This window comes from Serinus canaria, chromosome 4A (genome assembly GCF_022539315.1).
Source record: "Serinus canaria isolate serCan28SL12 chromosome 4A, serCan2020, whole genome shotgun sequence".
Lineage (NCBI taxonomy): Eukaryota > Metazoa > Chordata > Aves > Passeriformes > Fringillidae > Serinus > Serinus canaria.
The window spans coordinates 17,526,716-17,597,973 of NC_066318.1; the positions used below are offsets into that span (position 1 = coordinate 17,526,716).

The 71,258-nt window shown below is 44.8% G+C and overlaps 2 protein-coding genes across 2 annotated transcripts; one reads left to right on the forward strand and one right to left on the reverse strand.

Annotated features, from left to right (window-relative positions):
* Window positions 1-997: 997 nt before the first annotated feature.
* Window positions 998-29,613, reverse strand: LOC103816334 (ubiquitin carboxyl-terminal hydrolase 12-like). Its single transcript, XM_009090290.4, has 9 exons — window positions 29,467-29,613; window positions 16,171-16,251; window positions 13,015-13,228; window positions 11,995-12,221; window positions 10,722-10,798; window positions 9,843-9,926; window positions 9,019-9,216; window positions 6,752-6,830; window positions 998-3,296 (listed from the first exon to the last, which is right to left on the reverse strand). Exons 1-9 carry the CDS (start codon window positions 29,512-29,514, stop codon window positions 3,195-3,197), a joined length of 1,110 nt encoding a protein of 369 aa, XP_009088538.1. The 5' UTR covers window positions 29,515-29,613; the 3' UTR covers window positions 998-3,194.
* Window positions 29,614-35,263: 5,650 nt separating this feature from the next.
* LOC103816333 (ras-like protein family member 11A-like) lies at window positions 35,264-47,440 on the forward strand. Its single transcript, XM_009090287.4, has 4 exons — window positions 35,264-36,198; window positions 37,527-37,583; window positions 39,849-39,931; window positions 44,770-47,440. Exons 1-4 carry the CDS (start codon window positions 36,054-36,056, stop codon window positions 45,235-45,237), a joined length of 753 nt encoding a protein of 250 aa, XP_009088535.1. The 5' UTR covers window positions 35,264-36,053; the 3' UTR covers window positions 45,238-47,440.
* Window positions 47,441-71,258: the final 23,818 nt, after the last annotated feature.

A 71,258-nucleotide genomic window follows, 5' to 3' on the forward strand; every position in this document is an offset into this window, starting at 1 on the left:
TTTTCTTTCTTGTACCAGTCACACAGGGTTTGTTTAAAGTATCTCCTAAACTGAGCTGGCACGGGGACTTGAAAAGCTCCTGCTGGTACCCAGAACGTGCTGAGCACCACCAGCAGGTCAGAGAGCACCTCTGTGCTGCACAGCCAAGGGCAGAGCCTCCCCACATTTGAAGCAAAATATCATTTAATAGAGAAATAATAACCATGGAATGGTCTCCAGCCTCACTCCAGCAGAGGTTCTGGAGAAGAGCTGCAGAGACCAACCCAGCTCCCAAATCCCAGCTCCATCAGTCTTGCCCTAGTGCCTCAAACCAGATCAAACCTCTTTGCTTTCAGCACTTCTGGGTTTGGTTGTTTTCTCCCAATTTCCTGCAAGTGCAACTCATGTTCACTGCAGTTAAAATTAGCTCACTTAGTTATTTCCTGCTGAGGTGTGACCCAGCAGGACAAGGGCCAGACAGCTTTTGGGATTTACAACGTGGTTTTACAGAGCAGCTGCCACCTTCCAATCTCCCCTGCTCCTACTGCATTGTATTCCCATCAATTCCTACTCACAGGATCCCATTTTCCCCGTGCTAAGGTGAACTGCAGTGAACCACAAAGAAATGAAAACCTGTCCTGCAATGAACCTCAACAGCTCCAAGCACAGGCTCCTGCTTTCGCCTTTAAATGTCTCTGTTCCAGATCAGTCAGATGATATTTGCAACAAAGTCTCAGGGAGCACAACACAGGGGGAAGAGGGAGCAGAAATCCCAGGGAAAGGCAGCAGCAGAGCTCCAGGGGTGATGGGGGAAGGAAGAACAGAGGCCCTGGGTAACCTCTCCCTGCTGCACCAGAACAGCAGTTCCAATCTCTGACACTGAATTATTCAGTTCTCCTGCTCTGACCCATTCCTGCACGGGTTATAGGGATGCAAACACAGCAGGATCAGGATGCTCAGCCAGCCAGCAGGCTGGGAGGAGTTAAGGAGTGAAATTCAAGGAAAAACCTCTGGGTGCTGTGAGTTTGATCATAATGACCTTTATTGGAGACAGGTGGGGTCATTTATTATACAGAAGTAATATCACACCATTCTCTTCCCATTTAATTCCTTTAGTCTCCTTATAAATCTGTAGCAAAAGTGCACTTTGAACAGTTTTTAATCTATAGTATATATCTTTCAATATTATCTCTCAGTCAGGTATTTTATTTGTAAAAAGGTATCACCAGATATACAAAATACATGTCTAGTGTACTACATTACTTTTTGTATTTACTGTTTAGATTATTTTTAACTCAGTGCTCTCTTTTTTCTTTTCATTTTTTGCAAGACTCAGTGATGAGAGTCTTCACCAGGAGAGGACTCACAGCTTGTGTGTGGAGAAGGGGAGAAGACTCTTAGCCAGGAACAATTGTCACACAACAGGAACAAGATGACAAGAACATTTGCTGCTGTTGAATGTGTCTCTTAAAATGACAGTACTCTGTATAATAAAAAAGAATTAAAAAACCCAATGTCCATATTTTATCTTCTGGAAGAGATGTGCCAGGAGAATGGAAGCTGTACCCAGCTGGAACACAATGGCAATGGTTCATTTGCATTTTGAAGGCAGGAGTTAATTGCTAACATCACCTTTGTGGTCATGAGAGGAAGGAACAGACACAGGCAGCACGAGGAGCTGTGAGATGCTGCTTTCCTGAGGACAGTGTTTTGGTAAAATATTGAATATCCTGCACAAGCCACAGAATTGCATAAGTTAAAGATCCTCAAGAACAAGCACTGGGGACAGATGAGGGGCTGTGACAGCCACACTGAGGACACACAGCTCAGGGACCCAGCAGAACACTCCTTCCCACTGGGAGGCTGGAGCCAGCTGTGACAGGCTTTGGCACAGCAACAGGACTTCTCCAAAAGAAACTTGCACAAGATTTTCTGAGATTTCTCACCAACTTCCTTAGTATTTTCTTCCCAGTTATCCTTGAGATTAGAATACATACACATAACAGCTAATTGCTTCATTTCAGCCTTCAGCACACCAACCATTTCCCCTGGGAAGCAAGGCCTAGAGAGGTAAAACAATCAAAAACATTTTAGGGGGGGTTATGATTCCCAGATGGAGACAATCATCACCAACAATGGCTGCAACACTGCTGGGTTGGCTGGATTTCCTTCTCACCTGTTCATTACCCTGAAGACTCAGAACTCCTGGATTAGTTCCCTAAACACCCCTTCCCTTGGCCAACCCTTCCCAACTGGTGCTGTTTCTGTGGATTAGCATAGATTCAAAATGCAACTTGCATCAGTTTGCTTGGAACTGAGTGAAATGTGGAACAGATCCTGCTTCAGAATGAGGGCACTTTTGGTTTATGCAACAGCTCCAAGAAAGGCTGGAATTCCCAACTTTTCTCCAGCAGAGATGGTCTTTGACAGGTCAGGGCTGCTCTGCTCCCCTGGAACCTGCAGCAACAGGGCCTGGAGGTAAAACTGCTGCTTCCAAAGGAAAATGCACAGCAGCAGAGGCTGGATGTGGAGACAGTTCTCTGCCTTCTGCAGGAGAAACAGAACAGCACAAATAAGAGTACAAAAAGAAGCAGTGCTGTTAGTGTTCTCTAAACCCAAGAGAATGCAGAATGGGGAGGTTTACAATGCTGCAGAGAGAAGGGTTTGTCTGCTTTTTCTTTATAAAAATTACAGACTTGACATTTCCAATATGTCTTAGCTTTGTACTGCTTCTCAAGTCTGAGTCACCAAAAATATCCAGCAAGCAGCTGCTGCTCATATCCTAAAATATGCCTTCAGCTGACACTGAATATTGAAATCATTCTGCTAAAATACAGAAAAACGATGGCAGAAACCAAGGTATAGCCTCACGCCAACTTTAAATGGTAAAAATCCTACAATGCTACTTTGAAATCTCTTCTTGAGTTCATGAACAAATAAGCAGCCAAGTTTCAAGTAGAGGTAACACAGATTTTGGAAGATAGCATGTAAAAAAAAAAGAAAAAAAAAAGCCCAGAAAGAAAACTGGAACAAAAGCTCTTCTTGTTAGGGCAGTGCAGCACTAATCCTCCAAAGAGGGAGGAGGGAGCTCTCCCCTCCCCTGGGTCTGTCCTGGTCCTGCAGCACCACTGAGGAGCTGCTCTGCTGGCACAGACAGGGTCCACCTGGACAAAGCTTGATCCCTTTTTCCTTGTGTCCATCCTTCGTGTCTCTTGTCAGTCCCTGGACTGGTAGAAGAGGATATATCCAGACTCAGAGTTTTTGGAAATGTCTGATGTTAACCCATAGAATTCTTCAATGGCCTGGGCGTCAATTTTCTGAAAATTAATGGAAGTTTTAGTTAGCTTCAATCACATCACCACCCTGAAAGCCTCTTCCCAGATAAACCATTATTCCCAGCTCCTGGAGGTGATCCGGAAAGCCAAGCAGTGCTGACATGGTGACACTTCAACATCATTCAATCCAACAAAACATTATTTCCCCCACTTAATTACTTACTGACTACTGAAAAAACCAGGAAATGATGAAATAATAAACTTCTCAGAAGGGGTGCAGTCCTAGGCTGGACTACAAAATAAGTGATCCATGAAAATGCACCCTTAAAGGACTGCATGACATTTTTATACTTGTTTTTCTCATCTGGTGGTACCTTGCCTGAGTATTTTATAATTAAATTATTTTATAATAAAAAAAAAATCAGTCACTAATCAGGCAAGAAGGTTTTTGTACAGATGTGCAGATTGAAAATCCAGCTAAAATAAGTCCAGATTTCAAAGTTATTGTGACCCTTTTAAGGAGAAAAGTCCTGCAAGTGCTTCATGAGCTCTGTGGGTCTCATCCAATTATGATCTTTGGTCATAAAAGAGCTTTTCTACCAAGCAAAGCTTTCTGGAGTATTATCACAAGGTTTGTGTCTTATGAAAAATTATGATTTGCTGTACTAACAGAATTAAAATCTGCTTGTATTTCAAGCTGTGACCTCTGTGCAGTGAAGCTGCTTTGCTCTCATACTCCAAGCAGCAACTGGAGGGAATTTTGAAGGGTTTTTAAAGATGTCCTGGTTCAGATCCTGAGCACAACTGGCTTTCCATCAGTGAGCTGGATCCTGCAGACCAGAGACTGGAATAAAACATTCCCAGGCACCTGTGCTGCTCAGCACTCCACTGGGATGGAGTTTTTTAATCCCTTTAGGACTCTGGATCCACAGAAATGAGAGGCTGAGGAGGAGATGAGCCTCAAGTTTCCTTTTATTCCCAAGGAATAAAGTCGAGGAAGCAAAGAAATGTTGCAAACACAAGAAGCTCTGGGTTGAACAGCTGCCCTGCTCAGGAGGAGCAGAGACCAACCTGTGATTACACATTAAAAGAAAGAAAGAAAAAAAGAAAGCTGCAGAACCCACTTGGAGAAGGTGAAATCTCTGCTCCCTGAGCAGATTTTGGCATCACCACGAGCTCAGCAGCACTGGCTTCTCCCTGTGGCACTGCCAAACAGCAGTGAGCTGGGAGCAGCCTTTTCCCAGCACAAGAAAAAGCAGATACGAGTTTTCAGAAGATGCATCAACTGCAGAAATTCTCTCTTGAAGGGTTTTGTTAAACACCTTCTCTTAAAAAATCAGAGGGGGGGAAAAACCCCCTAAACAGATTTTGTCTTTTCTCCATTCAAGGAGTGAGGGGAAGCTGAAATCCCCTGCTGAGGCTGGTGCATTTTCACACCCTTTATTAACATAACGTTACTACAGACTGTTAGAGGCACATTTGAACAGAAATCTAGTGAAAGAACACTCCTCAGCTCCTGCAGTATATTTAGCAGACAAGTCAAACATGTTTTATTTTAAGTGCCAGCTCACTTGCCATGCAATCAAGCCTATTTCCACTACTCATCCTGAATGCAACTCAAACATTTGATCCATATTAATTCATGCCTCAGATATTTTTAGTTTCAGCACAGCAAAACTGACTTCCTCCTTTAATTTCACTATGCACAGAAAACACAGTGGAACTGAAAGGGGATTATATAGATTCTATTCTTCCCATTTCTATTGACCAGATACAGTTCAACCCAGTTGTAACTTTGGAGTAACAACCAGTGGAAGGCTGCTACTCTAAAACTACAACTCTCAGGATTCTGCAACCTCACCTGGCATTAAAAATGATGTGTTCTTATGAACTGAGATTTGCTCATTTCCAGACATCTATTCTGGCTCTCCAAACCAAATGCAGCTCTGCAATCCCACTGCCAGCATTCAAATCCCTGAGGTATTTTTTAAGCAGAGCCATTCTGTGCCTGCCCTCAGTGTGGAGAGCTCCATGGATGGAGGTTTCCAGGTAAACTCTGGCACTGGGTGCATTCCCTGGCTGCTCTGCTGAAAAGTGTCAAACCCAAATCAGCCACAGATCATTGCCTCAGCTTTCTCAGCCCATTCTGCTTGGCTCAGGATCCCCCTTGGACTGAGCTGTCCCCTGGATTTGCTGTTTCCCCCATATGCTGCAGGATGTTTGGGGATCATCAATCTCCAATTTAATTGAGAGTTGGCCCTGCCATGAAATCCTAACAGACAAATAAATCTGCCTTCCCCACTGCTGACATTTAGTGGGTAATGAGGACAAACTCCTTCCTATTTTCAGTTTGGAGCTGTTCACTCACATCACTTGCCAAAAATGCAAGAAATCTTTTTGTATTTCAGGTGGAAAAGGCTTTTCCTAGCTTTCAGCTGCACTATCTGTGAACAAGAGCTTTGCACTCACCTTTTCAAACCTGTTTTGCTAGATGGCCACACCTAGAATTTAAACCCTCCAAAAAGATTTGTTTCTACAGCACTTAAAAAAAATTCTATAAAAGAAGATGAATTTGAAAACCAAAAGCAAGCCAGAATTAAAGACAGAAAAGCAACATAAAGGAAAAAAATGTGGGTTTTTTCCCAGAAGAGAGGAACTACATGACAGCTCCTTGGATTTACTGCCCAATAACAGACAGCACACATTTAAAAGCCATTTTTGGCACATCTATGGAAGTGTCAACAGTGCTTGCAGATAAACAGAAATTTGGTTTTGCCCTAAAAGTGAAGATACAACAGAGAAACGACTGATAGAAAACAAATATAGAATAAGAGGATGGTTATTTTACATCTTTTAAAACATGAAGTTCATCTCCTGGATGGGAAATACAGAGAATACTTGCATTTTAAAATATTGGAGTGATCACTATTTTCAAATTAGGTAACACAATTCTGTACTTGGACTATGACAGAATGAGAGGAAAATGACCTCAAAAATATAAAAATGGGAAAAAGGGAACTGCTGATAGCCACACACACTGGGGAGCCACCATAAAAAGATCAAAAAAAATTTAAAATGGGGAATGTCCTACATTTTTATTTCAACACAAGCATGGATTTGATTTTGCTACTTAGACACTTAATCAGGCCTTGACCACAGGATGTCCAAGACAAACAAAGCATTTTCATCTTACAAAAAACAGCTCTGCTGTGGCATTTGCTCTACTGTCTCTATTTGCTCAATAACTAAGTGAAATTCATGGATGTATAAATATTGTGGATATCAGCCTTTACAGATATGTTGGCAGAAAAGGAAAAATTTGCTTGAGCTGTTTCCACATCATCACTAAAAATAATTATTTCTGCAATTTGTTGCTAAAAAGTGACCCAAAAAAAGTGAGAAGCTCTAAAGTGCAGCAACAAAATGCAAGTTAGCAATGGAGAGGAGCCTAAAAATGGGCTGCAATGAGAGTTCTGGGGTGTTTTTTTGTTACCCACCTCTACAATGTCATCATCAAAGAGCAGCCAGAAGCCGTGGCTCTTCACGATGGTGATGTAATGCCCACGGTTGGGGCCACTGCAGGAAAAGGAATTGCAAATTTATTAGCCAGGAGCCAAAATCACCTTTGCTCTCCCAGCTCCACTTCCCAGCTTTTCTCTGGGAAGGTTTCTTGATTTTTGCCAAATTGCTTCAATTAAAATGTTGCTGTTGGCTGTTTGAAAATACAAAATATTCAAACCACATGATGCTGTAAATATTTCATATCATCATTCATAGATTTTAAAACCCAAAATTAAAAAATATTTCAATCTTGCTGTGTTGCATTCACCACTGCTGAGTATTCTGACCACTGTGAAGTTTTGATTTAAATCAGCTCTGAAATATTTTATTTCACAGCAGGAATTCCTTTAGTTCTCAGTGTGGTTTAACCTGAGCACAGCCAGATCTTCTGGGAGAGCTCTTCCCACTTTCCTGGTGGAAGTTTCCAATTCACAGAATGGAATTCCTTTGTTTAGGGCAACTACATGAAACTACATTTAAACCTAATTTAAATTTAAACCAAAGTAAAACCCTACATGCAAAATATTTCAAACAAGTTCTGAGAACTCAAAATATTCAGAAAATCTCATTTATCTCAGGCCTTTGGTAAATTCCTGGTAAAAACTGAGAGCAGGTGAGTTACAGGAATCCCAAAAGCCCCACATAGGATAAAAGGTTAGAGGAAAAAAAGGAAAACCATTTAATAATCTGAATTATTAATCAGCACTATCCAAACATGTAAGTGTAGGCACAGGTATGGCAATTAAAAACTACACAAGACAATGCATTGCATGAGATCCTGAAATGATAGAAATTATATATAACTATAACTGCACCACAACAAAAATCTTCCAGAATGATATGAAGTTTATTTACACTAAATCTATGCATTACTAGCATTTTTCTCCTCACAAAAATATTTCAAATTTTCATACTTTCAAATTTGAAATATTTTCAAATATTTCATATTTATGAGCTGTTATAACTGGTTACTTTAAAACTCACACCTCCTGAAGGCAGTTAAAAATATTTTTTCCCTTCCATGAGGGCTTTGTTCCTAAAATGCTTATAGGTTTTTTTTTTCCTCTTTGCTTTTAAAACCAGAACTGAAGCTGCTAAAACTAAAATTTCATTAAGAAAATAAAGATATTTTAGAAACCCAGCAGTGCACAGTTTATTCCACATGATGGCACCAGCTTCTAAAGAAACTTCAAGGGTTTAGGCAGCAGCAAGATGAAAAACATAATTTAATTCTATTTCAGTAGGTGTTTTTCCAAGATTTCTTTTTCTTCCATTTAGATTTCCAGGAAAACAGAATTAGGGCTGGGGGTTTTTGTTGCTTTGGGGTTTTTAATGATTGCTCTTTGCTACAGCTCAAAGAAAGAACTTGTCTGATGTGCCACTGTGCTGATGACACGAATGACACAAGATGACAAATCTGAGGCTGTAAAGTAAAATTTAAAATAGTAAAATATTGGAACCCTGGATGCTGAGGACTTTAAAGTTTCTGTGCTGAAAGGCTCAGACCCACAAGAGAACCCTACATTTGACCTGAGGCCGTGGAGAAAGTCTCCAAAATTGATTAAAAGCACTGGGATTGTTGGTTAGAAGTGTGTAATGTCACAGGGGTGGAAAACCCAGAGTTTGGGATTTTAGAATATAGAAATAAATATAAAGCAAGATGGAGGTTTTAGGGTGGAGGCAGGTTGTTCTTCTTTACCTTCTTCTTCCTCCTTCTCCATGGGTTTGGGTGATGTTTTGTAATGGGACAGAAGAGTCCTCATTGTGGGCTCTGTGGGATCAGTTATTGGGTTAAAAGGGAAAATAATCCAGGTGTCCTTTCTTAATTGGATAGTTTAGTCTTAAAAGACCTTGTACCACGAGACAGTGAGCCATTTTGTGCTAATGAAGGGATGCAGAACTCATGGTTGTGAGGCTGTTTCACTGATAAAAAAATAATAAACACCTGGGTCTGAACATGAACTACCTCCTCAAGTGCCTTCAATCCAGACCCGGAGAAAGCGACAGTAAAAAATTTAAAGTAAAATTAAAAATAGCAAAAAAACCTAGTAAAAAGCACAGACATTTTTTAAAAATAATCAAAACCCTTCCAGCCAAGCAGCTCTGCCAGCACTCCTGCATTCCCAAGCAGTGCTATAAACCTGCAGAGGGATGAGAGATTCCCTCAGAACGGCAAGGAGAGGCAGGGGATGTGCAGAGGTACCTGCCACAGTGCACCACCACGGCCACCAGGTCGTACATCCTGTCGGGGTTGGTGGCATCCCCCGAGGTGTTGAAGAGCCTCAGCTCCAGGGGGAACACCACCCTGTAGGACAGCTTGGTGTAGCGGTGCAGCTGGTCCATGTACTTGAACCTCTTCAAGTGCAGAGCCAGGATCATGGGCAGCTTCTTCACCCTCATTCTGGAGCACAAAAATGTGGGAGATAAAGGGTAAGGATTAGCAAATCACTCCAGGCAAAGATTTGCTCAAGAATGGCTTCCTTAGGAGGAAGCACCATAAAATGAATCCCATATAATCCAAAATATTGATAGTATTAAAAAATCCTTTTCTCTCTTAGTGAGAACAGGCAATATTTATTCCAATTTATTCAACAGCACAACTGACATCTGAATGCAAAACAACTACAGCAAAACATCAATTTTTCACCCATCAGTGGGAAGAAAGAGCTGGAATAAATCTGTGTTGCTGCTCTGGCTGTGACCAAGTCTGAGGGGAGAAATAAGATTTTTTTTGTACCCAGTGCTCCCAGACAAAACAGATGGGATGTTTTCCAGTGGCTTTAAGCTGATTAATGCTAACTGGGGAAAATGTGGATGACTGGAAAGAGCAGATAAAAACTCTTCTGGGAGAATCACAGAATGAATCTCCTCGTGATGAGGCTGCCATGAAGTTACTTGGTCTCTCCACTTCTCCCTCACCAAACACAGACCTAGACACCCTCACCTTTTCTTTGCTGAATTCACCAGGTATATTTGCCCAGAAATTTAAAGAGAACATCTCCCTCAGCCTGAATGTTTGGCCCTTACCTCTTCTGTGCCTCCTGTTTGCTGCGGCACTGCTCACAATAGTATTTGTATTCACTGCATAGAGTTTCAGTGTTACTAAATCCCCTGTGGAAATCAGAGAGTGGCATAAGCAGGGAGATTCTAGAGCATCCAGGCTGAAAATGTTGAAAAAACAACCCAAACAACACACAGAGGATGAAGCTCCTTCCATTCATGGTGCTCCCACAGCCATTTGATGTGTATTTGTCTCATTCCTGGGATGTTCAGCTGGAAAAATCTGGAATTTGCACTATTAACTGCCTATCTTCTGGCTAGGAAAGGTAATAAACAGCAAGAGTGTGAGCTTTGTTTTCATCAGTAGCCATTCCATGTTTTCTTTAGTGGCAGAAATTAAATGTTCACATCTCCGGCCATTAAGTAGCAAAGTCTGGATGATCCTTCAGCTCCCAGCAATTAGAGATCCATTATCAGCTATTAAATAGCCAGATGCTGGATGCAAATTAAATATCCAAGCAGCTGATAAGCCTTGGATCCAGCAGGCAAACACATGGAGCAAATGTCTACCAGGAAAAACCAAAGTGACCCTTAACATCAGGGCCAGGCAACTGAAATTCAGTAAGAATATGAAAATAATCAAGAATTTCTTGTGAAAGCAAACACTGCATGTTTATTTTTGATAAAGCCTGGCTGTGTGATGTGACAAATTCAAATTTCCAGAAAAGAAAGTGACAATCAATCTTATCTACCACTAGTATTTATTAACTACTAAAACCCACTAAGAACCCTTCCAAAACTCACAATATTTTACCTCATGTCAAAGCCTACAGAGAATAACTAATCCAGGCTCTTTCCTTCTGACCAGGGCAGGTATTTTTTCCATTCCCAAAGAATTCTGTTTACCTTAGACAATGTGTAATTGATGTATTTTGTTCCACATCAACCGAGAGGTCCAGAAAGTCCTCATCTTTGCTACTAACCTTGAAAAAAGAAGTAATAAGAAGAGATATTTGGTAACAATTTAGAGCTGGGAGATTTCTTTTATCCAATTCTAGAGTGGTGCAATGTGATTAAAAATAAATGTACACGCACACAAAGAGGCCTTTTCTTGAGGTAAACTACAAGTGATTAAATAATCTGATGTGGTGTTAAAATCTGTAGAGGAGCATTAAAATAAAAAAGCAACAACAAAACAAAGCCAAAAACCCATAGAAAAAAGCACAAAACCCCAAACACTTCCTCATGAAACATCTCTCCCCCTCGAGACTTCCATGCACTTGTGATTACTTCACTGGCAAACTCAGGTTTTAACCGCCCAGAGCTCTCACTGGAGAGGTTTTAAGCACATTCCATTTTCTCTGCAGCCTGCTGCAGCTTTCTGCTCCATTTCAAGGTGTAACAGTCAATACTCAGAGGCAAGGCAAAAACAGGCAGATGGCTCCTCAATTAAATGGGTTAGCAGGGAGGAAAGCCATCTTTCCATTTGTGGAACAGCCACATTTCATTGCAAAAACCTTGAGACAGAATCCTATTAATGTCATTTTTAGAGCTTCTCCTCACCACACAGCCATAACTTTAGATTTCAAATGCCAAGAGCACTCTTTCCTGTTGTAATCACTTCTTGGGTTTTTTATTTCTCTCCCCATCTGGGTTTTCTTTTTTTTTTTTTTAGCACTATTAAATCAGAGCATGTGACAAACTACAAATCCCTGGTCTGAAGGTGCTGTGGTTCTAATTCTAGACTTCATACCACTTTTTTCTGCACTCAAACAGAGTGGCAAAGGACCAGCACCAAGCACAGAATTCCAGTTCAAGCAACTCAGTTCATGCCAGAGTTAAATTAAGAGCAACTCTCATGTAGGAACACAACATAAACTGTGAATCACTGACACAGGGAATAACATGGAGACAAAAAGGCAGCTTGGGTCAGCCAGGTGCAGCTGCCTTGATGGAAACAGGGAGGAGAAACAGGGAAAACACTGGGCTTTTTCTGGGCAACATACCTTAATGAGCACTGGTTTGAACATAGAGTCCTAAAATAGGCTATGCTCCATATTTTAATAGAGACAGTGCAATTTCATCTACCCTAATGAATGAGAAAGGGTGCTCAGTGTTAGGGAAACCAATCCAGAAGCTGGGAGAAAGCTAAGGAGGAGTGGTTTGGTGGTGCACGTACAGCCTCACAGTTAAGACATCTGGTTTCATTGGTTAGTGTTCCTTGGAAGATTTCATGGACCCACGTCAGATCAGGCTTGTCTCCTTCTTCACTCTCAATGCTGCCATTCTGGAGCTTCCCATTCTGCTTCTCCTGCTTCTTCTCCTCTTGCAGCAAGTCAGCAATAGTGTTCAGTAGGTAGTTCAGGAATTCGTGTGCATCCTGCTGCATGTAATTATCAAATAATTCTGGAAAGGGAGACAGGGAGGAGAATGAACAACTACAGACACTTCCCACCACCAGCTCACTGTGGTTTCTTCCCTTCCCTCCTCTCCCCTGTTACACAGCTCTGGTGACACTGGGGAGTTTGGGAAGAATTGCACTTTGTTGTTCTCTCAATGATTATCCTCAGGTTGCAAGAAACACACAGCTGAAAAACACCATTAAGGAAACTTAGTTTGGCCATTTCTCAGAACTGAAGAAAACCATGATTGGTTTGGGGCTTTTTGTAATTTGTTTTCTTCTTTTCTTTGGAAAGGGAGAGAAATAAAGGAATTCAGATGTGTTGCCTTGGGCCACTGGTTCATTAAATTCAGCACCAAGGGGCAAAAATCCCCTACTAGAAGCTTGTTGTCTTTTCAAGTTCAAGCAGAGGAGAAATCAACAGGCAGAAATCTCCTCACCAAACAGCCCTGGGAAATTACCACCAGTTCTGATCATGAGGAATTCATCCTGCCACAAATGCAAGGCAACAGGCTATGAGTGGCTGGGTCTCCTGTGAGAGCCCACAGGAGCTTGGAGCAAGGACCTGCAGTGTACTTTGTTCCTCCAGGGAACACCATGCCAGCATGGAATACCTGGACATGTGCACCTCCAGAAACACAGACAGTGAGATAAGGACAAGCACACAGGTGGTGAACGTCCCACCACAAAAATCTCCAAGAAACTTGTTAAAACTTGACAATTCAGATTCCAAAAGAAACCCTAATTTAACATTTTCCATCCTTAAAAACGCATTTCAAAAATCATTTCTTCATTTACCATTTTCCTTCCTCAAGCGGGAAATAAATTTCTTGGGTGGGATGACTCCCACCTTCTTCTTTTGTGTGGCAATACTGTTGAAGAGATCAGAGAGGCAGGTCAGGAGGCTTTCCTTCTTTCGAGGCTGCACCTTGTATGCCAAAACCTTTTCCCGGAAGGGCCGACAGAAATACAGGGCCTGCAAGACCGAGTTGCAGTAGCAGGTGTTGCCAAACTGGTCAAAAAACAGAACACAGGGAAAACAAAGGGCTTTGCATTAGGGCTGCCAAAAAGGAATGACAGGAAGAGTTCATCAAGAATGTCACAAGTGAAACTGGAGGAGTCATCTGGCAGAGGTCATTTACTGGGGAGATACTGGTTTGCATGGGGGAAACAGTGCTTGGAATGTGGGAGAAGAAACACTGGTTGGAATGGGGGGAAACACTGGTTGGGATAGGGGGGAAACACTGGTTGGATAGGGGGGAAACACTGGTTGGGATAGGGGGGGAAACACTGGTTGGGATGGGGGGGAAACACTGCTTGGAATGGGGGGGAAACACTGCTTGGAATGGGGGGGAAACACTGCTTGGAATGGGGGGGAAACACTGCTTGGAATGGGGGGGAAGGCTGAGCCTTGTGACAGCAAGGGAAGGGAGAGGAGACAACACTCACAGGATACTGGGAATACAAGGAAAAGTAATTAAGGGTTCAGCAAAGAATCAAAATTTGTGGAGACACAGCACAACTCATCATCTTGAGAAGGGAGAGGTAGCAAGGACACTAAATAAATAAATAATGAATTCCACAGAGTATTTTAAGTTGGGAGGGGCCCCTGAGGATCATTGAGTCCAACTCTAAAGTGAACAACCCATACAGGGATCAAACCCACAGCCTTGGCATTACCAGCATCCTGCTCTGACCAACTGAGCCATTCCCGGGGCAAAATCTATTATAAACTAACAATAAAACCAATATTTCCTGCATATAACAGAATGTTTTGAGCGGCAGATGATGCAGGGCCAGGCCCAGAGCAGCTGGGTTTGCATGGTTTGCATCTGGCCTGTGTGCAGACAGTGTCAGGCACAGATAAGGCCTTGCAGAGGCTGCTCCCCCCTGGCTGAGCAAGGAGGACACCAGGATATCAGCTTATCACCCACAACCACATACCATGGCTTCAGAGCTGCTGCTCTGCAATCTACTGTGCTGCTGCTTCAAAAAAGGGACACAAACTCTGGGTTTTCAGTCCCCAGATATTCTGGCAATGAGGTTCTGCACCCCAAGAGTAACATATTTTAAATAAACCAAAAAAGCATAAAAATCTGTCTGCAGAGCAGACTGGTTTTAGGTGATACACTGAGACATGGCCACTGTTCCCCCAAATTTGGTGTGACTACTGCAGCAGAATGGTTTCAAGGTAATAATCACTTTGACTGGAACAGAAAACGAACAGCTTCATTCATGCAGCTCAAAAGGTCAGAGATTATAGCTACAGTAACATTGATTCACAGCACACGCAAACAATAGGGAACAACAGTAAAAACTTATTGAAATGAAGAAAATATATATGGAAACTAAACAAACATATGAATTAGGAGAGGGAATCACTCAGATGCTTGCTAGTGACCTAGAAAAACAAAGAATCATTCATGCTAAATAAATCTGCACACAACACAAAACAGGCATCCTAAGTTGGAAAGCTTATTTGAAGATAGGAGCTTCTTAAAATGAAAATTGAGATGAAATTCTGGAATGACACCATTGTTCCATCCCTTTTGGGCTTTAGTAAATATAAACTATTTTAACAGTTTCCCACATATTCTGCAGTGGCTTTAGACACAGTTTAACAGAGTCAGGTTGCTTTAGGTCACTGATCCAAAAATTAAATAACTATTCAACCCAAAGTTTTGCCCTCCATTGCCCACGAGTTCAACACCTGATTGTCCTTGTAGTGCAAATCACACATTTAAGAGCACTGATGCTGAAGCCATGAAACTGTCCTCTTTAAAATGCTCCAATTAATTCCAAATCATGAAAGAACCAGAAATAACTTCAGAAAAAGCTCAGCAGAACAACAGTGTGAAAATACCACCCTCAAGAAACCAGTTGCAAGAAATGAAGCACAACAGCAACAGTGTTAGTCATGTTTTGTCCTTCAAAATAGAGAATGGATGGGGTTCTAATAATTGTGGTTATTTTTAGGATGCTGTTTTCCCTCCTCACACCATTCAGTGCTCTGTTATTTCTGTTACAATTCCATTTTTGCCATTCTGGTGCAAACCTCAGCAGCTTTGGAATGGCCACCAACGCCCCACGTAGGGAACAGAATTCTGGGTGTTTGGATAGCTGGGTGTCTGAAACATAAACTGCTAGAAACCCACACAAAGTCAATCCACTGGGTCTCTAATGAGCTCAATAAATACTGTTTAGCTGGCCTTACTTGGTGGGTGAAGACATGGAGCATCTCCCAGCTCTCAACACAACCCTGACGACCAGAGCACAGGAATAATTGTTTCTAGAGATTTCTGCCAAAATTGCATTTTCCCATCATGAATAAAATGCCACAGAACCACTGCTGCTCTGAACTCAGCAGGATCAACATCCTCTGCACAGCTAGTGCTGGCAGAGAGCTCTGCTGCCCCACATCCACACAAACTGCAAAAATCCAGCTTTTTGGAGGGTTCATGGCTACACCAAAAATCCAGAAGGAGTATTACGACATGAAGGAATTATCCACCCAGTCCATGTCATTCATCTCCTGCACAAAACTTCCACTCCTCCCACGAGAGAGGTGTTTTTAGAACTAAAAAGTAACACATTTTAATTTTAAAGCCTCCCCTGCATTGCAGCATCAGTGGAAAATCTTCTCTGGAACAGCATCTGAACAATGGACACACTTTATTATTTCCAAATTTTGAGCTGAATATTAAAGTCTTAGAATTAAAAATGGACTGGAGGAGGAAGAGTTCTTTCAGGGACTTTACAAGAAATACATTTATTTTTCTGTGTTTCAGATGAAATGCTAACTTGGTTAATAAGCACACTGCAGGATGTGGTGTCTGTGCTGAGTCCCACTCCAAGTGAGAAGTCTCATCAATCAAGTTCTCAGAGAATCCTGCTAAGCTCCAAATTAGGATGTGAATTAAAACCAAGCATTTTAAGCATAGAAAATTCACTTACATTGACCAAACCAAAATAATGCTCATTCACAGGGAACTGCTCAGGACCAATCTCTTTCTCCAAAGCAGAGGCATTGGCGCCCTACAAAAAACAATGTTTATGTTAGAGAAAATAGAAATTTCCTAAAAAAAAACCCCCAAAGCTTAGGAAACAACTTACTTCCATTGAAAAATCAATATTTTGTCAGAATTAAATGAATGTGATGCTTTATTATCATAAATGTACCAAGGTGTCATTTAAAATCTCAACTCCCTCAGCCAAAATTAGTAATCTGATCTAAGAGAAGGGTTTTCTACATTTGAATTTCTTTGGAAATTACCACAATTAACTGTTCTCACTTCAAACACCAGGTTGGCAACAGTAATCTAGAAACAGCAACTTAATTTAGTCAAGAATGCACTGTAAAAATAAAGAAACTTATACTGTTTTTTTCTAGCTTTATTTTGCAAAATACTATGGACAAATGAAGAATGGAAGGAAGAGTTTTACCACAAATCACCTGGAAGTGCTTTGGCTTGGCTACCTTTAATTTCAAGGTGATGTAATGAAGCTCACAGTGCATTTTGACACATCCCTGAGTTTCCAGCCGTGCAATGAGGATGGAATTTGCTCTTTTAGATACAACTGAAAACCACCACTGCTCTCATTTGGCACATAAAAGGAACAACGAAAGCATTCCAATGTTTTATTTTGAATTTTAACTTGGTTCACTTCATATTCAAAGTGGTTTCTTTATCTCTTTCCATTTTCAATCCCCCAGCCCCTTATGGATCGGAATATCTGGGCTTGGGTCCTTCCCTCATTGCTCTCCACCTTGTTCTTTAATGCTTCTTGCTGGTGCTCCAACATTCCTGAGCTCCTTTGTGCAAAATCCAAACACTTTGGATTCCTAATTCTGTTTTAAATGCCCAAGTGACTCCAAGTCTAACCTTGCCCAAACAGAAATTCTCCTGCACAGATGAGCCACCTTCAGACACCTCAGAAAAACATTAAACCAAACATTACAGCCCAGCACAACTCAATTTATTTATTCCCCTGAAGCTACCAATGCTTTTCAATTGCTCAGCAAACATTTCCATCATCTCCCTATTAATATAAACCACAAGTAGACTGTAAGAACAGTTCCATCCAGATTGTTTTTAACATAGAAATAAGAATTTCCTAAAAAACAGGAGAGAAACCAAGAAACAATCTGGTTTAACAGCTGTAGTTGGATGTCCCCCATCAGTTTTACATTTCTGAGTTACATTTCTCAAAGCAGATAAAACGAGGCAGGCTCAGAACTGGGTACTCCAAACCCCACAAAACACTCACAGGGTGCTGACAGATTTACAAGCAGAGCTCTGCTCAAGCAGCAATTACACACAACATTTCTGAGGCATCAGTGCCAGTTCAGGCAGCTCCTTTCATTTGTTTCCTTGCAGCCACTCCCTGCTTCCAAGGAGCTCTTCTTCCTCCAACATCTCCCCTCAATAAAACTCAAATCAAACCTAAAATAAAAGGAGAACCATCAGCAGGGAAGATTTGCTGGCAGGGGTCTCTCCTGGGCTACCTCAGCTCTCCACTTCCACTGTCCTGATCCACACTGCCTTTGGGAAATGCTCTAACTGGAGATGAGCACCAAACTCATGGAAATGCACAGGAGGGGAAAATTCCGGAATTTTCAGCCTGGAAATCAGAACTGGCTCCTGCTGAGGTTGTTTTGCTCTTCCATGCTGCAAGTTTGGAGATTAGGAAAGGAGGATTTGTAAATCCTGAGAGCTTGTGAAGTTCAGTTTCAGTTTCTCTGGAGTTTCCTCACCCCCTCCATGATCTCAGTATTTTATTAGGGAAACACTGGAGAAAAGCCCATTAAAGGAGGCACCAAACCTCCAAAACCAGTGAAACCTGACAGCCCAAATACTCCAGCAGGAAAGCAACACATAGAATAAATATCTGAACAGATCAATAAAACCATAAGAACTGCAATTTTGAATAAAGCTATGCTATAAAGAATTGAATAACCTACCATAAACCAGGGTTGTCAACCAAGGCACCAACCTGTATCCATTTAACCTGACAGGTCCCAGGTGAGTTTTTTTCCAAGTGTTTCCTTGTATTTACTGCCCAAACTTTATAAATTTGGGTAAATTAACTGCAGAGGCAGATTAAAAAATTAAGGTTTCCTTAATATATTACATTATATTGAATGTATTATTTACAACTGAAGTGGTAGATGCCTCATCCCTGGGAGTGTTCACGGCCAGGCTGGAGCAACCTGGGATAGTGGAAGGTGTCCCTGCCCATGGAATGGGATGAGCTTTAAGGTCCCTTCCAACCCAAATCATTCTGGGATTCTGTGATGATTCTAAAGTTTCTTGTCAGAAAGTATTTTAAATTCATAAAATCATAAAAAAACCAAAACAGAACTCAAAGTACTTGTGGGAGGAACAAAAAAAAAAAAAAACCAGAGATGAATCATAAATAGTTCTGAAGATGCAAACTTGCAAATTAAATAGTGAAAAAAGTTCTAGGAAATGCAATGCCCAGTGTTCCGTGGAAAAAGAACTCCCTTGCAGAAGCACAGATGATTCATCCCAGAGTCAATGTCCAGGAGAGCTGAACAGGGATATGGGGGAAAATCCACTTTATGGGGAGGGCACCACTTGGCCTTGGTCACGTTTTGGGGTAAGGTCCAGAACTGCAGGCAAAGTCCAGCTCCTCCCAATCAGGGATCTCTGCAACCCAATTAACAATTAGCCAATTAACCAAGTGCAGCTGAAACCTGGCCCAGCCTGAGCCATGTCCTGCTGCAATGAGGCTTTGCTGTCACACTGACAGGTGTCACATTCCTTTGCCCACCCCAACCAAAAGGTTTTTCCATCTGCCACAGATCACAGAAATAATTCCTCACGAGAAACAATCCACACTTCATCATTTTGGAAATATAAAAGTCACATTTTAGTCTAGAATTAAAAAGCTAACCAAAGTGGCAAGTGTACATAATATGGAAATTTATTCCGTTATTTGGGGAATTAATTAAATTCTCCTCTTTGGGGTGCCACAGCCAAAGTGTTCTCCATCTTGTGGTACTCTGCACACCTAAAACCATCAGAAAATCAATACTATGTCACATATTGTGGAGCAACAAGAAATGCAATGAAAAAAATCCCTCATCCATAGCAATTGAGCTTGCTTGGCAGAAAACAGCTAAACAAAACCACTAAAAACTAAAATACAGCTGAATATAAAGATAATGACTTCTCACTGCTAGTGCAAGGCAAATAAATGAATGTTTTAACAAGCCCAGAGTACATCCCTGACTTCTGGGAGGTGCAAGGAAATGCTCTCCAGGAGCTGCTCTGCTGCTCTGCTTCAGGACCATCAAACTCAGCTCTGTGAGCAGGAATAAACCCAGATTTCTCCAACACACAATTACCCCAGGAGGAAAACTTCTCATTTAACCACGTGGTAATAGTGATTGACTTACATAATGAGATGTGAGTTTAGTGTTCCACAGCGGTGGGGGAGGTGACAAGGGAAGTTTCAGCACTTGTAAGCAGAATTTTCCATTTTCTGGAAATTCCTGGGACTTCAAGTGTTGTCTCAGAGCTCCCCTTTTCTGCTCCCAGCCCACTCACAGAACTGGCTGTACTTCCACAGCTCTGGAATTATCAGTCAAACAGGAAAATGAAAAACTGCCTGGCCCATCTCAACTATCACCACCTCAGCAGGAATACACACAGCTAAAAATGGGCAGGAAAACCCCCAAAGAACAACAATAAAATATTTCCTGTCACAGCTGCAGTCATTTCACTTTATGCATATCAGCTAATTTAAAGAAGGCTCTATCCAAGAACATTCCATGTCTGAAAAGACAAAGAACACCCTTTAAAAAATCTCATATACCAAATATTGAAGTACCAAACAACAGCACAGGGAATTCAAGCTAGTATTCAAGTTTTCCTCACTTTTTCATATCAACACAGTGAGGGACATCTCACCAATATCCTGATTTAAAAAGGTAAGAAAAGGCTGGATGTGGCACTCAGTGCTCTGGGCTGGTGACAAGGTGGGGATTGTCATGGTGGACTTGATGATCCTGGAAGTCTCTTCCAACCTAAATGACTCTGGGGTTCTATTCCATGCTCAGAGCTGCATGAGATATAGAGAAAAGAGCATTGGGGTAAACTAATATCCACCCAGGGAACACCCAAGGCAAGTTCTGTTGAATTTTTTAAAGAAAAGGGATGTGAAAGGAGCAGTTTCAAGCCCCCTGACCTGAGGGAGCTGTCTAACCAAGGCATACTGAGGCAGTGATCATACAGTATTCCTGAAATTTTAACTGAAAAACCCATCAAAACCAAAAGAGAGATCTATCAACTCTTTCAGTTTGTAAGCTCTGAGTGATTTTTGCTCACTAGAGAAGTCTTCAAGATTTATTTCCAGTTCAATGCACCATGCAAGTGGAATAAACAGTAGTAGATTTTTGCTTCTTAGCCACGGCAGCACCAAAAGGAGATCACACAGAAGGATAATTAGGCATTACTGCCTCTTCTTAGCAAAAAAAAAAAAAAAAATCCTATTCCTGCAAAGAAAATGAATATTTTGCATAGCCTAGATTTAATTGATTTCAGAAACTGGAATTGTATCAAACAACAAGGGCTTCACTACTTGGTGACCTTAAACTTACTGGATTTGCAATTATTCTTACAGACAGAAGCTCCTTGTTTGCATTCACTTATCTGGCAGGAATCAGAGGAGTGTTCAGTTTTGTCTGCATTATATTTAATTAGCTTTATGGCAGAAATTGCAGTCAGGCTCTGAGTTGAAGAGTTTTGGTGAAGCTGTGGACAAATAAAAGCTGGGAGTGATTATGAGCAGCTCCTCAGAACAGGAGCTGCTGTCAGCTGAGAATTCCACATTTCCAGCATCCTCATGGCTCCTGCTTCAAGTTACAACCTCCTTCCTTCCCAGCAATATGAGTTCTACTGAGTTTCAGTGAAATCCTGATCCACCACAAACCCTGGCTGACAATTAGTGCACTGTTATTACAGATTACCCATTTTTTCACCCTGAATTCACACTTTCCCACTTGGCTGGAATCCCCATGTCCATTCCCAAATATCTGCTTCCTGTGCTCTGGAGGTAACTCTGCCCATGTGGGGATGGTTAGAAAAGCAGGAAGAAGGGAGTGAGGAGACCTGAGCACGGAGCAGCTGCTGCTGCAGCTCCAGGGAAAAAAGGACCAGAATTAGCACAACTCTGGGGCAGGACCCTCCCTGCTATTCTGAGCTCTTGTCAAAATAATCAGGTCAGTGCTGTGCTGCTGCTCAGCAAACAGTGAGCTGGAAAATGAGGGAAAAACCCACAAAGCAGGGAAGGAGTCAGGAGTGGGGAGATCCCAGTGCCCTCAGAGTTTGTGGCATTCACCCCTGACAAGTCCTGAGAGGCTCTAATTACACAGGTTTTGAATTGCCAATGGGTTTAGAGCCATTCCATACCCACCACTGGCTCAAGGTAATGACAACAAATACTCCAGATTTCTCTGGTGTCATTAACAGACACAGAAACTCAGAAAGACTTGTCAAACAAATGCCTCATGAGGTTTTAATTGATGGTTTTTAACAGGGGTGCAGCAGCTGCCTAAAGTACAAGGGAATTAACTGAAATGGTGCAGTCCTTCCAATCTTTTCAAAAATACAACTACAAACTCACAGTTTGGTCCTTTTTCAAAATTAATCCTGCCAAAATCTACAAGAAGTCAACTTAAATTTATATTTTGTTGTTAAAGTCTGCTGTGCTTATTTTGGGCACTCCACTACTTTATATGGACACACATAAATATACACAACCCATCAGATGCTCCATTTACAGTTCATCTGTGGACAGTTGCAGATTGTCAGAAGACAACTCTCAAAATCTGGATGTGTGTCCCAAAATTTCAGAAAATTTCTATTTGTTTACTGTATCCTGCTGAAACTGTAGTTCTCCACGCTTGCCTCCATCCTTCAGCTGCTTCAGGCCTGTCTAAAACACACCCAAGACTAATCTATTCCATTAGCTCACCTTTAACAATCAGTTAATTTAAAGCCCTCTCCATACAGCCCATGCAAATTGGAAGATTCAGCCTTTAAGGATAATAACTATTATTTTAGCTCAGTACAAAATATTAATTTCAAATTACCTGATTTTTATGCATTTCTCTCTTTGCAATGAATCTAATTCAGTTCAAGTGAAGGAATTAAAGGCTCATAACTCAGGAGATCTCTAACCTTTCCCTGCAGCTGGATGCACACCCAGGAGCTGTGTGGCATCACTGGAGTAAAAACCTGATGAAATAAAACCCTGAGTATATTTGGCTTGGAGTCCCCACCATCCTAACTCCTGGACTGGAACCAGCTGCTTCCCACTGAGCACCTGCCTGCAAAAAACATTTCCCTTAAAGAAAGGCAAAAAAACCTCCAGGATTTCAGTGTCCAGAATGTGCCGGGTGCACAAGTCTTGCTCTCTAATTACTCATTTGGCTTTGCACAAATGAGAGTAGCAGAAGATTCAGGGTTTAAAGCAAGCTGGGAAGCAGCTTTCAGGTTGTGCAAAAGGCTCCCAGGGACACCAAAGTGCTGCACTACAGATTAGAGCAGCTGCTTAAACCCACTGCTGAGGAGTTGTTCTAAGAGGGAGTAAACAAATCAAAACAAAAAAAGGGAAAAAGAACAAGTAGGCCAAGCTAGAGCTACTTAAAACCTTGCAGGAAAGAAATCTGCATGTGCTGATGCAGAAGTCTGCCTGCACTTGCTGTATTTGCTGAGATAATAGTTCCAGCTTCAAGACTATTAAAATTGCCCTGGGGGGAAGTGGAAATGGAGCAGACTGGGGTTGTATTGCTGCAAGTTTATAGAACACACTGGCATGGTTTTGTAAACACAGATTAGATGTTGCTTTCCCCATCCTTTAAAACTCCTTGGCTGTGGAGCACTGAAGTCAGATAAAAAGAGTTGTCAGCTCAGGTTTGAAAGGATCCATTTTCATGGATCTGGGAAGGCTGTCTGTGTTCCAGGCATAACAAATTACTGTAAATTGAGCCCTGGATTGCAGCACTTTGCCTGCATAAGTACTCCAAACAAACTGATAATCCTGAAAGGAGCAGTGTCACAGATCATCCAAGGCTCCACGCTTCCAAATGACACAGAATCTTCCTCCTGGAAAGGCTGTACCCATTTCCAGAAGGGAGGAGAGCTCACAGAGCACCCTGACTGCTGCCACGGCACCCAGAGAAACTCCAAAGTGCTTCACTTCCAAAGAAATTTCCTCCTATGAAGCCAAATGGGAGTGATTTAAATCACTGAAAGCAGGGTGCTTTGTCAACTCCTCCAAGCACATGTTTATTCTGTGAGGAGCTGGTCCTGCAAGGTCCACAGGATCCACACCTCCCAAAGGAAAGCAGGGCCCACACTCCTGGGAAACCCTCTCACTTGATGCTCTGGAAGTGAGACAGCAAAGCTGGGCTCCAGTAAAAGAACACGTGGAGAGGATTGGGGAGAAAGGGCAGGAAAAACAGAACCACAGCTCAGGGCTGACCTTTGTCAGCAGCTCCTTTCCCTACTGAGCCACTGCCTCCCACATCAGCACTGCTCCCAGTCCATCCCAGTCCATCAGCCACTGCCTCCCACATCACCACTGCTCCCAGTCCATCAGCCACTGCCTCCCACATCACCACTGCTCCCAGTCCATCCCAGTCCATCAGCCACTGCCTCCCACATCACCACTGCTCCCAGTCCATCCCAGTCCATCAGCCACTGCCTCCCACATCACCACTGCCTCCCAGTCCATCCCAGTTTCCTCAGCCACTGCCTCCCTCATCACCACCACTCCCAGCTCATCTCCCTGATTTCTCCACCCCCAAGACTCCTCGTGACCTTGTGCTTCTGCAGTGACCCAGTAACACACATAGGAGAGGAGGCTTTGCCAGCTCAGCTCCCAGGGATTCTGCAGCTCCCTAAGAGAACAAACACAAACAGCTCCCAGCTGTGCAAGGCCCAGTGTTTACCAGCATTGTTCTTTTGTGAGCTGGCAGGGAGATTTTATCAGGAGCCTCACACATCAAACAGGGCAGGGACAATGCTGTGGAGAGTGAGGAAGTGGATGCTGAGGGAGAGAAAAGATTTATAAATAGGTTAATATTTCATTTATAACCTCAGATATTACACAGCCACAGAGCAGAAAAATTCAGCTGTGAGACCAATCAATGGATCTGAATGGGGAAATATATTCACAATTCACTGTGTGAGAGGTTAAGTGGATAAATCATGGAATAGTTTAGGTTGGAAGGGACCTTAGAGCTCATCCACTGCCACCCCCTGCCAGGGCAGGGACACCTCCCACTGTCCCAGGCTGCTCTAAGCCCTGTCCAACCTGGCCTTGGGCACTGCCAGGGATCCAGGGGCAGCCACAGCTGCTCCGGATACCCTGGGCAGGAGCCTTCCCACCCTTAATGGAAAAAAATTCCTCCCTTTCTAGTCTAAATTCACCCACTTTTAGTTTAAAACCATTCCCTCTTGTCCTTTCACAACAAAGTTTCTCCCCATCTGTTTTACAAGCCCACTTTAAGTATTCACTATAAAAGGAGCTGAAAATAGAAAATACAACATACAAACAAACCATAATGATGCACAGAGCTGCCCTTTATTTTGGCAGAGAGTGCAGGAATCCCCCAAACTGACATCTGCTGGAGCAAGCACTGAAAGCCATTTCTTTTTTAATGGCAACAAGACAGCAAGTGATGTGCATACAAACAGATGAATTCCAAGGCAATAAAAGCATTTGCTCTAAATCCTGATTAAAGAGCCAAACAACAGAGATTCAACAACAGAGCACATCTTGAACAAGCTACACTCTTATTTTAGCATCCTTCCCCAGGTATTCACACTTCATTTTTACATGGTAGCAGCTCTGAGGGACAAGTCCTCTAACATAATCAGTGTCTGCTTTGAACAAATGAACCATGGTGTGCCCACTTTCTGCAGCTCCATGGCACAACACAGTTGGGATCTCTCATGATCTCTCATTTTCCTGAGGACAATTAAAGCATGACATTTTCAAAGCTCATAGACAATCAAAGCAGACACCAGAACAGCACAAAAGCTCCTTCATGTGTTCAGGACTCCTGTAAAATCCCAAAGCTCATTCCAAGGGGACCTGGGTGGTCCACCTGAACTGCAGCCTGCCTTTGCTTCCAGCCCCAAACTGTCAGAAATCCCAAATCTGCAGCAACAAACACCCATCACACACAGCATTAAACCAGAACACAAACAGCATGTGGGAAAACCTTGAAGTGCTCTCTTCCCTGCTTTGCAAAGGGTTATGTATTTCTTTTCCCCCCAAAACAATTATTGTCAGGCAGGGTTCTAAGTGCAAAAATGAATATTTGGTTTCTTTCAGCTTAACAAGTCAGTCAAGAAGCAGAGCACTGCTAGAGACAGAAATCTGCTTAGCCAGCTCTACTTCTACCCTCCCTTCTTCCAGTAATAAAAATAAAAGCTATAAATGTTAATTCTCTGATAGAGCCAAACCAAAGTCCTACAGCTACAGGTGACAGCAGGGAGGTGACATTACACACCAGGGACAACACAGCTCTGCTTGAGCTGCCCAGTGTAAATTATTCAGGTGGCAAATGGAAATGTGGGACTTACAAATACTGCAGCCACCTCCCCTCCAGCACTGAAGTCAATAATTATGTCCTGATTCAGAGTGTGTAAGACTACCCCCAATTTGTAGCCTGGATTGGAGTTCTTCAGGCATGTCCTACTGGTTTAACCAACAATTAGACATGAATCTAGAGGAAGTGGCCCTAATTGCCTACAAGAAACAATATTCTGCTCACAGCTTACTACAGACTCCTCACAAGCTGCCAGAGAGGAAGAGCCCAGCTTTGGGCTTTGCACCTTGCTCCCTTCTCAAGTTCTAGTCTCCTCTTCCAAAAGTTCTGTCAATTCAACAAAATCCTCGAGTTCTGACTCAGAAACTCAGTTGTACAACTGCCCCAGAGCACAGAAAACACATCCTGAGCACAGAAAACACATCCTGGGTCAGAGGATGCAGTCAGACCCAAGAAATTCTGCCCTCTTCACTCTCTCCTCAGCCAAGAGAGGATTCCCACCTGTTTACCCCAGACCCACAGACCCCCCTTTAAACATTTCTGAAACAGCAACTGTAGATTTTTTAAGCAAAATGCCTCAGCGGTGCTCTCTGTTTCCACCTCTGCTGCCGCTTCCCTCAATCCTGCAGCTCCCTGCAAACAGAAGGAAAAACCCCCAAAGCCCAGAGCAAAGGGAAGGGCTGGGACACAAAGCTGGTGCCAGGGAAGCAGAGCTGGGGCAGTGGCTCCTGGCCATGGCTGTGCTTTCCACGTGGTGCCAGCAGCCTCCCCAAGCAAAGAATCACATCCCAGTGAACAATCCCTGCTCCCTCCAAACTCCCAGTCCTGGCCAGGCTGGAGCTGCCACAGGGATGTGATGAAACTGATGCCTTGTGGAGGCTGCCCTAGAGCAGAGGCTGGGCAGAGCTAAAGAATAAAGCAGGGATTTATTAGGAGGCCTCCATGGATGAACCTTGGGCAGCACAAGAGCCCAGCCAGGGCTGCACCCAGGATGAACCAAAATGGGCACAAAATCCCCAACTGCTCACTTTGATCAGGGTCTCTCACTTTGATCAGTTCTGCTCCATTTGCATGTTGCAGTTCATTGTCCAGTTCCAGCTTTAGCCCATGCAGTCCCATCCTGCTTGTTTTTCCCTCTCCAGCCCACGGGGTTTGTGCTCTTGGGCTGAGATTTGGATCATTTGTCCTTGGTCCCAGCTAGAGCAGGAATTGTTTTGTCTCCCTGCTCTGTGCAGAGAGCTCACCATCCCATAATATGAAGCCCAGACCCACACACTAAAGCAGCACAGAATGTGAAAAATATAAAAGCTCAAACCTGAGGCATCAAAATCCTGGAAAAGGGATGGTGCTCCCACCAAGAAAATGCCACCACCGTGAGGCACAGCAGAGCTGATCCACGGGCAAGTGATTCCAGGGAGGGGGAAATGATCCCAGTTCAACCTCATTACTGGCTGCTAATGAGCTCAAGCTTGGAATTTCATTTTTAAAGAGATATTGGAGAGCAATGGAGTGGTTGAGAAGCAGGCAGAACAGCAGTCCCTGTGATGCTGAAGGGTCTGACAATGTCACAAAGCTGGGTTTCACTTTTCCAGCCTGGAGCACAGATGATGACTGGAAGTGCTGGTAAAAACTGCATATTTTACTAAAAAAAAAATATGTAAAGTCCTGTACGATCACTACAGTTTAGCATAATCCTGGAGAAAGCAGCTCCCAAAGGGACTTTGTTCACATATTTCAATGTTTTTAAAAAGAAGGCTCAGCTTTTTCATCTACCTTTATGACAAACCAAACAGTACTTTTACTTGCTGGACATGCAAATAAACTGATCCAGTTTTAAAATACAGCACTCAGACCTTAATTTCTTGGGCTAGATGAGAGAATAAATGTTAATATTGAAAGTAAGTTTAGCCAAGCTACACATACACCTAAAACACTGATGCTGACAGATCCCACAGCATTTGATTAAATGACTAATTAAGAAATTTGGAAGCCAGTTTCATGCAATTATTTAGTGCTACCAGCTCTGCTCCAGGATTTCTGCACAGAACTGAAACAGCAAATTCTCCACTTGAAACACAATGGGGAGGATCTGCCTCTCCAAAGCTGCAGCAGCTCTTGGAAAAGAATTCCCAGAACTTCAGGAAGAGAATGGGAGGAACCTGCCCAGCTTCCATCCACCCTCCCAACCAAAACCAGGAGCAAAAATGCCAAAAGCCCACTGGGATGTGCTCAAGTGTGGCTGCACAGTCCCAGGGAAATGCTCTGCCTTCCTTCTGCCCTCTCAGTCCCAGACTCAGCCAGCTGCTCTCAGGAATGCACCCAAAATATTCCAGGGACTGAGTCAATCTCTGCCTCTGGGTGCAGAACTCCTCAGCAAATTCCTGACTCACCTCTCATGGCCTTCATCTCACCTGGGTCTGGGATGGCAATTAAAAAATACAAATTATGCAGAAAATAAAACCCATTTAGTGTGATTAGGGAAGGATAAAGTCCTGGGAAGTCTTCTCCCAAAGACTTCCAGGGAGCTCTCCATGGCCAGGGATTTAAGAAGCAAAGATTAATGTCTCTTGTCAGGGCTGTGAAGCTGCAAATGCCCAGTTTGTACTGGCTCAGATCAGCTGGGCCTGGAGTTACACTGGGAGGCAGCACCTGCATGGAACAGTAGGAAAATCCTGCTCCTGTCCCACACAGGTGAAAACAGAGCCAGTGAACTGGTGTGGAGGCTGCAGAGGGAGATGGAAGCTGAGCAATGAAAAGGTGGGACTGTGAAAAGCAAACTGCTCCAGTGGGCACCTGTCGTGGTTTGAGAGGAAATGAGTTTTTTTGGGATGGTGTGCTCAAACCATGACAGCACCACCGGGTCGCTGCCCTGCTGGCTCTGGGAGCTGCAGCCCCTGCAGCCGGGGCTGGGAGCAGGGAGCTCCTCCCAGAAGGTTCTCTGAGCACAGCGCTGGCGTTTCACGGCCGGGCTCAGATATTTCCCTGGGACTCAGCCGCGCTCAGCGCCAGCCCGGCCACTCCGGGCTCTCTTTACACAGCAGCGGAGCTTCATTAAAAATTCTGCATAATCATGCAATTACCAGCCTGCCTCTCTCCCTGGCGGCAGGGACGGTCCCGGTACACGCATGCACGTGGAGCGACTGCAGAGCTTTGACAAACGAGTAGAACGAGCTTTAAAATGAACTCAGTTATCACAACAACCCACTACGACCTGGGCACAAGGCCAATTAATGCTCGATAATTCCTTTTCTCTCCGAAAGGCAGCACCCACCGGCCCGAAAAACATTTCAGGGCACAGGCGGCGGCAGACACACCCACCGGGAGCGCCGGGTTCGCGTTACTGCCGAGCCTCCAGCACCTTTCCCACAGGATTTCAGCCCGATTATCCCAAACCCCTGCGAGCCCCGGCCAGGCTGGCACCCGCGCTCAGCCCGGCCGCGGCTCCCCGCGCTCCCCTCGCCCTGCCCTGGCACAGCCGCTCCGCCCCGGCCCCTCAGACCCCGGTGCCGCCGGCGGGGCCTCCCGCAGCGATGGGTCTGAACTGCCTGCACGGCGCCGGGTCGCGGAGCGCGGGCTCTCCCCGCCGCTCAGCGCGGGGCACAAGGCCGGGGGCCCCTGAGGAGCGGCCGCGCGGGCCGGACGGCCGCGAGGGCTCTCACCATGGTACAGACGGCGGCGAGTCTCCGCACCGTCACCAGCGCCTCCATCCGCCCCCGGCCGCCGCCATCTTGGGCCGCGACTGACAGCGCCAGCTGCGCACCCGCTAACCGGCCCGGCCCGTGCGCCGCCGAAACGGCGCCGCCTGCGCCGCGCAATCATCGTTCCGAGGCGTTCTTGGTCCGGGGGAACCGGCTGGGGATCGGGAAGGGGAATGGGGAATGGGGAATGGGGAATGGGAACGAGAATGGGATAGGAACGGGAACGGAAATAGGAATGGGAATGGGAATGGGAACAGGAGTGGGAATGGGATCAGGAATGGAAATGGGAATGGGAATGGGAACAGGAATGGGAACGGCACAGGGATGGGAACAGGACAGGGATGGGAACAGGACAGGGATGGGAACAGGACAGGGATGGGATTGAGCTCATTATGGGGAGCAGTTTTCCCAGAGCAGCTGTGGCTGCCCCTGGATCCTGGCAGTGCCCAAGGCCAGGCTGGACAGGGCTTGGAGCAGCCTGGGACAGTGGGAGGTGTCCCTGCCATGGCAGGGGCGGCACTGGGTGGGCTTTAGGGTCCCTCCCAACCCATAACATTCTGTGGGTCTGTGATTCCATGATCCTTGTGCGCCCCTTCCCTCAGGATAACCCGTGGTTCAGGAGGAGGCTGGAGGCCCCACTGGAATGGGGACTGAGAGGTCTCTGTGACACTGGAGGAAGTCACTGTCCCCACACGGCTGGGAACTGGGGGTGTCATCAAAACCCCACCAAGGGACACCACGGCCAGCCCAGAGCACCAGAACCCTCAGAGGTGCCCATGGAACTCTGTGATTCCCAAGACTCCTTGCAGAGGTTGTGGGCAGCAGGATTTTGGGATGGGGTGACACAGTGGTGCTGCCCAGGGATCCTCTGCTGTTCGACACCACACATCCTACCCCAGCACGGTGACAAAAGGGGTCTTTGAGAGCTCAGCACTGCAATGACAACAGTGCCCATTGTCAATCCATTGTCAATCCAGTGGGAGAAGGAGTGGGAAGCGTTCCTGAGACACCACAGAGCTCGTCCTGCAGAGCACAGTGACAGCAAACACACCTCAGAAGGAACAGCCCTGGGAAGCAGCGAGGAACAGGCAGAAATTGGGGATGGGGCTGATCCTGACCCAGAGCTGTGCCCAGCAGAAGCAGGGAGGTCATTGTGCCCCTGTCCCTGTCCCTGCCGAGGGCACACCCTGAGTGCTGTGCCCAGCTTTGGCCCCTCAGTTTGGGAAGGACCTTGGGACACTGAGCACATCCAGAGGGGACAGCGAGGCTGGAGAGGGGCTGGGAACACAAACCCTGAGGGAGCTGGGGGTGCTCAGCCTGGAGAAAAGGAGACTCAGGGGTGCCCCCATCACTCTCACAGCTCCTGAAAGGTGCCTGTGCTCAGCTGGGGCTGGGCTCTTCCTCCAGGGACTGACAGAACCCAAGGACACAGCCTCCAGCTGTGCCAAGGGAAATACAGGCTGGATATCAGGGAAAAGTTTTTACAGAAAGGTGATGAAGTTCTGGAATGTTCTGCCCGGGGAGGTGGTGGAGTCCCCATCCCTGGGTGTGTTTAACAAAGCCTGGATGTGGCACTGGGGGCCAGGGTTTGGCTGAGGGGTTGGGACTCGCTGATCTTGAAGGTCTCTTCCAACCTGGGCTTTCTCTGAATGACAACAGTGCCCACTGTCAATCCTGTGGTAGGAGTGGGAAGCATTCCTGGACACCACAGAGCCCATCCTGCAGGGCACACTAAGGGCAAACACACCTCAGAAGGAACAGCCCTGGGAAGCAGCAAGGAATGGGCAGAAACCCAGGATGGGGCTGATCCTGACCCAGAGCTGTGCCTGTCTGGAGGCTGCAGCCTCCCCTCATCCCCACGAGCTGTGGGAGTGCTAGTGAGGGCACTGGGAGCTCCCTGCTCACAGTCCCAGCTGTGCCAGGGCTGTTCCCACTCTCCAGCCCTGACCTTGTGGGAATATCCGTGGGGAAGGGAGAATGGCTCCGTTTCCAAAGCAGAAACTTTTTTATGAGGCCGAGATGTTTCCATTCTGTTTGAGCTGCTGGCCTGCAGAGATGTTCTCCTACACACGTGAGGCTTCCCACGTCATCTGCTCCAGCCTCCCCAGGGACAGGGCTCAGGAGCACAAAAACCCCAATCCTTCCCAAAAATTCCCAAAGTGAAAAGGGCCACGTGCTCCTCACAGGGTTGCCATGCATGGCAGTGCTTTAAAATTAGGGACAGGAAATGCAGGAATTGTGGAAGCTGTACAGTGTTTGACCAGATTGAAGTGTGTATTTAAATGTTCATCTCTCTTACATCCCAAAATAGAGTCAAAGATGATTTATCACAGCTGCTGCAGCAGCATCTGAGGACATTTCCTTGCCCTTTGGCCTCAGGATCAGAACAACTTGGTGCTGAATAGAATTACAGGGCTAAAATCGTGGTCTTGTCCCTGAATGTCATCAGAGGTCACTGCTGGAGCACAGAGATGCACTTTCAATTCATCTAAACTCAGCAAGGTGGAATTCTGAGCACACAGGCCAAGGCTGGTTCCCTGAGCACACCACACTAATTTTTGATCCTTTCTTATCTCCTCCTCCTTCGCCTTTCCCTGCTTGGAGGTTCTCAGTTCCTGGGAGCAGAAAGGTGCTTCCAAGACAATTTCTGTTGAACGCAGTGTCAGAAGTGACCTTTGGCCCCCAAGTTTGCCACAAGGAGGGACAGAGAGAGCTGCAGGGATCAATTCTTGTTGGTTGGAGTCACTTCATGGGGGTGTGCACGAGCTGCCAGCCAGGAGTTCTATCTCAGCACCTGCCACAGCCCCTGGCACTTTCCCACAGCCACAATTCCCACTTCTGCTCCAAAACCAGCCCTGTTTCTCCTTCCAAGTCCCCCTAACATCAATATATTCTATGAAAGATGTACCAGAGGCAAATGTAATGGTTACAAATGGAGTTCTGGAGGAAAAATCATTTCTGCAGAGCTAGGCAGAAGGAGAAACATTTCTCCAACATGCTGGGACCTTAGCAAGGTCTCTCTGGCTCTGCTCATCTCTTATTCCTTTTGTACAATGTGTGAGGAATAATTACAGCCAGTTTTAAAGCACTCTGACATCCTCTTGTGACGGGCACTCTGGTCATGGCAAATACTTTTATTTTTAGCAAGCTTCGTCTCTGAAAATGTGTAGGAGGGCCAACAACAATATAAATAGAAAATCTTCTAACAAACAGAGCCAAAAGCAACACAGAGCAGTAAATAAATCTGTAAAAAATTTGGTGTGGAAATAACAATCTCTGTGCACCATGCAAAGGCACAAATCTTTGCATGAGCAACCCAAGGGGTGGTAAAGTGAAACCTCCACAACCATCCAATGTTTCCAAAGTCGCTCTCAGTTTTGCAAACATTCCCCCTCTAATTTAAGCTATTGTTTTTCCAAGAGAATTAGAATTTAAAACATGAGGGTTTTAGCTAAATATAAGTCCATTGTGCACAAACAATTAATATCTCCTTTAAAAACAATGTTATTCCACATGCCAAGGGTTACACAACCTCAGAGAGTGTGAATCCTTCTGAGTGCCTTCACTCCCTGGAAAGGCTGCTCTGGCAATCTAGAAAATCAGACAAGGACCATGTCTGAAAACCTCTGGGTTTGATTCTGCATTTTACTTGAATCCTTTCTGAATTAAAGCCTCCAAGCTGAGAGGAGAGGGGAGCTTGAGAGCAGATTGAAAACTCTGGGAGAATGCACAGCTTTTTTATTTGTACTAAAAGCCCTCCTCTCTGCTCAGAGATTCCTGCACGTGGTGGAACAAGATCTGGGGAGAAGCACAAGAAGCCAGGGCTGGTGCAGAAGAAATTAATATTGAACCATATCAGCAAAGGAACTCTAACTTCACTGCTCTGCTTCCAACATGCAGCCTGAAACTGCTTTCACATTTGTTTTAAGCAACCAGAAGCCCTCAGAGCTGCCAAAAGCAGCAGTTTGACATTTCCTGCAGCACTGCTGTCTCATTCCTGCCCCCACACATCCCCTCTCCCGTGTCAGCAGCAGATCCAGCCCTGCAAGCACATGGAGCAGCTTCCCTGCCCCTCCTCACACAGCAGCAGCTGCTCCTTGCCCCTGCTTGGGACTCCTGATTTTCGAGTGCCACATCCAAGCTCAGCATCCTTTGAGCACAGTTTGCATTCTTTGGGTCTGCCTCACATTCATCCAGGCCAAAGCTCACCCTCCATGTGCCTCTGACTCCCTCTGTGCTCCTCAGCACCACATTTGGTTACACAAAATTATTTTAACTTTTTTTTTTCAGTTGAATGTGCCTCCCTCTTGGAGCAAGCCAGCAGAGCTGTTTTCTGCTAGAAATGTCTTTGCTCGTATAGAATATTCTTCATGGTCTTTCTGAACTTATCTGGCTTTTTTTTTCCTGGGCTGGAGCTCTTCTGGCCACCTAGGAGCTGACAGATCTATGACTGTTTGGTTTTGGAGGAGGACTATTGTGATGAATGGTTTTATATTACTCACTAACATATGCTTTTAATAGCAAATGGGAACAAAGGATCCAGCACTCAGAGAGGCAGACAGTGACTTACTGCTGCTAACTAATCCCAAATTTATCACTGTCCTGCTCAATAACACATTTCAAAGTGCTGCCCTATTAATTGACCACAAGATTTTGAGCTTTTTTCCTATTTCTCCTCTAATTTTGCCTCTTCTTACAAAACTAATGTGAGATTAAAGCACCCCGGTAAAGAAATTTCCTGGAAAAGATTTTGTTTTTCTCAAGTGTTTGGCATTTTGCAAAAATCTGGAAGCAAATTGACACTGGAAGATTTGCAAACCATTCCCACAGGAGCCATGTCCCAAAAGACAGAGGATCCAGCAGCTCCCTCCCAGTTCCCTGAGCTGCATCAGCCTCCAGACTCTTCTTCCTCCTCTTCATCAGCTGCCAGCATGGTCAAAGGAGCAATGCTGGGAACTTGCAGAGCATCACTGCACAAATTCTGCTGCACAATGAGGTTTCAGAGGGGAAAGAGAACCTTGGAAAGGGGACACGTCCATAAATCTTGAGATTCTTGTGCTGATTTCACTGCACTGCTGAGCCCCAGGGCTGGATTTTCCTCAGGGCAGTTCATGTCTTGTGAAGATGCTGGTGTGGAAGCTGGGATGGGTGCTTTGGGAAGGGGCAGTCATCCAGAGCCCTGCCCTGATTTCCCATCCCCTGGGAACCCAGGCTGGCTCTGGAGCCTGCTGGGGAGGGCTCAGGTGTGTGCTGTGGGTCAGAGCTGAGCCGTGAGAGCTGCTGGGCACAGAGAACCGTTTTGGTGGCTGCAGCCTCCTCAGAGTGAGCCAAGCCCATCTCCTGCCTGCAGAGAATCTGCATGCCCAGGTCTCCATGAGCTCTGGGAGTTTATCTTGCTCTCCATTCCCATCCACATCTCCCACACAGCCTGACAGAGTCCATGTCCCAGCCTCGCCTCTGCTCCCTTCTGAGAAGCCTTCCAAAGACGAAAGCTCCAACTAGACTATTTTTTAAAGTTTAATTTACATCTGTTTTGGATTATTTGCAGTTCTGCTTTATCTGGGTCACTCCTTCCCCTGTGTTCTTCCCTCCCTGCTATCCCAGAGCGCTGAGAGCTGATTGTAGCCAGTGTTCAGTTCAGGCCGTCATCGCACAGACCCTGCCAGCTGCCCTAAAACCCCACTCAGTTTTCCTAGAGAAGCCATTCTCTCCTCATTCTTCCCTCTGGAAGCCGCCCAGCCCCAGTCTGTCAGCAGCCCCAGATTCCCTTCCCGCGTTGGCAGAGCCCGCAGTGTCCCACCCCAACGCTGCCCCACGCTCCTGCCGCCCTTCAGGACTCACAAAGCACCGGATCAAATGTATCCCGGGGGATTCACGGGATGTCAGCTGGGATTTTGGAATATCCCACAGCTGCCCGAAAGCTCTGAGGGGGGATGGAAGTGTTTATTATCCTGAAGAGCGGGGTGCCATGGGCTGCGGGGCTCTGGAGGGGCAGCACACAATGAAGGGCCCGGGGAGAACAACAGAGCGCGGGGCTGGGGCCACGGAAAGGGCGAAGGACCCGGACAGGCAGAACAGGATTATTCACGGCCGAATTAGAGGAGAGCACGGCCGTGACCGCACCGCGCTCCAAGCGCTCCCGTGACGGCTGCAAAGCCCCGAAATCGGGGTTTGAGCAGGCGGGCAGGGGCAGCGCCCGGAGCGGGCCCGGGGAGGGCCGTGAGGGGAGGGCCGTGAGGGGCGAGCGGCAGGCGCGGCCCGCTCGGGGCCGGGGCAGGAATGTCCCGCTGCCCTCGCCATTGGCTGCGGGCTGCCGGAGTCAGCTTTCACGGGGGCCGATCAAAAAGTTCCCTTCGGCTCTGCGAAGTCGCTGTCTGAGCAGAGGCAGCGGCTGCAAGAGGCCGGGCGCTCTCGCGTTCCTCGGGAGAACGCCTGCAGTGGGATGAGAGCGCTTCTCGCTGCCGGTAGAGCCGGGCGAGGACGGGCGCCGCGGAGCCGCGCTCCTGCTTTTCTCCCGCAGCCCGGCCCGAGCAGCCATCCCTTCTGGCATGCTACTCATCCCTGAGCACACGATGTCTCAGTACTCCACCAACTTCCTGCTGCTGCCCATCCCGGAGTACCCCGTGCTGGACTGCGCGCCCAACAAAATCATCAAGCTGGTGGTGCTGGGCGGCAGCGGCGTGGGCAAGACAGGTAAGGCACAGGTGTGTGCCCTGCTTTCCTTCCCTGCTCCTTCGCTGCCAGACACACCCAAACTAGCGAAATTAACCGCAGCTTAGCTATTTCCATTTGCTTTTCTTTTCTTTCTTTTTTTTCTTTCTTTTTTTTTCTTTTTTTTTTTTTTTTAAGAAAAGGCATAGGAGAATTTGTAAGAGTTCCTGTAGATGCGTGAGAAGCCAACATGAGCCAGCAGCGAGTTTTGCACTCACAAATGCTTCTAGCTGTTCTTGAACAAATTATTTAATTGTAGCTAAATTTCCACACCCCAAAAGGTGGCTTTTATCCTCCTGCTGTGTTTTATGCTCTGCAGACAAATCACAGCATACAAGATGTGTCTTTATTATTCTCCAAAGGAGAGAGGAAGAAAAGAGGTTAGAGGGAGCACTGTTGAATATCTGGTCCATGATTTCAGGAATTATGAAAAGCAGATTTATTTATTACATCTGTGGTTCCACGGGATTCAGCAAAATGTTTGTTTTGGCTTTGAAGCAGCCACATCTTCATATTATTTTTAAATAGTTTCTTGAAGACAGCTGCACAGGCTATTTCATTTAAGGGTGTTAAAGGATGACCCTGTATCACTGTGAGAAAAATTATTGCTTGAAATGAAATCTATTATGAAATAACGTTGCTTGCAGAATAAGACATTTAACTCTTAATTAAGTCTTGTTGCAAGTTACTGGGAATCTACTGAGATCAAAGCACCACAGGAATACAAGTTACTGTTGCCATGATGGGATTTAAATGTTTTATGCAGAAAAAGGAAAATGTTCTTATCAAAGAGTTTAAGAAAGCAGCTCAGGTTAAGGTGCTCCAGCATGACCCAAGGGTGCAGAGCACATGGGTTTGTTTGCTGGGTGTGATTAGATATCACTAATGGGTTTTGTGAGAGGTTTAAGGTTGGAAAGAACCACTCCATCCATCAGCCTCACTTCTTGCATGACAGAAAATGCTTACATTTGGATTAGCTGCAGTCTACTGGCTTGTTACTCTTCTCCTAAATTATTTCAGAGCAAAGGACAGATTGTTTTACCTGCAGTCACAGGGAAACAACCTCCTGAATCCCAGGGCTCATTTCCAACCCAAGCTGTGCAAAACTCTGTGTTGGGTATCCCAGGCTGGCCCCAGATCTTTGTCTGTGAGAGTTGAGAGCAGCACTTGCAGAGCAACACGTGAGCAAGGCAGAGATTAACTTGGCTCCATGTGAGACTCCTTCCTGCAGGAGGATGCCACAGGAGCTGGGCAGGATGGCTCAGGGCTCTCTCTCACTAAGGACCCACCTTTCTGTCACTGTTTTGCAGCCCTGGTCGTGCGCTTCCTCACCAAGAGGTTTATTGGGGACTACGAAGCCAACACTGGTGAGTTCTGCTCTTCCCAGCAGCACTGCAGGGAGCTGGGAAAGAAATCCTCTCTGGTTTGTGACTGGTGCACGTTTCAGGGAAGCCAAGTGGTGTTAGATGTCCATAAGGTGCATATTTTCAGTTAATAGCCTCGAGCTATGAAAGCAGTAAATCAAAGGCTCATTATTTATGATCCTTTCAGCTGTTTTTTTTTCCCCAAGTTGATGGAAAAGGATCAGAGTAAAAGGTTTGCTTGGGGACGTACCTATAGTGAAACACAGGCTCAAGGAACAACCTACACATCAACTAAACCATGGAAACCCAGTGCTGCTCCCCCTGCAACCCCAGGGAAGGCAGAGGAATTCTGAGGAGTGTAAATGCAGTTCAGAACCTTTTCTGTGCATTCCCTTTATTTCAGGGGCTATTATAAGCAGGGAAACCTTGAAATTGTAACCACCTCTCCATAAGACAGCAACCATTCATTCCTCATTTAATCCAGAGGGTGTGTTCATGTGTGTTCCAGGCAAACACTGACTGATTTGGCCACTGTTGTAGGATGGATCCATGTACCCCCCCCATGTTCACCCCTAATGCACACCCCATACATTGGCCACCTCACAGTTTTGGGGTGAAAGTGGGCAGAATTCAGAAAATGCTTCACTTTGGAGACTTTGGAGATGCTTGCTGAGCTCAGGATGAAGAGGGAGCAGCACGAGACACCTTTGATCTGAGGAAATGCACTCTGAAAGCTCCTCCTTCCAGCTCCCCCTCCCTGACCCCGAGTAACCCTGATGCTTGGCTGCACTTTTGCTCCTTTTCTTCTGTCACCTCTTCTCTGGGAGGCTGTACATCAAGTGAGAGCTGGGAGCTGTGCAGTGATTGCTGCCAGAGCAGTGCTGGGAGCCACATGCTTTTCCCATTAAGCTCCCAGGGCCATGGCCATGCTGCAGGAGAGGTGAATATTCTAGCAGTAAGGAACAGGTGGCAGTGATTGCCCTTGGGGTCACTCAGCCCTGCTTGTCCTTGTGCCAGGCATCACTGGCAGAGCAGGGGCAGCACTTGCTCTTTGTTCTGCAGGGCATCATGGAATGGGACCATAGGGCTGTCTGGTCTTGGTGTAGGGGTGCAGTGTCTTCTCATCAAAGCACCTTTAAATCAGGGCTGGTTTTAAATACAAACCAAATCCCACCAGGGCTGGATCCCCTCACAGTATTAAACCATGATATGATAATGTGGGATACAGTGCTGAATTGCCTTGTGCTGAAAATGCTCTGTGAGCTCAGGCTTTTTTCCACTGGAATAAAATCACTTGTTTCCTTGAAACAAAGCTGATTTTCAGAAGTGAGGGCATTACTGTCACTAGCTGGGCTCCCTGTTAATGTGAATTCCTTGCTCTCCAGTGGGTGGATTTCTCCACGTCTGACATTGTTCTGGAGGCAGCAGTGACAATTGTACTGGGGCAGGACAGAAGGGCTGCACACAACAGATGTGGATTAGCATTTCCTCACAGTCCCACGTGACTCGTGTTAAGTTCTAAAGAAAAATGATGATGACAGCCACCTCTGAAGCTGTCCTTGTCACAACCACAGAGAGTTCACAAGATCAAGACTTAAATTTTCATTGTCATTTAACTCAGCTGCAGTAACAAAATGAAGTTCGAGCCCAGGATAGCAGTGGTTAGATCAGAGCTAGATCAGGCCTAGGTGGGTAGAACTGGTACTTGCCTGTGAATATGTGTTCTCCAGATTAACCAAAGTCAGGTTTAAAGTGTCCAGTCTTTGGGGATTTCAACCAAGCTCTAAACCACACAAACCCCAAAGAGCACCTGGGGGATTTGTGTATGGTCACTCACTCTGTGTCCAAAACTGGAGCACTTTTTAAAAGGCATTCATAAAAATGCAGCAAGAAACACTCACTCCTTTCACCAGCTTCACCTGGATGTCTTCGTTTGTGATTATAAAAGTGAACTGCACTTCTATTTAAAGTTGACAATATGGACTGGAAACTTGAGTAGGATCTATGTGCCCACTTTGTGTGTGTGACTCAATCCTGAGTGGCCCTTTCCAGCCCTTCATGTGCCTTCAGGACATGTCCCCACACAGCAAACACAACCCCACTCAGCTGAGCAAACAGCCACACAAACACCCCAGGCCAGTCACTTTCCTACAGGCAGCTCACATCCTGAACCTCAAAGCTCTGCATTTCAACAGTCCCATTTCACCTTTCCTTTGTCATTTTTGTTCCCTGGTACAGTCCCTGACTTATATCTTCCTTCTCCCCTAGGTGCTTTGTATTCCAGGAAGTTCACCATAGATGGGGAGCAGATCTCTCTGCAGGTCCAGGACACTCCCTTTGTCTCATTGGAGGTAAAACAACTGCTCTGTGCTTTTCAACACACTTCTGTCTTATGTTTATTGCCAGCACTTCCATCTGTAATTAACTCTGCTTAGCAGCAGGAAAATACCTGGGCTCAAACCCAAGACTAATCAAGGTACCTTAAACTCCACCAAAATGAGCTCTTGAAGGTGTTAAATCAGGCTCCTTCAGGAGTAAGCCAAAATTAAAACAATTTTATTTCCAACACATTACTAAACAGCAGTAAAATCACAATCTGGTTCCCTCCTGCCAGCAGCTTGATTGTTTTATTTTCTGTCAAGTGGTTTCTGTCTCTGCATGGCAGGAAACTCACCTGCCCAGAGGCCCAGCTGGTTCAGCTTGGACCTTCCTCCCCATCCAAAGTCTTTCACATTTAGAGAAGTGTTTCTTTCCAAGGGACCAGGCTTCACAGCTGTCATTTCCAGCTATGGTGATTTATCCTGCTTTCCTCGCTCTTGGTTTTAAATGTAATTAATTCCTGTTTTTTTAAGGTGTTAGCATTTATCACACTCCTTTTTCTATCAATGTTCTAGACAGTTTGACTCGATGATATTAATGACCTTTTCCAATCTTAAGGATTTGATGATTCTATTGTGATATTAAAGACCTTTTCCAATCCTAAGGATTTGATGATTCTAGTATATTCTAGATTTAATATTCTACCAGAAACCTCTTTCTAGAAATATTTTTCCAAGCAGGATTTATGCTGTCTCTCCTTGAAGATCTGTTTCACGTGCAGAACAAGAGGATAGTGTCAAAGCAACAGGAAATGTAGTGAAATTTGGGGTTACATGAATGGTGGAAATCTCATGAGTTCCTACAGAACAGCAGAGATTTCTTTTAAAATCAGGTATTCTCATTGCATCACCTATGTATGGCCTTAACCTCAGACTAAACTTAGATTTGGCCAATATATGTTGGGATGGGAGCACCACCTTCTCTCCTCGTGTGCCAGGCTGCCTGGACAGCTCTGCACCCTTGTTTTACCTTCACAGAGCCACCTGTGCATCTCTTTGCCACGGGACTCTTCCACCCTGAATTCATAGGAGGGAATAAGCAAAGCTCCAATTCCCAAAGTTCCATTTCCAGCTTCTCTTCCTGGAAGTGGGAAAGCTCTGGTGCAATCCCACTCTGCTGTGCTGGGTGCACAGAGCAGAGGGCAGGAGCCCTCATCTGCTCTGCACACTCAGAAGCAAACAAAAGCTGCAGTGGAAGCTCTCCAAATATTCAAGTGGGATTTACCAGCACAAAGGCCTTGCCAGCTTGCCCTGCAGAGAGGAGCTGGGGGGTGATTGGGAACCACTGGGGTTGCCTGATAAACACTAAACAAAGGGAATCCCCTCTCTCTCTTCTGTCCCGTGGAAAAAGGAGGGATTGGAATCATTTAACTCCTGTTTTCAGACCGCATAGATGCTATTTTACTGTTTAAAGCTGTGTCCTACAGTCCAGTGACTCCAGAGCTGCACAAAATTTAGTCAAGCCTACAGCTGAGGTTTCTTAGTCAGAAATTATTTTAAATTAGTTAGAAAGGAGTTTCATTTTCTTTGTCCCAGTCCAAGGTCTGTGCTGTTCCAAGATCTCCCACAGAAACCCTTATCTCCCCCTGTGTCTGTTTGCTTCAAATGGTAAATCTGCAAGAATTGAAGGGACAGAACAGGTTAAGACTGAGAAAATGATGGATTTTTAATTAAAATTCTAAAGGAAGAGAGTTTCCTGCACTTGGCAGGCTGGGTACAAGGTTCCAGGAGGAAATCATGTGGAAACCCTCAGGATTCAAGCCCCCAGAAATGTGAAATTGTAAGAGAGAAACAGAAGCAGATGAGTGGTTTTGTTGGGTGATTCATTGCTGCTTGGCCTGTACACTGCAAAAGCCTGTGTGTTTCAAAATTCATTCTGGAGCAGAGATTTCCATTTAAAAAGTAGCCCATTAACCTTTGATTTCCTGAATAAAGCATTCCACTTGGGATTATCCATCCATCCATCTCACTGCTGGGTGGGCCTAGCTGGAGTGAGGGAGAATTTCTGCTCTTAGGGCTCTCTGAATGTGCACCTTCTGCAAACCCATTTTCAAAGCTTGCCAGTGCAATTAGTTCCTCTTTTTTTTTTTTTTTTTTGGCCATGAAAGGGTTTTGCTAGTGAAAAGAGGCTTCCAGGACATGGAGAGTGGCTAATTATCCCCAGACTGGCTACAGCCCAGACCCCAACAGTGCAAATTGCCCTTCTTCCCACAGCCTGCCCCAGCCTGGCTGGAGTTCACTCTCATTAACCTTTCCAGCAAGGCTGTGGGGAGGATCCCTCTGCATCATTCTGCTTTGGGGTTTGAGGGGTTTGGGGAGGAGTGATAAGAGCAGCTGATAACCAATGTCATTGCTCACAGGATTTAGCTATGAGCTGGCAAGGACAAAGAACCTCAAGGTGTGATGAGCCAGTGTCTCTGAGGGCAATAATGAAATATTTACAAAGGGCACTTGGCTGGCAGAACTCCTGGGTAAACTGGGGAAAACTTTAAGCCTAATTTACACTCTGACCCTCCAGAAATTCTGCTTCCTCCTCCTCACAGAAGAGCTTGTCAGTAGTTCTTTTACTGTCTGATCTACCAGAAGAAAACTGATCAGTTTTACTCATTTTTTTCCACCTCTGCTCTCTGAAGTTAGGCTTTATCAATCATGTTTAGGTCTAAATAAAAGTGATCTGTCTGGAGAGAGTGCTAAGCACTAAATTCTCCCTGTTAGAATTAATGTCAATGGCAGATATGTATTCTATAGATTAATAGATAATGAAATGTGTTTTCTATTAGTCTTACTGAAGTTGATGAAAATTTCTTGGGTAGAATTTAGCAACAACAATAAAAAATTGAGCACTCTATTTATCATGTTGAATTCCCCTTAAAATATACAATTTCTACCAGCTTCATGAAGAGCTGTACAGAGAATATGCTTGTTATATAAAATACAACATAAATAAAGGACATTAAAAAGGATAGGATAAAGGATATTTTAAAAAATTACAGTGTTGTAGAAATGTAATATTGACAGGAGTGACAGTTCTTCCAAAGCAAGGAGGCTGCAGCAGGGATCTCCCTCTCTGGCTGGGTTATCCCTGTCCCAGTAGGGATAACAAAGAGGAGAGGATTAGCTGGAAATAGCTTCATCCTGACAAGTGAGCTGATCTCTTTTCAAGCCCACAGTGCTGCTTTCAGCTTTGTAGTCCCAGAGCTGGTGGTTGTTGGGGCTCTAAATAGGAGGGGTGATGGACTCAAGAAATGTGTGACCAGAAAAAAAGTGATATAAACCCATTACTGCTCCACAAATTACCAGTGAGATTTCAGCTGATTTTCAGTTCCAGTCATTGGTTCTTGGTAACCAATTACTTTTTTTCAAAAGAACTTTGCCTCTGACTATCTAGAGACCTGCAAGGCAGGAAAACCTGGCAGGCTTCACCAAGCAGAGTTAGTGAGAGCCTCTGTCCATGGAGACCTTGAATAAAGAATTGGAAAAAGCCCTAAAAGTCACCTGGGGGGACAGCTGTTCACTTGTCAGGCTGTGACAAACCTGATGGATTTTTAGTGCTCTTACTGTGCCTATCAGTTTTTTTCCATAATAAGAGATTGAGTTTCTGACTGGTTGGGTAGAAGAGAATTCAGAACTAACTTTTCAAAGCAGTATTTTGGCTTTTCTCTTCAACCAATTTGCTCTGACCTCTCTCCACTCCACATTACTGCTTTCCTGTAGTATGGGATGAGAGGATCATGGAATCAGTGAGGCTGGAAAAGGAGGAAGGAGTCCAACCCATGACTGATCCCCACCTTGCACCGAGTGCCACATCCAGTCATTCCTTGGACACCTCCAGGGATGAGGACTCCAAACCTCCCTAGGCAGCCCCTGCCACTGCCTGACCACCCTTTCCATGGAGAAACTCCTCCTGATATCCACCCTAAACCTCCCCTGGTGCAGTGAGGTGTTTCCTCTTGTCCTGTCCCTGGGAGCAGAGCCTGGCTCACACTCGGCTACAATGACCAGGTGTGGGTGCTACAGCCTGGTCAGAGTGAGAAAATGGGTTTTGTTTTCTCTCAGTGGAGTTGTGAGACTTCTTAGGGAGTCATAGAAACGATGATAACTTGTTAGTATAAACAACCTGCAGGTGGTGTTTTTCTGCTGAGTTTTCCTGTCCTTCTCAAGGACTGTTAGTGAGGAAGATGTTTTGTTAGCCAATCAAGTAGAATGTGTCAAATCTGTTTATAAAAGAGAGGATTTTTGTATTAAACATTCTTCTCCTGCAAGTCAGCCTTTGAGTGAATTTGTGTCATTTCTGGCTCAACGGTGACAACTGGGTCCCCCCAGAATCTCCTTTTCTCTGTTGTCATCTTATCTCAGGGGTTCCATACTGTTGTCTCCTTATCACAAAGGTTTCATACCCTCTTGGTGTTTCTCGTGGGCAGCTCCTCCAAGCACTGGCTCTTTCTTCTTCACAAAGCAGCCACCTAACTCCAGTTCCCTTCTCACCCAGCCACCCCCTCTCTTTTATAGCTCTCTTCTTCTCACTGGTTACAGCTGTGGCCTGGTAAAGTCAGGCCTGCTCCTAATCTTTGATAATTGGCTCAGCTGCAACTCCTTAGGGGTAAGGTTACTTTCTACACTATCTTTATTTTCTTAGATTCTATCCCCCTACTTTTCTCCAGGCTGGACAAGCCAGCACAGTGCTACCAACACCGGGAATTTTCCTGGTACCTCCAGAGAGGTTTCTGGGAGTCCATTAACAAACAGGCCCGTGCTCAGATCCAGCTCTGTCTGGAGCTGATTCCTGATGTGCAAATCCCCTTGTTTTGCAGGATGACACAGACAGCATCTGCTGCCAGGAGCAGATAAACCGCTCCATCTACTGGGCCGACGGCTTCGTGTTCGTGTTCTCCATCACGGACTACGAGAGCTTCCGCCTGCTGCGCCCGCTGCACCAGCACATCCGCAGGATCCACCCCAACGCCAACATCCCCCTGCTGCTCATGGCCAACAAGGGCGACCTGCTGCGGGCCAGGCAGGTGTCCTCCAAGGAGGGGCTGCAGCTGGCCACCGAGCTGGGCGGCACCTACTGCGAGGTGTCGGCGCGGGAGAGCTGCGAGGGCGTGCACGAGGCCTTCCAGCAGCTGTGCCAGGAGCTCAGCAGGAGCGGCAGCAGCTGCAACGGGGAGAAGAGGAGAGGTCTCCACCTGGTGCGGCCCAAGTCGCCCAACATGCAGGACTTGAAGAGGCGTTTGAAGCAGGCTCTGACTTCCAAAGGCAAATCTGCCACCACGCTTTGATGCGCCCGCCCGGGAATTGTGTTCTGGAGCCCTGGGTAAAGGGGCAACAAGCTGGGAAAAAGGGGCATCAGTTCAGCCATCAGGTTGTGTGAGACTCTCAGGTCCTGTGAGAGACTCTTTCCTTTGGTCTTCACATCTTCCTCAAAAAGCCCCTGCTCGTTCAGCAAAGGAACTTGCAGAATTTGCTCTCTAGGGCAAGGATTTCAAAACTGTGGTTCAAAAAAGAGATCGTCCCAAATTCATTCTTTTTGTTTCTTTTTGGGAAGGGGTGCAGTCAAACATCTTGGTGTTAAAAAGTGGGTTTTGCTAATGAAAATAATGAAAGCCTACTTTTAAGAGATGTGACTTCCCTTGGGGATGGTTGTGTTCCCAAACACAGGCAGTGAACTACAGCAGGGCACGAGGAGAGTGACGGGAGCTGTACTGAGCAAGAAAAATGGACCAGATCTGCTTCAGTGCAAGACTGGAAAATAAATGAATTAATTCATTTACAAGAAGAGCATAAATAGTGAAAAGTAATAATTGAAAGAAAGAGTTCTGAGCAATGGGGAGAGATTTGTTCATATGCAAATTTAAGCTTTACGATGTCTCTTTAAAGGGAGATTTTTTTAAAAATCACTATTTTTTCAGATTATTTTTGTTTAAAAGCACAGTGGCTGCTTCTGAAGGTGATTATTTGGGCTAAATACAAACTTGTGGCAGCGTTCTGTAGTCAGTTTCTCCATGGCATTTCTCATTTTTCTGAAGGTTTCTTACATGGCAAAGGGAAGAATGGATCAGAATGGTTTAAAACCTGCCAAAAAATGGGCTTCACTGATCAAGAGCAAGGAGGTCACCTAAACTCTTAATTTTTTTCCCCCAAACTAGTTAGACTTCAAGTTCAAAACACTTTTAAAGAAACAAAGCCTTCGCAAGAAACATATTTACATCATTAGGTTGTCCGGGGGCTTTTTAAGAAGAAAAGGTTTTATGGTGCCTGAAATTTTTGGCTTTGGGAATTCATTATTTTGTTGTTTGAGTGTTTGTTGTTAAACCCAGGCTTCCCTGAACAGCTCCCAGAGCATCCCAGCCTGTCAGGACAAATCCCAGTGGCAGCGTCTGGTTGTGCCTCAGCATGTCCAAGGATTTGGGGCTGCATCCTGTGAACTGATTTATGGAACCCGTACCAGCACAGGGAGCTCCCAGCACGCTCTTCTCAGTGACATGGGGAGGAACATGCTTGGACCATGCAAAATTCATGATGCACCAACCTCTTCTTCAAACAGAGAAGATGAGCAAGTCAAGGAATTGCTTCCATGAAATGAAGTCAAGCTCAGTGATTTATACTCAGGGACTCTGGAGGGAAACCCGAGTTTGATGGATATGGAAAAACACTCCCAGCTGCAGTTTCATCTGGCACAACTGAGCTAAATCAACCTTTTCCTCATTAGGAGCAGCAAAAATGGAAATGGAGTCTGATGAGTATTTGTATAGCTCAGGGCTTTAAAATGTACTTTGTATTTTTCATTTCACTGTATTAGACAGTTCTAGCCATGATTTTATCACCTGGATTTGCCTTATCTCCAGCTCACTTTCTGTTTTATTTATTGTTTTCCACAGCTGCTCATCTGAGAATGTCTTGTGTTCTGATTCATTTAAGAGTCTTTAATTCCCACAAATGCTCTGCACCTGGTTTTAAATTCAGTTTCAAGTGGTATTAGGAGGGGAAAAGTTGGATCATCCAAAAAGGGACTCAAATTATATCAGGGAATTTTTACTTTGGCTTATGCTTGATTAAAAATTTGGTGTTTGAGCAGTGTGATTAATCATCCCAGGCACTCTGGTATTTATGGCATGGAATTTCAATGTTTTAAATTAATAATAGCACAGCTCAAATATTGAATGTGAAATTCAATAACTCAAATATTGAATCTAGAGATTCAATGGCTCAAATATTGAGTCTAAAGATTCAATAACAAGAAATAGAACAGTTTGCCAGACACATAGAAATGGAAGTATTTTTGTGTTGGAAAAATGATCACCAGTACTGCTTAACAAGGGCTAAATTTGCTGAAGACATATTGCTGACATTGATTGGTTTGCAACTTCCTTCAGCTCAAATCCTTTCTAATTTGGGAAGAAATGTCACCAAAATTCAAACCTGTCAATATTTTAGTTTCATTAGTGATTAATAAAAACATACAAGGTCTTCCCTGAGTAGTGAATAGAATGGCTTCTTTATGTGTCACATATTTAAATATTCCTTGTTTACACTGAAATCTATTGTTTTCCCTTCTTGCAACCTAAGACACCCTGCTTTGGAAATATTCCTTATGCAAGGAAATATTCCTTATGCAGATAAGTATTCCCACATTCCTGTGAGGGGGTGGGGAAATGCTAAAGCCAAAAAAGATTGAAACATTTAAGTTTTCTCTTAGGTATTAACATATGGCAAAGATTTACTCTGCTACAGAAACTTTAGTATTTCCTTTGTTAATTGACCAGGAGTACAAATACTGGTTTTAAGCTGGGACTATCCATCTACAGAAGGCAATAAAGCTCACTGTTTTTATTTGGGGTGCAGCAGTGGAGCCCCAGGACACTTCACTGTGCCCCAGAGGCCAGGCTGAAGGGCAGCACAAAAAGCAGGGAGAAAAGAATGCTATAGAATGAAGTGCCTAAAAATAATCCTGTACGAGATCAAAGTTTAGTCATGTAGAACCTGATCCTGAATTAGAAACTTCAGGCTGCCAGGGGAAAACATGTATTCTACTGAAGGTTTAAAATTAACCCTCTAGAGAGAAAGTAATGACACAAAGTCAAGAGGGGAGAAGGAAAACAATGATTTGAGAGTGTGGGGTGATTTTTGGATATCAAAGAAAATTCTCCTCTCAGTTCTATTGATTTAGTCCAGATTAACTCTGCTGGAATCAATACCAACAGCAGTGAACTATAGAATTCCTTCTTTCCATTTTTTTTTTTTTCTCATCCCTCATCATTCTCCTGAGCATTTTAAATCTTTGTGCACCATCTGGTTTTCAAGATGGTTTTACAGCTGGGTTTACTTGGGCACAAAGCAGTGGAGTGATTTGCCCCAAGGTTACACAGCTGAGCAAGTACTTGAGAGGAACTCCAACCCTGTGTCCTTTGTACTTAATTTCCAACTCTCTACAACAACTCTCAGACCTTACACCTCCCTCAAGGGAAGCACAAAGCACAGTGAGTTGGGTTGCACAGGAATGTAATTAAAAATTGGGAAAAGTCTCTTAAATTTCACCTGTGCAGGGGACTGAGCAAAGTCTCAGTGACAGGCTGGCAGCTCACAATGACACCAAGGCAGGCTTGGGAGCCACTGGAGATGTTTGTTAATGGTTATTTCTGTGTTCCTGTCAGCTGCACCTTGGCCAGATCCCTTCATCTGAATTACTCTGCCCATAGGTCACAGATAGCTGTCACCCACTTCAGCCTCCCTGGGACAGAATCACCAAGGAGAAATAAAGGAATTGCTCCATTTGCATAGGGATGGCTGAAATATTTACATCTGAACTCACATCTTGCTTCTGCATTCCTTTAAAACTCCGTTGTTGTTTGGATCCACATTTATCTGGAGCAGAGGATAAAACCAGAATATTCAGCTCCTGATTTCAGGGAACTGCTCAGACAGAAATATTTGTATCCAGAGTACCTGGCTGCTCCCAGGATTTGTGTCAGGTGTACAAATAAAGAAGGAATATTTTCAGAGACATCAAAAGAAACTTGCTCTGTACCAGAAAAGTTGTCGAATTGTTTTCCAAGGCAAGCTGAGTGCCTGCCAGCTGATTGTTACTGCTGGATTTCCCTCTGCCCACTGGCAAAGTAGATTTGGGGTCAAAATCCCAGTGCTGTGTTTGCAGAGCCTGCAGAACACAATGAAATACTTGCTAATATTTCATGTTCATGGGTTCTCAGAGCTCTGCTGAGCTGTCTCCTCTGGGGCTCACACAGGAAAACCACAGAATTAAAGTTAAAAAAGATATCCAGCTTCACTTTAAAAGCTCAAAAGCAGGGACAATGAGCTAGAGAAGATGATTCAATCTATCACTAATGGAGACAAAGCAAGACTCTTCCTTTGATAATTTCTCACTGGCTCTGCCCTCCTTGCCCCTTTCCATTCATCCTTTGTTCTCATTTCACTAAGCAAGCAAAAACTTCTGCAATTCTTCTTCTTTGCCTTAGAAACATACTTTTGCTGGCTAGTTTAAAATTTATTTCCAAATATTTGAACTCCCAGCACAGTTTATAACAAAAGAAGAGTGTCTACTTAGTCTTTTGACCTTATTTACCAAAAGCATTTTAAATCACAGCTACAGCTCTGTGCTTTGAATTCCTGCCACTTCTTCCCAAGAGCTCTCACTGGCTTACCCCAATATTTCCTCCCCTTGTTTTGTGCTTACAATGTTGGGCTCATTAATGTTGCAGAGTCATTGCTTACTTAAACCTGTTCAGTTCTTCAATTTTGCTGCTCTCTCTGAAATCCCTTCCGTTTAATCAGACAGATTCTCATCTCTAAGCAGCTGTGCAACTGGAAAAGCAGCTCAGAACAGCTGGTGGTTTTCTGCTCTGTCAGATTTTAGCCCATTATTGAAGATTTTGGAATAAACAGGAGCATGGAAAATGATGCACCAAACCCACTTCTCATGTCCCTTCATCTGTAGCTGGTGCAATAATTCTGTCTGTCATGAAGTGGACAAAGTTCATCCTAAATGATAATGCTTTTTCCTACAGATGGAAAAACACCAAATATGAAGCAGAGAGCTGAGCTGATAGACTGTAAACCCTGGGATCCAATTCATTCAGGAGCTGTCACACCAATCTTCTCTTCTTTAGAAGATACATTTTTTACATTTTCCCTCTTATCCAAAAGGGTTTCAAGACCGAGCCTCTGCATCTCATCACACAGACACTTCCATCCCCTCCAGCAGGTCAGGGGAAGCTGCACATTTTCCAGGGCTGATGGGTGGAACTGTGCATGTCTGTGCTGTTATGAGGGATGATTGTGGAGACTGTTCCTAAGGACGTTTTTCTTCTCCCTGGCCAGTAATGCAGAACACTCACAATCAGTAACTGGTCATTTGGAAAAGATACGAGGGGGGTTTGTGCTGAATCTGGAGACACTCTGTACCTTCTCTGATGGTTAGAAAGCTCACCAGATAAGCTGAGGTTGGGTTTTTTCTGAGGCTGCCTTTGAACTCTCACAGAGAGAGCTGAATTATTTCACTTTTGATTGTGATCCAGGTTTCCAGATGCTTGCAGAGGCCACCACTCCTCGCTGTTCTGCATTGTATTTCACTTCAAAAATCAGTAATTTCCTATGCCATGATGAAAAAGCTAAGTTGGAACCTCACATTAATAATGTAACAGCCTATTATTTCGATTCCCTGTTTTTGATGAAGGTCCTGGCTTTGCATTTATTGAGGACCTGAACTCAAACTCATGCTCTTCAGCAAGTGTTTGACCAGGTTGCCCAGAGCAGCTGTGGCTGCCCCTGGATCCCTGGCAGTGTCCCAGGCCAGGCTGGACAGGGGTTGGAGCAGCCTGGGACAGTGGGAGCTGTCCCTGCCAAGTCCAAGAGGGACTGGATGGGATTTAAGGTCCCTTCCAACCCAAACTATTCCATGACTCTGTGGTTTTGAATGAACAAGACTATTCATTCTTTACCCAGCAGGACAAGGCACACCCCAGCAGTTCTGTGACTGTCAGCAAAGAGCAGTGGGAACAGGGAATAGAAGAGGAATCCAATCTTTGAGTTACTCTCCCCTCTGCCTTGGATTTTCCACACGGGAGACTGACCCTCCCTCAAGCTCTGGGAAAGGTTTCAGGCTGGTGGTGCTGCAGGATATGGAGGAGGTGATGGTGGCAATTCTGCCTCGACAGCCCATGCTCCAATCCCTCCATCTGGGAATGGTGGCAGAGATCAACATCTGTAGGAACTTTCCAAGTGCCCAAAGGAAGGTTACTGGGAGTTATCAGCTCTCTGAGGCTGAACCAAAATGTTCTTTCTGTGAACTACACATCTGGAGATGCTGTGCTGAAAAGGAAGCCCAGAATCCAGGCTGGAGAGCCATGAGTGTTTCCCATCCACATCCCTTGGAAGCAGTGGTGAACACCCCACATCTTCATCACATTCCAGCCCATGTGGTTCCATCAGGCCAATGTCAAAGTCACTTCTTCTCCTGAAGGACTGCCGTGGTGCTGCTGTTCCCAGTGCAAACACTGGGAATGGAGGGTTGGAGTTGTCCTTCTCCTCCACCCTTTTAGCTGCCAAGACCACCTATGAAGTGCAGAACCTGAGAGTTAGCACCAGACACCAAATACATCTGACAAGTGTTCATCAGTCTGTGCTGGAGAGCAGGAGCTGGCTCCCAGGAGAGCCCTAATCTGCCAAAAGAGCAGCTTTTAAAGCCCAGAATACATATTTGTGTCAGGCCTGTGAAATGATACATTTTACATGTAAGTGCTGTTCTGTGGGAGTTATTTATTAGGCAGTTTTAAAGAAAGCAAGAAGTTTTGTTTCTAAATCCTGAGTGCTAATCATTGAAAGTCCTCATTTTATCTGTTATTGTAGCTTTAATTTTAGCCATTTGCACTTCTGAACCTCAGACTGTGGAATGAAGTGAAACACATGGAGCCAGAGGTTCATCTCTTTGTACATTTGGAAATGCACATTTTCACCACGCTGCAAGTACATCTCTGCACTGGAAGAACCAAAAATCTTGAGCAGGGCTGGTAGAATATGTTCAGTTTGCAAAGTCCAGACACTCCTGAATTCCAGTGCTGTGGCTTCTGGGAAGAGCCACTGGTAAGACAAGAACAGACATCTAAAAACCACCAATTCTCATCACCCACTTACACGTGGTTTGCAAGGAGTTTGAAAGCCAAGGCATCCCAGGATGAAGGGAAAGGCTCTCAAAGGGTTAAATGCTTCCTGCCTTTAATCTAGAATCACGTAATGTGGAATGAATGTTTCAGCTCAAACTGTTTCCTCACTCTGACAGTTTCATGGTGTGAGGTCAAAGTGGGGGAGAGACGGGGAGAGCAGAGGGGGAGCATGGAGTGGTGAGCTGCTAAATCCAGAGAGACACATCCAGAGAAATAAAAAAGATGGATTCTCCAGCAGCCTCAACCCATCTGGGATGGCTGTGATGGAGCCATGGGTAAATGTGTGGGACTTTGGGGACTTCCTGCTCTGGGCTCCCTCTGCTTGTCCCTTGTGTTCCTGCTCGGCTCCGGGCACCGTTCCCACGCCACGTTGCAAAATGTGCCTGAGTTTCTCACAGTAGCTCTGCCTGGACACAAAGTGCAGCTCCAGTCCTTCCTGCACCCTGCACATGCAGGAGATGGGATTCCTCTGGGAATACTGCTGGCTGTATTTATTTTCCCTTCCTTTGTGGACCTTTCCTGTGCAACCAGGTCCGTTCCGTGCACCAAAGTGCTCAATCAGTGCAGAAAACTTCAATTTAAAGCAGATTTCAAATTAATTTGATTTTTTGGACCAACCATCACTTCTTACACCAGGACTAGCCTGGTTTGATTTCCTTTGCAGGCCCTCCTGCAAGGACAAAACACTCAGTCATGGCTGTCTCCATGTCAAAATCCATTTCTACAGATCAGTGCACCACGTTTGTCTTTTCTCCTTGAAGTTTTCACCTACCCTGCCAGGGGCAGAAGTTTTCCTTTGGAGAATTATTGATTTTTTTGCCCATCACCATAAACTTCTAATCACTGATACAAGGATTGAGAGTAAAAGAAATCATAATTACACAAACACCTAATTAAATGCATTACATGCCCTCCCTCTTAAGCCAAGCACAACAGTCTTGACCTCCCTGTTTACACCCTGGGTTACTCAGCCCACCCCAAATCCTTGTTTTTCTTCCTGAAACACATCTGAGCAAGGGCACCACGTGCTTCTTTGTGGGACTGATGTTTTGGCATGTGATGGGGTCTGACAGGAACATGGTCTCCACAGAGGTCACCTCTGCAGCCCCCAGCTGCACTAACTGCCTGCTTGCACATCAGTGCAGTGACCCCACAATTTATGCCCAATTCACTCCCCCCAAGGAGCAAAGGTAAGGACATCCCCTCCCTCCCCAGCCCATGGCAGGCACACAGAGACATTCAGTAGATCAGCCTGCTGCTGAGAATAGTAAATTCTGCATCTTCCCACCAAATGATAACAAATGTCTGAAGGGAATCAGCTGACAAATCCTCTTGCTCAACACTCGTCCCTAAGCTGCAGGAAAAAAACAAACTCCTTTCATGGCAGGAAATCCTCAGGCCAGTTTGTCACCAGGATTCAGACAGATTTTAAAAACAGACCTGCTAACAGTGGATTTTGAGTGGTGAATGATACAGCCAGAAAAGCTGGACAGCAAGCATTTCTGTGAGCTGAGAGGTACAAATCCTATTTTTAAGATAGATGTGGGTTCTAATGCTTTCAGGATAAAGATGCTGTAGGATTCTAGAACTCTTTTTAGGAGTGATTTAGGAAAAGGTCAAACTCCTGCCCACAGCTCCCAACATTCTATTTCTAAAATGGGCCACATAAAAATTCCCTAGGCCAGACCTGGCAGATTTCAGCATCCAGCTTCAGCCTTCGAACAGAACTGGAAGATCCTAATTTAAATCTCTTTTTTAGTGCTTCTCTGTGTATTTTGGAATGTCCTTTATGGGACACTAGCAGTTTCTCTGATCCCATGTCTTCACATTCCCTGTGTGTTGGGCATGTTTTCCTGCTGGTACAGTGTCATCCAAGGGGCCAGGAGCACTGCAGAGGGGCTGTCCCACCCCTGTGCTTCAGTTCCAGTGAAATTAAAATGATTTTTTTCTTCCTTTGCAAAGTGTTTTGAGATCTATTGATCAAACCCCCTGTGTGCAAGCCAGGTGTCAGAGTGTTTTTAATATTCAATTGCTGCTCCCTTGTGCAGGAGAAGAGCTGATGGTTTGTTATTAATAGGGCAGGAAGTAGGGATTAAACTTTGCTCTCTAATTACAAACAAAAGCTATAAGAGCTCTGTAGCTTCTGGATAAACCTAGGAATGAGCAACTGTTTCTAAGACAAGTGAATCCCAGAAGTAGAAACCCAGATTGATGTCTCACAGGGAGCTGAATTAAAACAAGGCCGGGTTGGCAGGCTGCCTCCTCTTCACCTTGTGCATATTCTCCAAGGGAGGGATCTGGAATAGAACTACTCTGATGCAGGGTTTCCTGTAGGCTCTCTGCAGCCTGGGATTTTTGTTAATATGTGCCTAAGCCACATTTTTGAGTGGTGTAAATTGCCAGCACCACGAGAGTTTTGGGGATCAAAAGAAATCCTGGCTTTTGTTAGCTGAGGGTTTGACCCAGACTGAAAATCATCCCAAGCAAAAGCCATCTCTGAGGGTGGGGATGGGGAGGCAGTTCCACCCTGCAGGTGAAGCAGGGCATCCATCTCCCCAAGCCCAGGGTACAGCTGCAATTGCAGGGAGAGCTGTGCAGGGCAGCCTTGGAATCTTCTGGGTGTCTCCATGAAATCACACGGAAAAAGTTTCAGAGCTGTGTAAACAAAACTCTCCTGTTCAGTGGCCTTGCTGATTTGCTCTAAACTCCTCGAGCATATTTTGCATTCACTTTCCAGGAATAGCCCAGTGAGATTCACCCTGGCCCAGGAATTCCTGGACTGATGGCTTTGGGATATCCAATTCCCTTTTGTGCAGTGCCAGATGGCTACAAGGGCTGGGGGAGCCCTGATCCACCTGTGGGCCACGGGACTATCATATAACAAATCTGATACTGCAGCAACAGCCAAATGGATTATTTATAGGTGCATATAGGTTCTATATGGTACAGAAGGTCATGGGGTCCTGCTGGTACATCCAGGGAGTGCAGCCACGCCAGGCCCAGCCCTGCAAGCTGCAGAGCTCCCTTAGCAGAAAGCTGCATTCTGATGAACAGTTCTGGCTGCAAAATGCAGCCCTGTGCTAACACAGCCCTGCTGCTCCCAGTTTGGGAGCTGGTTTGGTCAGAATTCCCTGGGACTGGCTGTCTCACACTCCATTGTGTGATGTGGCCATGCCCTTGGAGCTGCACAGCTGGGAATTTGTTCTGGAAAGGCTGCACATTCACCCTCCCTCCGCAGCAACAATGCAAGGGGATTTTTCTCTAAGTGCTCATAATTAACAAAGCACAACCCATGTAATCATCCAGCCCTGCTCAACATCAATGGAAAAATACACAGACAAAGAATTACCTCCCCACTGCTTTTGAATGGCACAATAAAGTAAATAAACTGACCACAAGAATTCAGGGAGCAAAGCAAAGCCTAAACCCAGCAGCAGCAGCATCTCCCTGCCTTTAAAGATCAAGCAGTGTTTAAAAGATGCTCTCTGCTATGAGCAGCTTTCCAAGTGCTGCACACTTGCTGTGCCATGAGCTGGAGATGTGGCAGCGTCCTGGGAACATCCCAGCTCACCAAACATCTTCATTTATTACAACATCAGTGATGGCAGGAGCTGTGCCTGCCCAGAAATCCAGGTCTCAAAAGAGCTCTCACATAAAAATAAACAGGGCTCTCTTGGGCTGTTTCTTAGCAGGGCATAGAAGCAACTGAGGAGATACTGATTAAAATGGTCATGGAAAATTTGGGTCATACTATTTAAATTCAGTTTTCTGGTTATGTTCCTTCTTTGGTGTGTCTCCCTCCCTCTGCTGTTTCTGATGCTGAAGGCAGCTACATAAGCACCAAGACCTCTGAGTGCTCTCCTGACTCTTCACACCAAATTTACCTCTCAATGTTGCAGTGAGTCCAGGTACTCCAAAAAGACATCATCACTACCTGTGGAGAAAAGAGCAGGAAATAAAATGAACTATGAGGAGCTACTTAGCCCAGTTTATTCTGTGAGTTTCTTGGCAGCCGAAAATTCTAAAAACATAAATTTAGCACCACCTTATTTCAAGCAATTATAGAGAAAAAAACCCAAACAAAGAAACACAATAACCAAAGCCCCCCCCCAAAAAAAACCACCAAAAAACCCCCTTGCCATTGTCAACCTGGTTTTCCATTAGTACTTCTGTGTGCATGAGATCTTTCACTTGATTTCAGTGGATCAGCTTCTTGAATAATTTTTTGCCTTGAAATTCCACCTCCTGTTAAGAAAAATAATTTAACCTGAATTCTAAGTAGAAAAAAGGAGCTTGAACATTTTCTGGTGCTACAGTTGTGGTTCCCAGATCACAAGGCCATGAGAAAAGACCTGCAGCTGCCCTGCAGAACCACACTCTCTTTTTTCAATCTTTCAGCTGGAAATGCTGGGCAGGTGCATGGCAGTCCTTTCTTTCTGGCTAAAAGCATTCTATAGACCCCACAAATCAGAGAATTAGGAGTCTAGGCTAGATTGGGCTTTAAAGGAAGGATAACAGCAAGTTAGTTTTGCATTTATTAAGTCTATAATAGTTATTATACTTGGTTCTTCATTTGTCCCTCATTTCTGTAACATCCTCCTTACATTTTCCACAGAGGCTTTTCTGTGTCACTTTTCGGGTTTTTGTTGTGCCACTTGTGAGGGACAGAAGGGATGTGTGAGGGGGGGTTCTTTATACAGGACTGTAGGGCCAACATTTTCCACTGCCAGAGTCCCAAACGTTGTGCTCTGGCTGCTCCCACTCAGGCATCCACACGAGCATCTGGGGATGGAATGGAAGGGAATGGAAGTTCACCAGATGTCCACAGGTGTGTAATTGATCCATGTGGACATCAGGGCAGAATTTGGCAAAATATCCACGGGGACATCAGAGTTGAACCACAGAAAACAAGGCTTGCTGGAAGAATTTTGCTGGAGATGGAAAACTATTTTAAAAATAAATAACAGAATGGATCAAAAAGGACTGGGCTGGTGTTGGCCAGTTGGTCAAATTGCTGAAGGATCAGACTTGTAAAGTATTTTTCTGCAGGACCCTGGCAGGGATTGTCAGAACAGGTGAGTGAAACTTGCTGATGCTGTAAAGCTGGGAGGCACCATGAACATACAGTGCCCTACAGGAAGAATGGATTCCTCTGGAGAGATGGATCAGGGTAATGGGAAGCAAGAACAAATGCCTTGGGACTGAGAACAAGAATTTCTCCTCTAATCAGTCAGGAGCAACACAGGAAGAGAAAGGCCAGAGCATATTACACACATGTATAGATGTCATTGTGCTACAGCTCTGAAAAAGGAAATGGAATCTGAGGGTGAAATAATTACAGCAGAGCTGGGGCTGGGAGTGGCACTTAGAGAGTGCCAGAGACCTTCCCTGCTCCTGCCCCAGCCCTGGCCACCCATGCTTGGTGTAGGACAGGAGATACTGGGGACAGGAAAGCTGCCCCACCACAGGAGCCTGAAGCTCTGATTGTGTTTTTAATCTGTGGCATGCAAAGAGCCTGGAGTGGGTACAAACGTGGGTTTATGTTCATGTGAGATAGCACATGGAAATAGGAGCTGGGTGGGATTCAGGGCCCCACTGCAACCTCCACCTGCTTGTTCTGCCTCACAGGCTGCTCACCTCCCTCCTGCTGACACAAACATGCTGCAGCCACCTGGCAAGGGAGGCAGAAAACTGATCCATCCAAAGAACAATGCAGCAGTAATACAAAGGTTGTTTTTCTAGATCCAGTCTCCAGACAGTCAAGCAGCCTGGGCTTCTTTGAAATCTGAGAGGGCTCAGTCGATGGTGGTTTGGGAATCTTGGCCAAGTCATATTCCCATTGTAGAGAGAGGGTCCCAAAGCTGCCCTCTTTGGGTGTGGGGAATGTATGCCCAGAAGAAACAAAACTGCTTGCTCCACACCCCTTGGAGTTCTGGGAACAAATTTGTTAGCTAAGGAACAACACTGAGCAGGAATTACTGAGGAAAGTGGCCATGGATTCCCAGCGGTGTGGGAATTAGAAACTGGCTCCATCCATGGCAGCAGGTGAAGTTCCAAGAAGCAGGGCCTGGTTTGGGTGCTTGTCACAAGTGCTGGGCCCCAGTGACTGCAAACCTGCAATGACACCTACTGGTAACCAAAGATGTTCCTGCGTGCAAACCGAGCCTGCTGCCTTCCCAACGGAAGGGACTGATCTCACATCCCGGCATTCCAGCACCGAGATCCCCACAGTGCTGGTGCACATCCTGCCACAGGAAGCTGCACTCTGCTAAGCCACACTTTCAAAACACTCGTTCTCAATTTCTGTCTCCTGGTCTGAGCTGAAAATCCATGTTGGATTCATCAGTGTGGGCATGGGAGCCCCGTGCTCCTCTCCATCAGCCCAGCCAGATGTGGATGGAATGGACATCTGGACCACTCCTGTGTCTCCACACAAACGGTTCTGTTATCCTATAGAACAGGAGCTACCCTTAGCACACCTGCTCCCTGAAAGCCTTGGGAGATGACCCTCTTTATCTGCAGCTGCCCCAGATAACACCCAGGCCACCCCTGAGCTGATGACATGAAGCAAGCAGCACTTCCAATAAAACAGTCCTAATGCAGAGAGCAGTGGGAAGCAAGGGTGCTGATCTTACACTGGAAAGTCTCAGAGCCAGGGATAATATTTCCCTCAAAACTCTCTTTTTATTCCCACCTTAAGATGAAGACTGACCAAATCTATGGAGGACTGGTGGTGCACTGAGCACTCCAGCAGGCAGGAGAAGGCAGGAGATGTGGCCAGACTGTGCAAAGATTTGCACTGGGCTTGCTCATTTTGAAGACATAATGTGGAAAGAAAGGGAGTGGGGAGGGAGGAACCATCTCTTTGGAAGCTGGATGGGTTTTAACCTGTATCCTGTCAGTCTGCTGGAACACTGCCAGAGTGCTTTCTGCTTGGACAGGCTGCCATAAATTACAGGAGAAATCCAAGCAGAGTAATTAGACTCAGGAATCCCAGTTGAGTGTTCCTTACTGAATTCCTCAGATTTGTCCCAAATATTAAATTATCTCTTTGTCTTTTTCTAACGTATTTCTGGGTGACACTACAGCCATGCACAAGTAATGAAAGTTCCCTAAATTATTTCTAAGACTGTAACACTTGAAAATATTCATTTGCATTAAGGAAAATGCAGGGTAAGAATGTTCTGTATTTGTTAATAGGTAAAGAGCTGGACAGAGGAATTGTCTGCTGGCACCCCTGGAGAGCACGCAGCCCAGATTAATGTCAGTACCTCTGGATCTCTCCAGAGCACACATAAATATATCTGAGGGCCAGTTTTCCAACTTCTCTCTACAACTGGGAGAAGTAAGCACTTGAAGGACACACTTTGTCTTACCCTGGACATCTGGAAATATCTCTGCCAGGGTGAGATGGATTGTGCCTCAGAGAGGAACCTATTTTTCCCTTATTTGGACACACCATATAGATCAACCTTACACAATAGATAGAAAACCTTGTCTAAAAGATCCTGTAAGGAGAGTCTGGACAACTCTCTTGTGTGGCAAATATTTAGTGTGGAAAATGAGCTCTGCCTTCATGGTGCAAGAGAGATTTTCTTGCCTCAGCCTTTGCTGTACATTGCATGAACTTCTACTGCAAAGCCTTAAAGAGAGGCCCTGCTAGCTCCTTTTATGAAGAGATTACAATTTTTTAAATTAAATTTTCAGCCGAAATAGGTTTGATACGATCTCATTAGCCCACATATTTTAATGCTTACCATTACCTCTTTGAAAAATTCAAGTGGGACAAATGACACCCACAAGAACTGGGCACCCAGAGCTCCAGTGGCTCTTCCTGTGGCACAAAACCTCTGAGCCAAGGCTGTACCAAGGAGCTGTCACAGATGAGGGGTACAACTGCATCATATTTCTCTTGTTTTTCTATCAAATCTCCCCATGGTTCAGAGTCTTTCTTGTTTGAGACACCAGAAGCAGAATGAGCTGGAAGTGAAATTTCCTACAGCAGTTCACAGGAGTTTTCCCTCACATCAGATGTTTCTGGGAGCTGTGTTACTACAGTAACTGAAGGGCAATTCCTGCCCAGCACAGAAAACCACCACAGCCTGAAGAGCAGTATTTGGGCTCTTAATTTGGGCATAAGGAGTGCTTTGCTCATCCCATACTTTCTGTGCTAAAATAACATGTAGAACACACTCTCTTTCTTATGTGCCTCCAGGAAACACTTCAGCTTCCAAATGGGCTGGTTTGCCATGGCTGTAACAGACAGAGCTAATACAGTATTTACTTAATCTGGCAATTTTTGAAATCTTCCTTTAATTAGAGCTAGATACAGTCTGTTCCTGAAATTCATTTATTTATACTACTCAGCGTCCCCGCTGATAGAATCAAATGCAAACTCTGCCTGCAAATATGTTTTTCCTCCTGCATTTAGAGCTCATGGCATTCCACAACACTTTGAGGCCAAAGTCTGTGACTTAAATGAACCAATTCTTTGGCAGGAGTCACTTCTTGTGAAACTATTTTTGGCTCAGAACAACAAGGCTTATGTAGCTCCCCACAGTTCCCTATCACTAAAATACCACAGGCTGTTGTGGAATGAAAAGGAGTCATGGGGCTAAGCCAATGTCCTTTGGATCATTGGAAATCCAAGAGGCTGATCCAGTTTAAGATTCTGTTGTATGAAAAGATGGATTTCCTTTTTCCCCCAAATCACATCATCATTAATACTTGTCCAGCCAGGTGTTTCTCTGTGGATCAGCTCCTGAGGCACCCAAGTGGAGGTGCCAGCTCCCATTCTGGGGATGTCTGGATAACCAGGAGATGGGAATCTCCTGAATTTATCTCATGAGTCTGTCACAAAGTCTGCAGGGGAAACGAGGGAGGTTTTCATCGCATAATTCCCTGGAATGTGGCAGACACCTCCAAAGGAGCTCTCTGAAAAATCTGCTCAGAGGCAACACTCAGAGCATCCTGAGCCACACTGTGACAGCAAACCAGGAAAGGTGGGAATGGGTTCTGGAGAACCTGAGGCTGCTTGGCAAAGGCCAGTGCCTCACATGGTGAGGGATCTTTTCCCCCTCAAGCCCCAGTCCTGAGCATTATCCTTGTGCTGTGGGCAGAGGGGTGGTGTCCCTGCATGCTGCCACATACAGGGATATAGGTCCTGGACTCTCCCAGGGTACAAGGCTTGACACAGAAAAGCTAACATGCAAAAGGCTCTTTTCCTCCCCTTTTGGAATGATTTCTACCTCTGCAAATGACATTTCACCCACAGAGCATTGTAACATTTTACAGCCTTCTAGCAATGAAAGTATGAAAGTAGCAACAGAAAATTTGGAGAAACAGGACCAAAGCTGCTGGATGCCAGTATGCAATTAATCCCTTTTCATTTGCTACTTCAGATTTTATTAATATAACAGAAGGGAAAAGAATAGATCAGGGCTGAATCACTTCATACCGAGAAGAGTCAGGATTTCTTTTCTAAAATCTTGTTATTTTCTAGCATACAATAGAAACCAAATATCTCCATCAGGATTAGGCCATAAGCCACCCACAAAAATCAAGCATTGCCAAATATAAACTGTCCCAATTCTGGTTTTTTTTTTTTTTCCTGTCAGCAAACAAAACACCATCAGCTTGTTTACACAGAGCTTTGCAATTAAGTAGACAAAAATTCAACAGCTGATTTGCATGATTTTCCATGCAAATGGAGCACTTATCAAGAAAGGTGGGAATGGCCAGTTCTCTCACCAGGTTAGATTACATGGCTTGAGATGTGCAAAGAGGAGCCACAATAAAAGAGCAAGGCAGGGTGAAAGGCCAAGCATTCCCATTCTCCATGAATTTGGAACCTTTAGTCACTGCAGAGTGTGGGTGCAGCACACAGGCAATGATGAACATGGCTTTCAGGGAGAGCTTTTCTAAACCCATAAATACATTTATGAAAAGGCTGATTCCTTCCCCAGCATGTAACTCCATGGAATTTATCACGCTGCACCCCTGGGCAAGGCCCAGTGGCTTCTTTTCTTTTTAAGTTGCTGTAGGATTGACCTGATCCTGCCTCAGAATGCATCAAACTCAGGGGTGCTGTTCATGTAACAGGGAACGGTGGTTAAAATCCTGGAAAACTGCTCTAAAAACCCATTTGACACCCTGAAACTGGATACTCCATCGAAAGGTAGATCAGCCAACAAGGGGAATCACAGCTCAAGGTTGGAGTCTGGTTTTGAACATTTCCAAACATGAGGCTTTAGGATTTATCATGGGTTTAAAACTGCAGGCTGAGATCGGAGCACATTTTTCAATTACATTTGCACTTTCACAGAGTTTTACATTCAGACCAAATGCTGGATTAGAAGTGTTTCAATGGTTTCCAGCCATCTTGTCAGACAGCCTCAGTTCTGGGTACTTGTTCTGGGTATTTTTATTTAAAACCATGACACAGAGCAAGGCTTTGTGGATCAGCAGATGAAGGGCTTATTGCTATTGTTTGGAGAGATGCTTGTTCACCCAATTAAAAAAAAAAAATCTGACATTCAGTTAATCAACATGATGTGAAGAACATTTCAGTTTCAAAAGATGAGATCATGTAACCTTAACTTTTCTGTCTGTTATTTACAGTGGGTAGGCAGAACTCTCACAGTTGTGCTTTTCAACAACCTTCATATATTTAGTCAGAAATCTCTGTTTCTGGAAGCTTTCTGTGTTGTCATGGAAATTATCACCACGTCCCTAAGACTAGGATAGCAATTTTATGACAAATTACAGGAGATAGAGAAGGAGAATATTTTGGCATTAGACAATACTTAGAAGGAAAAGAAATCACACAACGTTTTTGGACCCTAAAAAGGCATCCAATTAAAGATGACTCTTTAATCTCTGCCCATGCTTTATAACGACTCAAGTACAAAGTCTACCAATCTGCAGGAGGTATTTTTTGCATGATTCAATGCAATCCCTCTGTATCATCCAGGGAAGATTGGCCAGGACATCTCAGGCTGCTTCCAACCTTTTTTCCTAAGCATCACACCCCAAAATCTAAGAACAAACCACACCAGAACATAAGGTTCTCCGGAAGATTTCTGATCATTTTAATCTGAATCTTGCAGACTTTTTCTGCTATAGACACCCTGTGCAATCACCAGGTGTCCAAACCTTAGCAGATTGCTCCTACATAAAAATCACCCAACAGTGATTTTCAACAGGAAAGGGATGTGAAAAACAATTTTAGCTGAAGAGAAAAGATACTTTCCTCCTGTTGCTACACTAAAAGCTCTGCAAAGGTGTCCCAGGAATCTGGGAAGCAAAGAAGGAAGATCCTGTAGAACCCAACTTTGCCCTCACCAGGCCTAGAGAGGAGAGAAAAAAAGGCTGATCACAGAAACGTTATAGCCCAGAGAATAAAGAATCCAGCTTGTGCTAAAACTTCAACCCTGCTCCCTTTCCTGGTTACCTGGACTCACTGGCTGGAACATGAAAAAATTAAAAATTCCTGCTGCTTTCCATTTAGGGCATAACTAATTATCAACAAACAGAAATAGCAGTTCAGCAGCTGCCTAAAACCCAGAATACCTAAAATTATTCATAGAAATAGAACTGATACTTTCCATATTTTTAAAGTGAAAACAAATGGAAAAATTAAACTTGAAAAAAAAGTAAAGAAATATTTTCATATTTTTGGCTTTTTTTTTCAGAGATGTTGTTGATAATTTTGGTCTTCAAAAAATTTCTAAAATTAATTTAAACTTTTTTTTTTATGCAAGTAGCACAACACAGGAGTTCATGCAATCAAAGTAAAGATATTTCAACCTGTTGCTGCCTGCATATGGCCAGAGCACAAATTTGTGCCAGAAGGAGGGAACAGGCTGCATAGAGAAGTCCCCATCCCTGGAGGGATTTAAAAGATGTGTAAATGTGGCACTTGGGGACACGGGTTAATGGTGGCCTTGGCACTGCTGGACTCGATGTTCTTAAGGGTCTTTTCCAACCTCAGTTATTCTGAGATTCTACATCTGAGCTGCTTTTAGTCCAGTTCCTGGAAAATCTATAAAAAGCCTCGATGAATCAGAGCCTGCATTTACAAAAGCTCTTAGTAATGAATTGGAAATATTTTTAATGTTTGTTTTTTTTTTCCCTAGTATTGATATTCAAAACAGTAACTCACTTCAAGAATTTGGAGTTTCAAAATTTTATCTGCCTCGCTACTATCTAATTGATAAGAGCGCCCTTTTTCACCTCTAAAAGATTTCTCACGTGAAAGGAGGTTTGGCAAAGCGGGGCGGTCCTGAAATAAGCCCCAGCAAATCCCAGGTGCTTTGAGTTTCCCCTTTCAACACGATCTTGAGCGCTCAAGCAGCAATTCCAGCCACCGACCAGGAGAGAGCAGGCACAGACAAGGGTTTGAGGATGCAGCCCGAAGTCGCAGAGAGCTCCTGGTTTAAATGCTAAAGCTGAGAAAAGGAGCAGGGTGATTTTAAGGCCATTATTTAATGGGGTGTGTGTGTATGATTGAAGGTCTCCAAATAGCAAACACTGCAGCTGACATTACAGGAGGAAGTTCTCTGCCAAGGGACAAAACCTCCTCCTTAAAAAACAAATCTAATCCCTGATCTTCTTCCTGGCAGAAAATAATTTATTTCGGTCCAATCATTTATTTCAAAAGAATACAGAAACTTCCATGTCTGAAAACCACACAGAGAAGTGTTTCAACACAGCTCACCCCAGCCCTGTAATGGAGCCAGGGCTGCTGCCCTGGGATTGGGATGGCTCTGGAAGTTGGAATGGTTAAAGCTCCTTTGGAATCAGGATGGTTTGGAGACTGGAATGGTTAAAGGTCTGCACACAAGGGGCAGGGAAAGACAAACAAGCCTCAAAGGCACAACACACCCCCTGGACCTGATAGCATCCTCCAGCCACTTCAAAAGAGCCCAGGTCTGTTTGATATTCCCTTTTCCTCCCTGAATTTGGAAACATGTAAACAGGGAGAGCTGGGCCAGCAGCTTTGAGCCGAAGGCAGGAGCTGCAGAGGGAAGCGGGAGGGGAGCAGGGCCCAGCTGGCCTGGCCTGGCTGTTGTCAGACGGGAAGGGCTCTCTGCTGCTGCCTCCTGGAGATCAAACAGCAGACACAGCCCTGGAGAATATATGGCTTTAAACATCTGGGAACTTCCTGGCCTGGCACATGGTTACCCTGCAGGATTTTGTGCCAGGTCTCCTTTGCTTGCTGTCAGGGTTTTGCTGCAATTCCTGAGAGCTGTCCAGCTTCTCTGCATGACCTCACTCCTGGAACTTGCTGTGCACATGTAGTCCTCGGCCTTTGGAATAAGGAGGACACTTTAAACAGCCACAGGAGAAAACCAAAAACCTGTAATCCTAAAGGATGCAAACCCAGGAAGAAAGCAAAAATAACCCAGTGTTTATTATTTTTAGGTTACTGAGAATTTTATGAACCATCTCATAGCTGGATGTCTGACTCATGATACTTAAAAGCTTGAGGATGTCAAACCTATAATTATTTACTACTGGAAAATCAAAGAGAAACAGCGATTTTCATAAACCTCAAGCTTCAGAACAGAAGCCAATCTCTGCTTGCACCAAGAGCCTCTTTTTGAAGCAGGTTATTTTAGAAAGGCTCTTTATGGAAATTCCTCTAAAACATCCTGTCCTGACGTCTGCTGGAGAGGGCAAATGAATAAATGAGCCACTGGTCAGATGGGTCAGCACTTCCCCAAGCAGTGAGGTGCCTGCTGACCAAAATCTGTGCTCAGCAAAATGTGAATAATTCCTCAAGGCTCAATGAAGCCACCGCAAGATGTCACCACTTTTGTTGCTACTCTGTTAGAAAGTAAGAGGGAAAAAACCCACTTTGTCTGCTTTGAGCTTCTGTGAGTTGATATTTCCCCTCAGAGCCCTTCACCCAGAGGAATTTCTCATCATCTCTCTCCACAGCCCTCACTGAGATTCCCAGCCTGCCTTCATCGTACCATTTCACAGCTCCACAGAACTTTTCCAACTGTTCGCTGCAAAACAAATTCTTGCTGCCCTTCCACCTGTGCCCATCAGATCCTACCTTCTTCCTTCTTGCTGAAAACTGGGGTCACTTTGCCCATTTCCTGAAACTGATATTACATAACTTGGGCTTTGAATTCCCACCACTGCTACCAAAACTACTCCAGGGACCAAAAAAGCTACAAAAGAAGCATCTTTGGATAGTGAAGCTTTTCCCTTCCCCGAATTATTGAAATTCAGGTGGGATGAGCTTCCAGCAGCGCTTGTGCAAACAGGGCTGTGCTGCAAAGCAAAGCAGGACAGAATTAAGAGATGGAAAGGCTGCTGTCTGTGTGCTCTTTGAAAGGTCGTGTGAGGCTGCAGCTGGCTCTGAAAGGCTCCCCAGGAAAACCCTTCCCAGCGAGTGAGTGCCTGGGTGGGGATGGCCCGCGCACAGCGGCTTTTGTTCCGCCTTGGTCTGAATGCCTTTGGAAGACTCTTCCATGGAGAGCTGAGCTTTCCTCCTCCTCTTCTCCTTCCTTCTCCCGCTTTCATGTTTTGTACTTCAGAGCTGGGCTGTTCTGCTGCCCAGGGTCAGCACAAGGTCTTGACTTGTGACAGGAGGTTAATGTAGTTGTTAAGTAACAACGTGAGTCTTTTCAATGGCATGAATATTCCACCCCACCCTCTCGCAGACACACACACGCTCGCTGTCTCTCGGCTGAATACTCGGGAATGGCAGGGCGGTCGTTGCAGGCTCTTGGACACTGTGCCATGCACTCACGCCTATTTCAATTACCGCTTACCCAGCTACAGGAGGAATCTCATACCTAGACTTAATTCGTTGAAGGTTTTCTGGTCGTTTCAAGAAGTTTGGCAAATATTGTGACTTTTTTTGATAGCTGACAATGATAAATATTGAGTGTGCTGTTGACACTACATTGTGGGCAAGGACAGGACCCAAATCTCTAAATTTACTGGAAGTTTGCCATATTCATTTACTTTAAAGGGGTCTGCAGATGTCACAGAAACTGTGAACAAACCCATGACTGAAGTTACTTCAAAAATTTTAGAAGTTGTATCATTTTCAATGCATATACTCAGGAAATAGCTTAGGTGATCTGGGTGAGACTTCTGGGGATGCAGATGTGAAAATCATGGAACTGTATTTCAAGGTTGAAGTTTTGAAGCCAAAGCACTTTGATGTGAGGGTTGTTTTTAGAGGATCAGGAGGAAAGGGGAGATGAAACAAGTATTTAGAAAGTGTCAAGCCAAGGAACACCGAACCTTTTTCCACCCTTATCTGACAAGCCCCTAATGAACGCATTATTGGACCAATACCTTAACAGGTATTTTCCATTTCTGTTTTCTGTCCTTCAGATGAACACAGTTATCCTACATAACTCAGAGTGGGATACTGGATGAGATATTAATATCCTAATATGCTACAAGGTTTGATAACCTCGTAGGAGTGTGAGAGGGCCAATAGTTATGGTTGGAGAAGAGAAATCTCACTGTCTGCCTTGCTAATGACAGCTCTGTCTGTGTCTCTGAATTCTCAAAGGGGTCTCATTTACCTCCCTCCCTTAATCTGGTGGGAACCTTTTGATCTCAGCTGGATCTGGCCCCTCAGTTTACAAAGCACTGTTAAAGACAGATAAGCCTCCTGAAAACAAATAATTCAGATCAGAAGACCCTAGAAAAGAAGCCAAGTGATCTCAAGTCAAAAATCTGCAACCTTGCTAAGATTTTGAATCCAAGAAAGAAGGGGCTGAGGTGAGCTCTACTTATGTCTGACTTTAAATATGAACCTGAGCAGCAAAGCAAAGCCAACTGCTCATCTTCCCTCCTGGAAAGAAAAAATCCAAATCTATTCATTTAACAGACTTCTTGGTCTGTGGTAATCACACAGCTTCAGACTTGCAAACTCTTACAGGGGTGTTGGATTTGTAAATCACCAGGTATTTCCCAGCTACCTTTCACAGTGTGACAGAGGGAAAGAAAGCAGATCCCATTTCTCCAGAAAAGCAGATGTCAAAGCATTTTGAAATGGTTATTTTTGTTAGAATTGGGAATACAATGGGATTTTGGGCTGCAGTGTAAACTGCAAAGCTGTGATTAATAATTCATAGCCAATACCAACTAGCAGAAACACAGACATTCCAAAGGGAATTGATGCAACACCTCTGGAAGGTGTTGTCCCAAGAAGTGCTGTCTCACAAGGTGACACATCCAAGCAGGGCCGTGCCAGTCACCAGAGATCCCCAGGTGTCAAGGGCAGGAAAGGAAACCCAGCTGTGTTGTTTTCCTCCCCAGCTCAGCTGTTACCCAACTGATGGGTGCGGTGCTGGAGCTGTGGGATCAGTCTCAAAGGACTGACAGCTACCGAGCACAGCCTTGATTTTGTTTCAGACCTCCAAAGGATTATTTGAGATAAACAAAGAAAATAAATACAATCATTTACTATGTTATGTGCAGCCTACTCTGTGTTTTTGTCATGTCTTCTGTGTTGCTTGCTCAGTGACAGCTTTGATGTTCGGGATGGGTCTGCTGCTGTTACAGAGCCAGAGGCACCAGGTTTTGCTCAAGACACTTGTCCCTGAAGAAGCTGAAAGAAAAACTGCTGTGGTTTTCTGTTGGTTTCCATCAATGCACGGCAGCTGCCCCGTTATAAAGCAGCCTACAAACATCTGTGAGGGGCCCCAGAGCAAGCAGGTGGTTCCTCTGTGCCAGAGATGGGCAGAGAGCAGGGTTAAACACGGAAGGACAATGAGGGGCCCGAGGGAGCTGGGGCTTTTCTCTCCTAAATATCTCCTGAGGCTTTGGGAGAGGGAATGCTCAGAACCAGCCCTGGGGCAAACCACAGGCAGTACAATCTGTTCCCTCTTCCTTGCCCCAAGGGGATTTCTAATCTTGGTTTGCAGCTACTCCTCTCTCCCAAGTTATGCTCGATTGTACTCAGACTCATCAAAGGGCTCAGATCCCAGGATTTCCTCTCTGAATTCCATCTAAGAGTGGCTAAACAGGGCCTGGATTCACCTCTAGCCCAAGACAATTTTTATTTCCCAGTCCCAGAAGAGTGATTCTTCTCTATTTACTTTTGTGATTGAAAAGAAACCAAAACTCTTCTTCCCCTTAGATTTCTGTTGTAAAAACTTCCTCAAGACTCTTACTGTTTCTCTGTGATCCCTGGAATGTGATCTGGAATCCCATCAGCATCCCATATTTAATGTATGGTATCAAGTGTATCAGCACTTAAAAACAAATTATAATATGTTTTGTCCAGCTGCTGATTGTTGGAAAAAATATTTAACTCAAGGATCTGAAAGCCAAGCAGGGAAAGAAATTATTTACATTGACAACATCACACTAGGATGGAAAAAATAGAAAATTTAGGTAGAATAGTTAAAGTTACTAAAGTATAAAAATGCCTCTGAAGGGAAATCTGTCCATGAACAAATGGAGGTAAGGATAACTGGGAAATGTGCTATGGACTGACAGAAACAGGCTGGAGAGCTGTGGGACAGAGCCCAGCACAAAACGTGCCAGCAGAGGGTACTCCTACTTTAGCTCTGCAGTGCTCCCACGGGAGGGACAGCCCGGGGACAGCAGGGGACCTTTAGGGACAAGCAAAGCTACTGAAGGGAAACTGACGGCTCTCCTGTCGCCAAGGAGCTTCGTTAGTAATGGAGCAAGGGAAAGAACATAAATCAAACTTTGAAATTGTTGCCAAACACAATGGCTGTTTCCAAAAAGCTGCTCTTTAACCCTCAGGCTTCCAGGACAAGCAGAAGGTCACAACTGTTACAAAACAGCTGGATTGATGGAATTATCCTAATGGATTTTTTTATGCTTTGTAGCTAAAGTGTTACAGTTAAGGGAATAAAAGTCCACATGTAATATTATCAGTGTATGTGCTCATAGCAATGCAGATTGGAAAAAATGGAATATAAGCACTTGACCTCCTATGCTTGTAGGCATTAATTGATATGAAATAAATATGAAAATAATGTAGCCATTAATTGGTTTGAAAAATAAATCCACAAACCTCTTTGCTGAAGCAGTGAAACCACTACAAAACGTGGGGTTGAGCAGGGCTCATTCTCCATCAGATGCTGCTTCCACCACAGGGCTGAGCTGGGAGTAGCCAGGATATCCAGCAGAAAGCCCAAACCCCAACCATTCCTCAGGGGAAAGGGAAAGCAGACTGTGAGATTTTTTTGATTATAAAGGCAGCCTGAGAGCAGAGAGCAGCAAGAAAGTTCATGCCTCAGCTACCACATGATCTATTCCTTTAAGAGCAGCTTAAAGTTTAGCTGCAGTGCTCAGAGTACCCTCTGATTGCTGTCCTGTGACCACACGGCAAGGGCTGGAGGACTCTTTCCACCCGAGCTCGAGCTCGGTGTCATCCAGGGACAGGTTTTTGACCTGCTCCTTTACTCACACCCACCCCTGCAGTGTTGTTGTAGCCAGGCAGAGAACACCCCTGTTCGCAGAGGTTCTGCTGAACTGAAAAGTCTGTATGAGTGTCAGCATTTTTGTTTGTGCATAGACAACTAACCCTAATTAACACAGATTATTCCCCTTATTTCATTTTATTATTATCTTATTTGAACCAAATTTTGCTTTGGATTGCAACAAAGTGATAGATTCACACTGTTCTGTGCCAAGATCCATGGAAGCAACATCTCCATGCCAAGAAAAAGGAATTTTCTTGTGATGTGCTTACAAAATAGCCTTTTCAGAAGTAACATTTCATAGCCAATGTTTAATAACACAACATTACGGAGTATCAAGTTGCCTTTTACCTTGCTTTGAACCCTACATTAACTGCTACTGTAACATCACTACTGCAACTCAGTCATATCAGGGATAAAAATAGCATGCCTGGCTTGGACTTGGGGCCTTATCTGGCAAATTCTTCCCAAAATTCCACACATGAGCTTTCCTCTCCCCCGCAGCAAGTGAAGCCACTCAGGAAGCTTCCTTCTTCTAGAAAGCAAGAGAAGTGCTGAGCTAATTTCCACAATTAGCAAAAGAATAAGGACAAATAGAAGCAGATGTAAATAAGAATAAAAGCAGCTCCTTGAGTTCTATTGAACATGTTCTTTGTTGTCCTGGAGTGTCTAAATCACAGTTTC

Excerpts from the sequence above, each read along its gene's own strand:
- LOC103816334 (XM_009090290.4), bottom strand. The coding sequence starts at position 29,514 with ATGGAGGCGCTGGTGACGGTGCGGAGACTCGCCGCCGTCTGTACCATG. Across the intron at positions 16,252-29,466 it reads TCGCCGCCGTCTGTACCATG|GGCGCCAATGCCTCTGCTTT; the intron begins GTGAGAGCCCTC and ends TGTTTTTTGTAG. Across the intron at positions 10,799-11,994 it reads GATGTCTTAACTGTGAGGCT|GTTAGTAGCAAAGATGAGGA; the intron begins GTACGTGCACCA and ends TCTTTTTTCAAG.
- LOC103816333 (XM_009090287.4), top strand. The coding sequence starts at position 36,054 with ATGCTACTCATCCCTGAGCACACGATGTCTCAGTACTCCACCAACTTC. Across the intron at positions 36,199-37,526 it reads CAGCGGCGTGGGCAAGACAG|CCCTGGTCGTGCGCTTCCTC; the intron begins GTAAGGCACAGG and ends ACTGTTTTGCAG. Across the intron at positions 37,584-39,848 it reads GGACTACGAAGCCAACACTG|GTGCTTTGTATTCCAGGAAG; the intron begins GTGAGTTCTGCT and ends CTTCTCCCCTAG.